Source organism: Lampetra fluviatilis, chromosome 38 (genome assembly GCF_964198595.1).
Source record: "Lampetra fluviatilis chromosome 38, kcLamFluv1.1, whole genome shotgun sequence".
NCBI classification, from domain to species: domain Eukaryota; kingdom Metazoa; phylum Chordata; class Hyperoartia; order Petromyzontiformes; family Petromyzontidae; genus Lampetra; species Lampetra fluviatilis.
In genome coordinates, this window is record NC_136312.1 from 11,501,995 (window position 1) to 11,573,758 (window position 71,764).

Sequence of the window (71,764 nt, forward strand, 5' to 3'; positions counted from 1 at the left end):
GGGAGTCCGCAAACATCGGCCGGGCATCAAAGCAGGGTCCCCCCCCCCCCGTATCTAACACGGATGAGAGGGACCCTGCCACCTCCAAGCATCTGCCAGCTCGCCAGAATTGGTTCAAGCAAACCGGACTCGGCCGACGGAGACAGCGAATGGCACAAACCGGTCCAAAGTTTGCGCGTGTCGAACCAACGCCGCCGAAACTGCGCACAAACAGAAGGCCCGCGTGCCCGCCGGGATGCGTGGCGCTCTCAACTCGGAGCGTGCAGGGACAGAGATCCGCAGCCGGCGTGTCTGTCCCCTACGACGGGCAGTCTGCAGGCGCGCACAAGGATTCGTGTGCTCGACATTCGATGAATTGTCACGAATCGTGGGGGGGGGGGGGGGGGTCCCAATTCTAATCACGTTTCTATTTGTTAATTTTACACATCGCGGTGAACGTAGCCACAGCCGCCTTCTGGCGGCAGCATTCACCAAACGGACCCATCACGCGCCCCAAGCGTGACCCACTCTCACGTGCACAATGTGCAATGCGTGTCATCGTAGGCATGATTCAATCGATTTTAATTCGCCCAATCGATGCTTCGTCACCCCCCCCCCCCCCCCCCGGGTGCAGGTGAGACTTCAGCAGCAGGGGGGGGGGGGGGTGGACAATGCACTGGTCCCGTTAGTGAGTCAGTGAGCACACGAGGGAATGGGTGAGCTTGCACGTGTGAAGACGCGTGTGTGTGTGAAGACGTGTGTGTGTGAAGACCTGTGTGTGTGTGTGAAGACGTGTGCGTGTGAAGACCTGTGTGTGTGTGTGAAGACGTGTGTGTGTGTGAAGACGTGTGTGTGTGTCTCTGTTTTTGTTTAACGCAGTTGCTGAGCAAGAAGCCCAAAGGCACAAATCTGCAAGCGGGCCAGCAACAAAAAGGACGTTTCTTGAAATGAGCTAATGGCAGGCAAGTCCATAGTCGGTCGCGGGTGTGAGGGGCGGCAGCGTCGAGGAGAGGAGGAAGCAGCAGGAGAAGCGTCGTGACCCGCAGCCGGGTGGTGCCCTCAACGCCGTGCGGATGAGATGAGATCAAACGGGCGGCGTCCGCGAGGCCGAGTCCCGAACATCGGTGGAGAAATCAACGAGCGGAGTCGACGGGAAAAACAGCGAGGGGGAGGAGTCGGCGAGGGGGAGGAGTCGGCGAGGGGGAGGAGTCACATCTTTCCAAAGGACTCCTTGGCGTTGCTCCACACGCCGATGCCCTTCTTGCATACCCCGATCTGCGTGACGGCGTAGCCGACGAGCGCCTCGCGCACGTCGCGCACCTTCTGCCGCTGGAAGCGGGCGACGTCGGCGGCGGCGCGCCGCGAGAACTCCACCGCCTCCGCCTCCCTCTCCGCCAGCGCCGCCTCGTCGAGCGCCACCCGCGCCCCGAGCCGCTCGGCGCGAGCCTCGCGCGCCTCCGCCGCCTCGCGCCCAAACAGCTTCCCGGCGACGCCACGCAGCGAGAAGGGGCGCGCGGCGCCGCCCGCCGGCTCGTCGCGCCGCCGCTTCTCGAGCACCAGCTCCCTCGCGAGCGCCTCCACGCCGGCCCGCCGCAGCTCGGCCTCGCGGCACACGCGGCGCAGCGCGTCGGCGAAGCGCAGGTACTCCTTGAGGCGGTCCGCGTAGTGCTCCTCCTCCTCCAGCAGGTCGTCCACGGAGGCGGCGTGGGCGTCCATGTGGTGCCCGGCGCTCTGCAGCCCGTCGCCCGTCTCGCGCCGCTCCAGCGCGCTCCACTCGCTGAAGACGCGCCCGTAGTTGGCGTGCACCTTGTAGACGCCGTACAGGCGGTCGGCGGCGCGGGCGCGCGCCTTCAGGACGGCGCCGATCGCCGCCCGCAGCTCCTCGGCGTACGCCTCGAGCTCGGCGAAGCGCCGGTCGGGGATCTCGACGCGCGGGGGGGGGGGCGGCCGCCGGGGCCCCGACCGGGCGGGAGTCGGCAACCGCCCGCGAGCCGGCGGCCCCGGCGGCCCCGGCGGCCTCCCTCCAGCCGCGCTCTCGCACGAGGAAGGCGGAGAAGACGGCGTCGCGCGCCAACTCGGCGTGCGACGCCACGCGCAGCAGGAAGGCCTCGAGGCCGGCGCGCCGCCGCTCCACGAAGTCGGGGTCCATGTTGTCGGAGGACAGCTTCTGCCACGCGAACTCGGCGCGCTTCTCCGGCAGCGGGGGCACCACGACGTGCGGGAACGCCGCGAGCAGGTGGCGGCGCAGCAGCTCGAACTCGCTGTAGCGGCGCCACAGCGAGCGCGGCGGGGGCCCCTCGCCCGCGCGGCTCTCCACCAGGTAGACGGTGAAGACCTCGCGGCCGTCTGCACGCCGCTCCGGCTCGCACACGCTGATCTCCACGCGCCGCACGGGGAACGCTCCTCCCACCGCTCCCTCCGCTCCCTCCGCTCTCTCCTCCACTCCCTCCGCTCCCTCCGCTCCCTCTGCTCCCTCTGCTCCCTCTGCTCCCTCTGCTCCTCCCGCTCTCTCCGCTCTCTCCTCCACTCCCTCCACTCTCTCAACTCCCCCCGCTCTCTTCATTCTCTGCTCCGCTCCCTCCACCCTCTCCTCCACTCCCTCCGCTCTCTCCGCTCCCTCCGCTCTCTCCTCCGCTCCCTCCACTCCCTGGGGCGCCTCTCCCTCTTCTGCCCCCCCCTCTCCCCCCGCTCCCACGGCCCCCTGGATCCCCGGTGACCCTGGGGACCCTACGGGCTCGGCCTCCGTCCCTGCTGGGCCCCGCTCCTCCCCGGACGCCGCCATCTGCCCCGGCTCCTCGCGAGGCTCCGTAGCCGCAGGGTCCGGGTCGGAGACGCGGTTGGCATCCGTGGCGGAGGTCTCGTCGGGGGTTGGGCCGAGGTCGCCGAGGGGACCCAGTCCGTCAGCCATGAGTCACGACGGGTCGACGCGCAGCGCCGGTGCGGGGCCTGTGCGGGGCAGGGCCGGTGCGTCGACAGGAGCCACCCGGTTACAACACTCGGGGCAGACGCTCTCACGCTGTACCAAATATAAATTCCCCCGGTACAGCTATTGAAGGCTTCACGAACTACGTGGTCAAAATAGATGTTAAATAATGTGGGAGCCAGAGAACATCCCTGTCACACCCCAAGGTGTACAGGGAAAGGCTCTGACTCCCGGCCACATAGTTTTACCCGGGCCCGCTCACCATCATGAAGGTCCTTAATGATCATGAGCAGAGGGTCAGGGACTCCGAAAGCACGAAGAACAACCCAGAGCCCAGGCCTACTGATGGTATCATAGGCCTTGACCAAGTCAATAAAAGAGGGGGACCACCAGGGCATCCTTCCAATCCTGCGGAACCCGTCCAGTGGTCCAGATTGTTGTTATGATGTCATATAGGGCAGTCTGTGCACAAACGCCACCCTCCCTCAGCATTTTGCTTGGGAGATTATCTCTGCCCGGTGCCTTTCCTGGTCTCAGACTCCGGATCGCCTTCAGTACTTCCTCAACAGATGGCACCTCAGCCAGCCAATCACAGGGGGTGACTTTTTCCAATATTTGAGGCACCGCAGCCTCAGCAGGATTATCACCACTTTGTGCCATGATGTTTTCCTGGCTGAGGGATTTCCCCTCCCCCAGGACCTCACAGAAATGCTCAAATCTGCAAACCTGTTCCTGGGGGTTGGAGATTGGATCACCGTTTTTTCCCCTAATGATGGTAATAGGTGTGGCGCTGCAGGTTACTTTTTTGATGGAGTTAAATAGTGATTTGTGATCGCGGGCCACTGAGGCAGACTCCATCTCCTCAGCAACCCGCGACCACCACTCATCCTTGCAGCGCCTTACGGCTCTCCGAACCTCTGACGTGGGATGCTGTAGCCGATGAGAGTGGGCCTGTCGCTTTTTCTCAACTATCCTGAACACCTCCTCTGTCAGCCAGGGTTTCTGGGGAGGTCTGGGCCACGCACCCACAGCAGCCATTGCAGCTGCATGAGTCACAGTCCTAAACCTCGCCCATTTACCCTCGACATCAGGAGTGGGGGACTATGCCAACCCCAGCTGCAAGCGATGATGAAATTCTCACTTGCAACTTTCATCAGCTGAGACCAGGCCACTTTAAGGTGGAATGGGGTCCTGGGTGTGCACCCACCACCGGAGTGGAAGAATGGCAGGCGTATCTTACAGATGGCTAGTCGATGGTCAGAGGGCAGATCAGCTCCACGGTAGGTCCTGGTGTCAAGGACATGGGCTCGCATCCGCTGGTCCGTCACTATATAGTCCAGCAGATGTTCTTGCTTGGACCCGGCATGCATCCATGATGTTGTGTGGATGCGCCGATGCCGGAAGAGCGTGTTGGTAATTACAAGCCCATGGGCTGCACAAAAATCTAGCAGCCTCCTACCGTTGTTATTGAGCTGATCTGCCCCATGCCTTCCAATCACTCCAGACCAGGTGCCAGCATCATGACCAACTCGGGCATTGAAGTCACCCAACAAGATGACTCTGTCCCGAGTGGCCACTTTAGCCAGCACCTGTGACAGGAGGTCATAGAAAGCATCTGACTCATCGGCTTTGCCTACATCCCTCCATGGATGTTCGTCTTCGGTGGGGGCATAAGTAACCACGACCACCACTCATCGCCTCCGGTTGATGGGAAGGCGAGCCCAAAGTATCCTGGGGCTTACAGCTTCCCATACCTCACCGCCCCCTTCATTCTTTTGTTCAGAAGAAGAGCCACACCCTGTTGTTTGGCAATCTCCTGCCCCGAGTAGAGGACTGTCCACCCCTCATGGTGGCAAGAGCCAGAACCGGTCCACCGGACCTCCTGAATGCCACAGAGATCCAGGTGGTACCGGGCCAGCTCCCGACAAAGGAGTGGCAGCCTCTCCTCCGCAGTGAGCGTTCGAACATTTCACATGGCCATCCGTAGTGGCTTTTCATTGTTTCTGGAGGAGCCCCGAGGGTGAAGATTCAATCTCCTGGCTCCGTCAATTGGGGTTTGACCAGGAGACGTCATAGACGCCTATCCCCCCGGGGCCTCCGGCACAAGCTCATTTATTACATATTTATGTCTAATTCATAGTTTCGTGGTAATTAATTGAAGGTGGAGGGGTTACCAGCCCCTCGCACCCGTCCAGAGCCCCCGTTTAGCCACTGTGGTGGTCAAAGACGCCATAACGGGAGAGGCCAATGGGCATTGGCCCTCCCCCCACAGCACTGTCCATGACAGTGTTTCCCATCCGCCACTGCGAGGAGGTAGGGGGTTGTTTTGCCGGACCACTCACCACCACCACTCACCACACTCACTTACCACACTCACTCACCACACTCACCACTCTCACTCACCACACTCACTCACCACACTCACTCACCACTCTCCCTCACTCACCACCACCACTCACCACCACCACCACTCACCACCACCACTCACCACACTCACTCACCACACTCACCACTCTCACTCACCACACTCACCACTCTCACTCACCACCACTCACTCACCACCACTCACCACCACTCTCACTCACCACCACCACTCTCACTCACCACCACCACTCACCACCACTCACCACCACCACTCTCATTCACCACCACCACTCACCACCACTCACCACCACCACTCACCCACCACTCACTCACCACCACTCACCACCACTCACTCACCACGCTCACCACCACCACCACTCACCACCACCACCACCACCACTCACCACCACCACCACTCACCACCACTCACTCGCCACCACTCAACACCACCACTCACCACCACCACTCACCACCACCACTCACCATCACTCACTCGCCACCACTCAACACCACCACCACTCACCAGTCACCACCACTCACCACCACCACTCACCACAGTCACCACAGTCACCACTCACCACCACCACTCACCACCACTCACTCACCACCACTCACTCACCACTACCACTCACCACAGTCACCACCACTCACCACCACCACTCACCACACTCACCACTCACCACCACCACCCACCACCACTCTCACTCACCACCACCACTCACCACCACTCTCACTCACCACCACCACTCACCACCACTCTCACTCACCACCACCACTCACCACCACTCTCACTCACCACCACCACTCTCACTCACCACCACCACTCACCACCACTCTCACTCACCACCACCACTAACCACCACTCTCACCACCACCACTCTCACCACCACCACTCTCACTCACCACCACCACCACCCCTCACCACACTCACCACTCACCACCACCACACTCACCACACTCACCACCACACTCACCACCACTCACCACACTCACCACCACACTCACCACCACACTCACCACCACACTCACCACCACCACTCACCGTTCTGGCCTCCTTGCTGCCCGAGTCTCCACCAGGATCTCAGCCCTCAGTGAGGGACCGCGGTGAACACTGCCCGGGCGTGGTGGGGACCGCAGCGAAGTGGAAAACAACGCCAGAAACCGCGACAAACAGCGCACAGGGACCACTGTGAACACGCCCATTATGACAAAGTCCCGGGGACCGCGGTGATTTGTCAGTGAAAATTAACATTTGATCAGTCGGCAAATCGATTTATCCGCATGAATCCGATAAGCTATGAAGCTTTTTTTACACAAATGTTCAGTTATGGGAGGCACGTGATCAGAACGTTACAACAACACACAATACAAAAAAACACGATATGAGTGCAAAGTATAGGAAATGTAAGCAAATCACTTTAAAAAAATACACAAATAAAACTAAACTATTTTTGTTTAATCTTACCAGGTAAGAGCCCACACTACACTTCTTTACCATACCTGTAAACCCATGCGGTTTACCCGTATTCCTGTACAGGGAAATTGAGTGTTCAGGTCCATACGGCGTACAGCCGTTTTAATACGGCCAAAAATACGAATAAATGTGTCGAAATGTGCGTGTTTCTCCCTTATGATGGGGCTTTGTAGGTGGACGTTGAGATGTATAAGGGCACGGGGTGAGCAATACGGTCTGAGTTGGTCTGCAGTGAGGTATTTGGAGTTTGCGTGTCTCTCTCATCATCACGGTGGCCAGGAGATGTTCACGACCTCGCCTGGTGTACAGGAGGTCGTAGGTTCCATTCCGACTCTGACGCCTGCTGTGTATTTGGAGTTTGCGTGTCTCTCTCATCATCATCACGGTGGCCAGGAGATGTTCACGACCTCGCCTGGTGTACAGGAGGTCGTAGGTTCCATTCCGACTCTGACGCCTGCTGTGTATTTGGAGTTTGCGTGTCTCTCATCATCATCATCAGGGTGGCTAGGAGATGTTAACTACCTCACCTGGTGTACAGGAGGTCGTGGGTTCTCTTACAACCCCACGACGCCTGCTGCTGCTGTGTATTTGGAGTTTGCGTGTCTCTCTCATCATCATCATCAGGGTGGCTAGGAGATGTTGACGACCTCGCCTGGTGTACAGGAGGTCCTGGGTTCTCTTACAACCCTGACGATGCCTGCTGCTGCTGTGTATTTGGAGTTTGCGTGTCTCTCTCTCCCCGTGGTCGTGTGGATTTTCTCCGGGCCCTCCGGGGTTTTTCCCTCAACATTTCCCAACATGCGCGTGAGAGTATGTGTTGCTGGAACTTCCCACACGATGATGGATGATGATGGATGATGATGACGACGATGATGATGATGATGCTGATGGAGGATGATGACGATGATGGATGATGATGCTGATGGAGGATGATGACGATGATGGATGATGGATGATGACGATGATGATGGATGATGATGATGCTGATGGAGGATGATGACGATGATGAAAAATGATGATGAATGATGATGATGGATGATGATGATGAAGTCGATGATGATTGATGATGAGGGATGATGATGATGGATGATGATGATACAGCCGCTACTTCGTTTGCGATGGCCAAGTCGCTTCTGAAACAGAGCGACACACCTCGGTGGGGCCCTGGGCTGGAGACAGAACAGTTTAGTTTTAGATCTTGACCTAAAGCGTTCGTGACTGCAGGAACACACATTCTGTGGCTGTTGCGGTAAAGCCACGTAGACAGAAAAATAGTAAAACTATCACGACGTTTATATCTACGTTACTTTACCGACAGACCCACAGAACAGTTTAGTTTTAGTTGAGAGTGACCGCCAGGGCAAGCCAGGCGTGTTCCAGCCCCAGGAATCTCCTGCAGGGTCACGCCAGATTGCCAGTGCAGCAGCAGTGGGTCCACTCACTGCGTTGCGTCTACCCGTTCACTGAATCCATCTGTATGGAGCTGCCGGTGTCATCCTGTCACGTGCGTGGGTTGCTAAGACAAGTCACCTCCCTCGTGGAAACCATGGGAATTTGCCAAACACCCCAGGGCAGTGCCCTCTTGAAAAGGACCCCGTGATGTGTTTTTACTGACGAGAGAGATTCTGCAGAGAGACGTACACACCCACAAATGCAGCACTCGATACACGTGGTGGTGGTGGTGGCGATGCACGTGGTGGTGGTGGTGGTGGCGATGCACGTGGTGGTGGTGGTGGCGATGCACGTGGTGGTGGTGGTGGTGGCGATGCACGTGGTGGTGGTGGTGGCGATGCACGTTGTGGTGGTGGTGGTGGCGATGCACGTGGTGGTGGTGGTGGCGATGCACGTGGTGGTGGTGGTGGTGGCGATGCACGTGGTGGTGGTGGTGGTGGCGATGCACGTGGTGGTGGTGGTGGTGGCGATGCACGTGGTGGTGGTGGTGGCGATGCATGTGGTGGTGGTGGTGGTGGCGATGCACGTGGTGGTGGTGGCGGTGGCGATGCACGTGGCGGCCTGCAATCCAGCACTGGAGGCAGCGAGGGTTGGTGGATCACCGCGCAGACGTCGTGAAACTCGCTTCCCGTGGGTGTGGAGGAGCCGCGGTGACGCTGGCTCGCCAGGAGGAGGCGCTGTAGGGCAACACGCCAACTCCCTGGCGGGATAGAGCGCTTCACCCTCGCACGCGTGGGCTTTCTCCGGGTGCTCTGGTTTCTTCCTCTTCCACATTACCGCGTGTTTAAAATACCCATTCGTTTATACTCTTTGGTTTTTTCGGTAAAGTCACGTAGGTAAAACAATCAATAAAATAAATGAAAATTAAATCACGACATTTCGGAGGCAACACAAGGCTTGTGTCCGAAACGTCCGATTTAATTTAGTTATTTTATTGTTTTACCTACGTGACTTTACCGAAAAAACCAAAGAGTATGAATCCTTTCAGTCACGAAAGCTTCAAATCTAGAACCCACTACTTTCCCGATAAAACCTTAACAGACAGAGGACCCCAGAGCTTGGGCAATCGTTGGCGGGAGCTCACCGCGTCGCTGATTGCTGCCTTCCCGCTTGTCCGCGGCTCCTCGCGAGTCGCTCCCCACGCGAGTTGACATCAACATCGCACGGCACTTTAACAAGTTGACATCAACATCGCGTGGCGATGTCGCTACGGTGCGCTTTGGCCCAATGTCTCCGCCACTCCTGCGCGAAGCAGTCCCCTGCCCTGGCCAATTCGACACGCGCCTTGCAGAGACGTGTCCACATGCGAGAGCGTAAGCGGGGTTCGCTGCTCGGCTCTGGGCCAATCACACTGCCCGGGGTATTGGGGGGCGGGGCCCAGTATGGGGGCGTATGTGAAGGTCCGCCGCTCACCTCCAGTCCAATCGGATGCGAGGTGAGCGGGGGCGGAACCTCGAGGCGGAGCAGCGGGGCGCTATGCGGAGGCCGCATCTGGAAGGTTCGGTGAAGGGCGTGGTGAGAGGGAGGAGACAGGGTCACATGGTGAAGGGCGTGGTGAGAGGGAGGAGACAGGGTCACGTGGTGAAGGGCGTGGTGAGAGGGAGGAGACAGGGTCACGTGGTGAAGGGGATATAGGTGGGATCCCGGAAGGGCTCCGGGGCAGTTGGTGGAGTCACGAAGCTGGACCACGTTGGGTGTTGCCGGAGGGATCCGCGCCATCAGCCACGTGGCTGGAGGAGCTTCGAGCACACCGTCGGCCAGCGGTGTGCGGAGCGGGGGAGCGGAGCGACTGACGGGAGAGCGCGTGCGGGGCACAGGGAGCAGCCGGTCCGCTGTCGGGACCAGCGGAGTGCGAGCGTCAACGGGAATAAAGAGAGACGGAGACCCAGCGGTGTGTCGGCGGAGTCCTTTATTACAGACGTCCACTGCATTCAGCCGTGAGCGACTCCGTGCCATCCACACTGGCTACTTACACGTGAGTTGTATTTTATTTAAATACAACTCGGCGGGAGCTTTCACAAGTTTAAAACAAAAGAAAACTCCTTGCATTGCTAAGACATTGATATTTGTGCGCACAGCCAAGCCACGATGCACGTCGCTCCCCACCCCGTTGAACGTCGTGTCGCGACCAAGTCGTCACTCTCACGCCACACACAACACACACAACCACTCGCTCGCTCGCTCACGTCGCTCGCTCACATCGCCTCTCGGCCTTCACCTCCAGCACCACCACCACCATAGTACATCGCTTCGATAGTCGTCACGCATTGTAGGAACGCGTCACCGACGTAGAGCGTGGGTTGCGTCTTGCTGTATTTGCAATCGGATTAATGAAAACGTACTTTGGTTTGATTTCTCTTCTCTTGATTTGACTGATTTTCTACACACCAAAGGATATGTCGTTCGCACTGTTGTCGACAGAATGCCATCACCCTGTGTGGGTTTATTGTATCTTGGGGGTATTTATTGACGGGCATTTTTTTCCAAGTTGGCTCGAGTCTCATTGTCAAAATAAGCACCGCGACCCCAACCGGCAATGCCCCACCGGGGACGGAAGGCGGCCAGAGTTGGGCAGCAGAGGCTCGGAGAGAGAGAAACCTCGTGGACTCCGCAGCCTCCACGGAAGCGGGGAGCATCTGCCGCTCACGTCTCTCCCCTCGCCACGGCCCAAGGGATTAAGAGGAGCGCACGCCGGCTGCGTCAAGAGCCATGAACGAGGAATACGTCCGCGAAGCTCACGGCGAAGCAGAAATCCCCGCGGCATGAGGAGGCACCGCGCGGTGACACCGTGCGCCGTCAGAGGCCGCAGAAATGAGGAGCACAACAAGTAGTTTGATTGTTCTTTTCGCTCGGAGTCATCGGCGCCTGGAGCGAGGCCAGAGAAATCGCTGATCGCGAGAGCCTCGTTTTAATCTCGGGGGGGGGACGGGAGCCCAAGATTTCAGCCTTGGACTCTGAACGTCGGTGATCAGAATTGCCCATTACGAGCCCCCATCACCAAAACCGAGTGACGCGTTGTGGTGTTTGCTCTCTCGCCTCGAGGACGACCACAGAGGCGCGTGGCGTAGTGCTGTGTCGTGCAGCGCAGTGCTGCGTTCTGAGCTACAGTGCCGAGTTCGTTAAAAAAAAAAATTCAAAATGTAAAAACTGTGCAATCGTATAATCGTCTATAATCGTCTCATGCGCGACTCAATTAAAAGTCCACCGGTAAACGCGAGCGTGGACATTGTATTGCTACGGACGATGCTCGCCTGGCACGGTGCAGCACCGCGTGGAACGGATAATCGGCAAAGTAAAAGAACGCGCCCCTCCAGTTGGTACCCGACTGGCCTGGGATTGGAGGAGAAACGCATCGCTGTCAACCCGTACGGTTAACCCCGTATTCTTGAACAGGGAAACGGAGTTTTCAGGCGCATACGGCGTAGAGCCGTAACATAATCTGTGATTCTCCCTCGTGATGGGACTTTTTAGAATGTTGAGATTTATAAGGGGCACGTGGTGACCAATAAAGTCTGAATTTGCCTGTAACAAGGTAGGGCGCTGATAAGGGGTTGACAGGTTTGATAAACACTGCACTATACACTACACTACTGTACACCGCACTGCTGTACACTACAATACTATACACTACTTACACAAATACTAAAATGGAAAGGAGCGAGTGACGGAAGATGATTGACAGGGAGGTCGTTGAAAGAAAGCGGGAAGGTGATTGGCTGGAGAGAAAGTGGGTCAAGGAACCTTCGAGAAAGGGGGCTTGAGGGATATAAAGGTGGTGGGGGGGGACGCGAGAGCCCGAGACGCTTGGGGTGAAGGGAATCCTCGAAGACCCCGTGGGTGTCTCGTGCTGGAAGAAATAAAGACTGCAACTGCTGAAGGCTGCTGTGTCGGTGTTACTACGTCAGCAATGATTCACCACGCACCACGTGATTAGATGCACACTCAAGTCTCACAGCCACGACTCGATAACAACAAATCTCATTCGTACCGTCCTCTCTGGGAGGGCTTTTCTAACCATTAGCTTCCCTTCAACGCGTCGTCACGCTACTCCAGTCGAGGTTCCATTCGTGACTTGCTGCTGCCGCTGCTGCGACGGTCAAAGTGAGCGGCATCTTAAGTGGGCAGCATGATTTACACGGCAGCTCGGAAAATTAAAAATGAAATCCGCGTCCCTCCAACTCGTCAATTCGGTCGTTAGCGCGACGCTCCCCCTGCGGTTGGCGTCGACTTTCAACGCGGACAAAAGCCAAAACTTTTGGGATTTGTCGCCAGATTTTTAGAAGATTCTAACCGTGTGGCTCAAACCTGCAACCTCCTGTCCACCACGACGGGACGAGTGGCGGGCCGTGATGGCTTCTCAAACATTTAGAGTTTTTACATTCATATATGCTATTTATGTATGTGTTGGTTTACATAAATATATATACACACACACGCATTTGTGTACACGTGTACAATGTAAGGTTCCTTGCAAAGGCCGCTAAGGTGGACTCGCCGCCGCCCAAGTGGTGGAGCAGTCGCAGCAGCTGCTGCCGCTGCCGCTGCCGCAGGTGTGGAAGTAAAAGTGCTCCCAGCAAGGACTCGAGCTCGATCTGAACCCCGAACAACCAGCGAAGGTCCTCACACTCACACCCCCCCCCCCCACACTCCCGCTGGGTAGCGCGTCGCACACGGTGGGACTGCGACACGGTTCACTGTGTCGGGAGCGATGGGGTCGGGGGCGATGGGTTAGGAGGTGGTGGGGTCAGGGGTCACGGGTTCGGGGGCGATGAGTTAGGAGGTGGTGGGGTCAGTGGTGGTGGGGGGTATGGGGTGAAGTGGTCGGGGGGCGATGGGGTCGGAGGTCACGGGTTCGGGGGCGATGGGATCGGATGCGATGGGTTTGGGGGCAATGGGGTCGGGGGTGACGGGGCCGGGGGTGACGAGGTCGGAGGTGACGAGGTCGGAGGCGACGAGGTCGGAGGTGACGGGCTCCGCTCCCTTGTTGCCCGAGCGCCGTCGCCTGACGAAGGTGAACGCGGCGCGGCACAGGAACGCCACAGCCAGCGTGACGAAGTAGCCGCAGTAGACGTAGAACTGCCCTCGTCAGGGACGCGGCGTGCAGACACGCGGCGCGTGACGGGCACGGGCAACGGAGAGACCGTGGCGGTAGGGGGTGGGGGGAGAGGGAGGGGAGAGGAGAGACGGGAACAGGAGGGAGGGCAGTGAGAGGGGGGACAACAACAGCCACAAAGTGAAGGGGTGCGAACTGAGAGAATGAGGAGCGGAGAGTCAAGGGGGTGGTGCAGCGCAGCAACTGGGGCAGAGCACTGAGCACTGTAGATCCGGCTGTGGAAGTGGATTCATGTGGAGTGGTGGGTTAATGTGGAGTGGTGGGTTAATGTGGAGTGGTGGAATAATGTGGAGTGGTGGAATAATGTGGAGTGGTGGGTTAATGTGGAGTGGTGGGTTAATGTGGAGTGGTGGGTTAATGTGGAGTGGTGGGTTAATGTGGAGTGGTGGGTTAATGTGGAGTGGTGGGTTAATGTTGAGTGGTGGGTTAATGTGGAGTGGTGGAATAATGTGGAGTGGTGGGTTAATGTGGAGTGGTGGGTTAATGTGGAGTGGTGGAATAATGTGGAGTGGTGGAATAATGTGGAGTGGTGGGTTAATGTGGAGTGGTGGGTTAATGTGGAGTGGTGGGTTAATGTGGAGTGGTGGATTAATGTGGAGTGGTGGGTTAATGTGGAGTGGTGGAATAATGTGGAGTGGTGGGTTAATGTGGAGTGGTGGGTTAATGTGGAGTGGTGGATTAATGTGGAGTGGTGGGTTAATGTGGAGTGGTGGGTTAATGTGGAGTGGTGGGTTAATGTGGAGTGGTGGGTTAATGTGGAGTGGTGGGTTAATGTGGAGTGGTGGAATAATGTGGAGTGGTGGGTTAATGTGGAGTGGTGGGTTAATGTGGAGTGGTGGGTTAATGTGGAGTGGTGGGTTAATGTGGAGTGGTGGGTTAATGTGGAGTGGTGGAATAATGTGGAGTGGTGGGTTAATGTGGAGTGGTGGGTTAATGTGGAGTGGTGGGTTAATGTGGAGTGGTGGGTTAATGTGGAGTGGTGGGTTAATGTGGAGTGGTGGAATAATGTGGAGTGGTGGGTTAATGTGGAGTGGTGGGTTAATGTGGAGTGGTGGGTTAATGTGGAGTGGTGGGTTAATGTAGAGTGGTGGAATAATGTGGAGTGGTGGGTTAATGTGGAGTGGTGGGTTAATGTGGAGTGGTGGGTTAATGTGGAGTGGTGGGTTAATGTGGAGTGGTGGATTCATGTGGAGTGGTGGGTTAATGTGGAGTGGTGGGTTAATGTGGAGTGGTGGGTTAATGTGGAGTGGTGGGTTAATGTGGAGTGGTGGATTCATGTGGAGTGGTGGGTTAATGTGGAGTGGTGGGTTAATGTGGAGTGGTGGATTCATGTGGAGTGGTGGGTTAATGTGGAGTGGTGGGTTAATGTGGAGTGGTGGATTAATGTGGAGTGGTGGGTTGACAGCGAGTGTGGTGGACTCACGGTTATTGTGGTGGACGCGGGGCGAGTGAGGTGGTCGACGCGGGGCGAGTGAGGTGGTGGACGCGGGGCGAGTGAGGTGGTGGACGCGGGGTGAGTGAGGTGGTGGACGCGGGGCGAGTGAGGTGGTGGACGTGGGGCGAGTGAGGTGGTGGACGCGGGGCGAGTGAGGTGGTCGACGCGGGGCGAGTGAGGTGGTGGACGCGGGGCGAGTGAGGTGGTGGACGCGGGGCGAGTGAGGTGGTGGACCAGCCACCTCACCTGGGCGTGCACGGACAGCGAGAGGCCGAGCTTGTCGCACACGACGAGCGTCACGACGGTCTGCAGCACGGTGGCGAGGAACGTGCTCACCCCGAACACCAGCGCGCTGCACTCGCGCGTCAGCTCCTTGCCGATCTGGAACCTGCGGAGGCGGCACGCGACGCCCGTTCGTCTCGGATCACGCCACCCCCTTGGCGGACCATGGCGGCGGCGGCGTCGCTCCCACGCCACGAACGCCACAGACGGAGGCCAGAGCCCGGACCGCGGCGGAACGTCAAAAAGAAAGTCAACGTCTCTCGTACGGCGACCCTACCGGTCGAACCCCCCCCCCCTCCCCGGTCGCAACCTTCCACGCCGCCATCGGTCGACCATCAACCGGGGGGGGGGGGGGGGGAGGGGCCTTGCGGCCGATGCCACAAAAAAATGGCGCCATCAAAGATTTGGCGGCTTGCGAGTGGCGTGGCCGAGAATGCCAAACCATCGACCGCATTGCAAACACTCTGCCGACGCTGTCTTCACTCCTTTAAAGGAGGAAGGGACGAGATCCACTCTGCTTCTGAACCAGACAGCTGGGTGGATAACGACATCTAAAACCGCATCTTTAATCGTCCGCTATTAATTCGTACAGAAAGAAGAAGACCCGAGCAGCGTCTTGGCTGTCTAGGCACCCTTCTTCTTAGCAGCAGGTTGACGATGTCATTCGAGACGTTGTTGTCCACTGAGTTGTCTGTTGGGACGCAGGGTGGATCTCGTCCGTTCCTCCTTCAAAGGAGCGGACACAGCTGCGGCCGTTGACGATGTGTGCCGACCCTTTGGGGTCGGTGGCCGCGCTGCTCGCAGGCCGCGCCATCTGTGGCATCGGGTGGCTGCATCGGCCGCGTGGGCCGCTCCCGACTCGGTCGACCACTGGAAGGTTGAACCCGGGACGTGTCTCGTTGATGTCGGCCGCAGTCCAGGCTGCTACATCTGAACGTGTCGCGTGCACAATCGAATTCGCGTGCTGAGCGTATCATTTGTAACGTGCCCAGTTTTCACGCGGAGGAGCGGGCAACCCCAGGCAAGCAGGAAGGCAGCCGGAATCGTCGTCAACTTTGCCCAAGCTCCGTGGCCCTATATATATTGGGATGTTTGGCGAGTGTTTGTGCCGTACAGGTGGGAGGAAATCGGGAGCACCCCACCGCCATCGCACCCTGGCCACGAAGCCGGCGACTTTGGCACCCACGGACGGGCAGGCAGGGAGATTCACGAATCGGTTTGCGATCCGCTAACCCTCCTGCTCGCCTCCTCCACGACCGGCGGATCGCAGCGCCGACAGTGACGTCTGGGCGGGGGGGGGCGGCGTTCGCGGCGCTTCCCGTACGTGGCGACGGTGAGCAGGAGCTGGTGCACCGTGCGGAAGAGCACGTAGGCGGCGTAGCACAGCCAGATGCTGCGCGTGACGTTCATGGCGTAGAGCAGCGCCGCCTCCAGCGCCACCACCACCCCGAGCAGCAGCTCCCCCCACACGGCCCAGCGCACGCGCAGGAAGCCCACGGCCAGCGACGCCAGCGCACCTTGTCACACGCACACACGCAGACACCACCTTATACACACACACACACAGACACACAGACACCGCCTTATATACACACACAGACACACACGCAGACACCACCTTATACACACACACGCAGACACCGCCTTATACACACACACACAGACACACAGACACCGCCTTATATACACACACAGACACACACGCAGATAGCATCTCATACACACACACGCAGACACCGCCTTATACACACACACACAGACACACAGACACCGCCTTATATACACACACAGACACACACGGAGACACCGCCTTATACACACACACGCAGACACCACCTTATACACACACACACAGACACACAGACACCGCCTTATATACACACACAGACACACACGCAGACACCGCCTTATACACACACACACAGACACCGCCTTATACACACACAGACACAAACGCAGATAGCATCTCATACACACACACGCAGACACCGCCTTATACACATACACACAGACACACAGACACCGCCTTATATACACACACAGACACACACGCAGACACCGCCTTATACACACACACACAGACACACAGACACCGCCTTATATACACACACAGACACACACGCAGACACCGCCTTATACACACACACGCAGACACCGCCTTATACACACACACAGACACACACGCAGTCACGCACGCAGACACCACCTTATATACACACACACACATACACACACCACCTCATACACACACACGCAGACACCGCCTTATACACACACACACACAGACACACACCACCTCATACACACACGCAGACACCGTCTTATATACACACACACACACGCAGATACCACCTCAAATAGACACACACGCAGACACACAAACAGACACACGCTTCCCACCTCTCCCGCCCCTCCCCTCCACTGTAATGCTATCGTCGTTGAGGCTGTATCTGCATTATAATTACTTTGGCAGATTTAAATTTGTATCTTTTTCAGAGATACAGCATGGTAATTGATGGTTAATTATATATTTCACTTACATTTTCTTTTAAAAAAAAGATAATCTTGATATTGCGATTATGATTTTTTATTTTTGTAATTTCCCTTATCTATTATCGTTTATTTCACCGTGACTTTCATGCGTTTCTCAGAGAAGCGGCGGTGTTGTTTTTTGTCGATGAAACGCCGATTTAAGAGCTCCTTGGCTCACAGGGAACTTCGAAATAAACCTGAAACCGAAACCGAACGTCGTTTGGCCGAGCCAGCGATCGCGTCCCGTAAGTATCGTCGGGATGTGTCCGCCTGTGAACATCGCAGCTAAACCCAGGGCCAGTCACGGACATCGGCATCTGCCTGTCGGGCGGCAGGGATCGATCTTTGCCGAGACCGGACTGCCCGGCACCGCCACGTTCAGCTTCCCCGCACGAGACGGCGCACGGTGCTGACCGACAAACGCCCCCCCCGCGGTGGCTCCACAGCGGGGGAAGTTCGGCGCACGGAGCGCCCCGGGGCGGGGTGCGGGTGGAGAGCCACGCGGCTCATCCCGCGGTGGGCTGGAAGGTTGACGACGGGCAGGGCAAGGGGCACGGAGCGGTCAGAGCAGGGCCACGCACCGAGATCGGCTCCCAGGCGTCGGCAGGGACCCTGCCCGGCACGTGCCTCGGCTCGAGGCGTGAGGAACGAACTCTGATGACACGGGACACGTGGAGGGGGACGTGGGCTTAGCCGTTGTTACTTTGACCCTCCGCTAATGACGCCGATGGTTAATTATCGCTCGATGGAGGTTACAAAAAACTCAACCCCACTGGCAATTCGATTCATCATTGTGATTCAGGGTCCTGCTCTTTGATTCGAACGTTGATCCTGAATCTTGTTTTTAGCATCTTGTCTGTATTGCTGCTTGTGTATCCCTCTCGCTGGAGAGTTTCGCTTTCTCCGTTTGCCTGAATTGATGTAACATGAGCATACCATTTGCATATACAGTAGAACCCTCTTAACGACCACCCCGGTTAATCCAATGTGTAGTGTATAGTAGTGTAGTATGTAGTGTATAGTAGTGTAGTGTATAGTAGTGTAGTGTATAGTAGTGTAGTGTATAGTAGTGTAGTGTGTAGTAGTGTATAGTAGTGTAGTGTATAGTAGTGTAGTGTATAGTAGTGTAGTGTATAGTAGTGTAGTGTATAGTAGTGTAGTGTATAGTAGTGTAGTGTATAGTAGTGTAGTGTATAGTAGTGTAGTGTGTAGTAGTGTATAGTAGTGTAGTGTATAGTAGTGTAGTGTATAGTAGTGTAGTGTATAGTAGTGTAGTGTATAGTAGTGTAGTGTGTAGTGTATAGGCCTTTGACGTGCATTCCCTATCCTCGCTTGACGACCAATTCACTTAACGGCCGGCTACGTGGAAACATTTGACTCAAACACACAAGATCCTGTGCGTATATTGTGTGAGCATTAGATATTGATTCGTTCGACTCCCAGTATCCACGTGACAGGACAGGTGGGGTTCATGGCTCGTGACCTCTTGACCCCAGTCTACATCAATTGCCTCAATTTCCTGCAGTTGGCTGGACCAGATCAATAACTTGAAGGTACGTCAACCTAAAGCTTCACCAGCGAAAACAAGTCCAGTTTTTAAAAAACGAATCCCAGCCGGCCACCCAAACATATAAACACGAGGGGTCTCTGTCGCCTGCAGCAGAGCCTCGAGAGCCGTGGTTCTTCACACTGGGGGTGCGAGATGCCCTTGCTGGGGGTAGCGAGACGTGGCCAGATTTTTGTTCGAAGGTAAATAATCGAAAACACAAATTAACCCACAGGGCACGTGAAGTTACAACTTACTTTGTTTAATCAAATCCTCCGTATTTATTAACATAAATAAAAAAAATTACAATTGAGAACCAAAGGGCTGCAAGGCTGCAATCAAGGTGAAGAACCACTACCCTGAAGGAATTCAGGCCAAACGCTTCGTCCCAATATCCCAGCGGCGCTGCGCTTGCTCCAGCATGGCACTTACGAATCTCACGGCGGGGGGGCTGGTGGGGTGGGGGAGTGGGGGGTGAGGGGGGGTGGTGCGACCTCACTCAGCAGGGTGGACGTGGCCTCCGTGGCGCCGTTGTAGACGCGGGGGTTGTCGCGCGACGGCTCCACCTCGTCCCACAGCAGCTGCACGTAGTAGATGACCATGTAGTACCCGGCCATGCCGAACACCCACCAGGCGCACCACGAGCACAGGCTGGGCGACGAGGCGACGGCGCGGCCCGCCCTGCGCAGCCACTCGAGGTACGTGGCGGCGGCCGCCCGTCCGCGCCCCGGCCTCCCGCGGCCCTCGGCGCTCACGGCGGCGGCGGCGGCGGCGGGCGCCGCGACGCCGAAGCCGCCCCCTCGGGCGGCGTCCGCGTCGCCGTTCGCGAGCGGCCCCCACTCGGGGCACCGCCCGTCGCCAGCGGCGACGACGTCGCCCGGCGGGGGCCGGTGGAAGAAGAGGCTGCGTCGGGGCCACGGCAAGAAGAGCGAGAAGAGGAAGGAGACGGAGACGAAGCCCAGGGAGACGCGGTTGAGCGTCGCGTAGGAGACGCCCCACACCGTCACGCACAGCTGCCCCAGCGCGGAGCTGCCGAAGAGGCCGAGGAGGGTGGCCGCACGCGACACGCTCGTCACGCGCTGCACGTGGCCCGTCTCCACGAGCGCGAAGAGGATCGGCGAGAACGCCACGCGCGCCGCCATGCTCACGCCGTAGAAGAACTCCACGAACTGGATGCCGAGGATGCCCCGCGTGAACAGCAGGAGCAGCCACACGGCCACCAAGCTGGCGCTCTGCAGCACCAGCATGGGCTTGTAGCGCAGCAGGTCGGACAGCAGGAAGACGGGCACCAGCACGGCCATGTAGGAGTAGACGAGCACCGGCATCACCTCGTTGGTGATCTGGGCGCCCGCCGGGGGCGGCAACGACAACAACGACAACAAACGAGCCGCGTCAAGGCTCGCGTCGCCGCCGGCGGCGGCGCGGGACCGCCCCGTTCGGTGGCGCATTCGCCGCTGGAGCTGCCCTGGGTAGCGCCGCCGGTGCGTCCGGTGCGTTGACCGTGAACAGCAAGCTCCGGTCCGCTTCACGGTGGACGCGAAAGAGACCCCGTGGCGTCATTCGCGAAAGGTGGAAAAACCCAGCAACCATCGCCACAGACTAGGAAGCTCCCGCTCGCTACGGCCGCGAGAGGCAGCAGCGCCCCTTCCCTGGCCTGGTGATGGCGGCTCTGTGCCGTGAGAATGGCACCGATATGGAATGAGCTCGTGGTTTGAATCGAGCTGAAGGAACGTTCCCGGCTGGAGCTCTCTCCGCAGAACCTCGCTTCTACCCGCACGATGACTCTCACGGCTTGTGCTAGTATGTGATTGGACTTTACCTACACTGTGAGCGTAGAGTAATCATCATTACTGTCTTCTTCTCATTGTTTGCATTCTATCTACAGTGCGAGTGGAGTCACTATTATTACGATCTTTTTTTTATTGTGGACGTCTCACCTGCTCACGCGTCAGGTTCTTGTCGGGGCTGAGCAGGAAGGGCATGAGGAAAGACTCGGCCGGCCTCAGCTGAGACACGAAGCCGTAGATGCAGACGATCAGCGCCGGGCACCACCACTTACAGCTGGCCATGGCGCCCAGCGACTCGCTCCTGCTCCACAAACACAAAGATCCCCACCCACCGCCCGCCGCGTAGCCTCAACAAGTGGTCAGGGCGAGTGCTGTTGGCGAGCGGCGCCTGTGACGGGCGAGCACGGTGCACCGGCGGGTGGGTGGCCAGCAACCACGCCCGGCCGCCTTTGTCGCCCCAGTGGCGATGTTTATACGTCACACCGGGTACTCGGTTGAGGCTGAGTCGACCTAGGGGAGGCCCAGAACCGGTTCATATTATATTCGACACCGATGTTGGCCGTGAGTGGGGATCGAACTCGGGTTGCCGGGTTTGTAGCGCCGTGCGCTAACCACTGCGCCACCGCTCTCTATATAAAGACAAACATCCCCCATATAGCCTTTAATAGACTGTGGGGGCAAGGGCTGTTAGTGAGCAGCACCTCTGACAGCCGGCATAGAGAACGAGGGGGTGGCATACCAGTCAAACCCTTATCAGTGCCCTACCTTATTACAGACAAATTCCAACCTTATTTGTCACCCCGTGCCATTATAAATCTCAACGTTCATCCTACAAGTCCCATCACAAACAAATAGACAAAAAAAAATTGCCCAGAATGAAACGGCTGTACGCCGTATAGACCTGACAACTCCATGTCCCTGTACGGGGATACGGGCGGTAAACCGTGTGGGTTGACAGCCATGAGTAGGGGCACGTAGTCAGAACGTTACAACAGCACACAATACAAACAACATGACAGCAGTGGAAGGCATAGGAAAGGTAAACAAATCACTTGAAAACAACTACAAATAAAACTAAAGTACTTTTTTTAATCTTACCAGGTAAAGCCCTCTGAGCGATGAGCTCATTTTTCAGAAGCGACCTGGCGGTCACAAATGATAGCTCAACGAAGTGGCTTATCGCGTGGAACTGTTTTGCACCAAAATATTCTCAATAACCTAACTGCATTCCCAAGGGGCTCTGCCACGGTTGGATACCTGGTCGAGGTTTTGCCGGTCAGCCCTTGGCGCGGTCGTGCTCTGCTCTAGCCGCGGTCGGCGTCTCCTCTCGTACCCCGGGAGAACTGGTGTCTGGCAGCCACCCGCCGCACGGTACAGAGGTGCACACCCTTGGGTCACGTCTCGAAAGGGAGGGCGCATGGTCAGCAGGTTGCCTCAACTGGAATCATTCTCGGTGATGGATTGTGGCTAGAGGGGAGCTCCGAGCGGGTGATTAATGACCGCTTTCCTCGACGCACACAACCTGTTCCATGACAGATGACGCATCTGCTGTTGCAGATAATTACACGAACTGGGCAGTCAACATTTCATCTCTCCTATCTCGGGATTTTTTGGCATATCTCTCGATTGTGCTTTGACTTTGAACAGCCAAGAAGAATCTGGAAGAGTCTCTTCTGAAGAGAGATGATCGTCGGATAAATGATGCCAAGGCCGATAAATTCCATCCATTGTCAAAAATAAATCTACGAGGCCACGCGCATCGCCATCGAGCCAGAAAAATAAACACATTTGACCCACACAAATGTCACGACGCCCGCCACACGAATACCGCCAGAAGCTGCACCCACCACCACACGCTGCGGTGCAACAGCCACGTCACAAGCAAGTTGCCATTACGCCGAGTGGACAGTTTTAACCTTCCGTCCTCGATGGCGTTTCAAGCACCGCTTTGACAATCGCGAACAAAAATCTCCCCACGGCGTTGGGTCGGTGGTGCTCACGACGTTTTAAAATAGCCTCATCCCGGCTCTGGAACGGTGTCTTGGGTGCTACGAGGACAAAGATTTGAAGTAAATGTTTGTCAACTCTTACATTTTAACCGTATATACACCGTCTCTTCACTGTAATTCTTACGCATCTTATTGTTACATTTCGATTTAAAGCTTTTGCGACTGCAGGGATTCATCTTCTTGGTTCTTTCGGTAAAGTCACGTAGAAGGGAAATAAAAAAAATAAAAAAATGGGTCCTCAGGTGGTTCCGACAGATCTGTCTTCACCTGAGGACGGCTGCTTGCGTTTAGGCCGAAACGTCGTGAGAATTGTATTTCATTGTTTTATTTTTATTCTTTTATTATTTCCCTTCTACGTGACTTTACCGAAAGAACCAAGAAGATCTTATTGTTAGTTTTCACGTTGGGTTAGAAACACTTAAGTCTGTGCTCTGCAGTTGCCTGCCATGAAAGTGGACCTCAGTTGTTTGCCACGACCGGTTCAGATCATCGTCACCGGTGTTGGCCGTGAGCGGGAATCGAACTCGGGACGCCGGGTTCGTATCGCAGCGTAACGCTAACCGCTGCACCACCGCTCCCCACGAATCACAGGTACACAACGGACACGGCAATAGACACATCGAGCCCCGAAGCACAAATGGCGTACGCCTGCTGTAGCCCGCACAACCACGTGTGCGTGCACACGCTCGCCACTTGGCACACTGGCGCTCGCACCTCCCGAGTAGCACGGTCGGCTACGTGCGGAGCGAAAGAAGTTCAGCGTACAGTACATTTGTAGTAGCAGGGTGCCATGGCCTGCCAGCTCTGAACCAATGTCATACACCCAGCCATCACACTCACCATGGAGGTGGAAAAGAGACCCGATGGCTCATTGGGACACTCTGTCTACAGGAAAGCCACCCACACGGACGCCAATCAAAAAACCTGACTCCCACCACCATCCAGCCCAGAAAAATTCCCTCATCAAAACTCTACACCACAGGGCTCGTTGCATTTCCGACCGTCACCACCTAGCCAGTGAACTGGAGCACGTACACCAAGCCCTCAAGGTGGATGGATATTCGGATTGCACAATCCGTAAAGCTGTCACACCCAACCGTTGAGAGAGAACCACCTGAGGACCCAATCAAAACCATCACCTTACCATATATAGCAGTGGTCACCAAAAACATTTCCAAAACATGAGCAAACACAAGATCCAGGTTCAATTCAACACAGTACATAAAATTCGTGATCTGATCCCATCTGTGAAGGATGTGATCCCTGACATGCAATACCCCGGTGTCTACAAACTAAGTTGTGCCTGCGGCAGCAGTTACATTGGGGAAACCAAGCGACATGTCTCAGACCGTGTTCGTGAACACAAGGCAGATCTGAAACACGGTAGAACTAATACCTCTGCCGTGGCTGATCATTGTTTTAACGCTGTGGGCACACATGAAATATATTTCTCCAAGACGAAGGTACTATGCAAACCCACTGGCTATAAACAAAGATGTGTTCATGAAGCCATCCAGATATACAAACACAGACACAATTTCACCCGAGAAGATGGGTACAAACTGAGCAATCATTGGAAGGATGTTATTAACCAGGTAAAGTCATAACTTGCTGTGATGCTTACATCCTACCTGCCGATGTTAGCAGTTACATGTATTTCTGCATTACCTTGTTAAATGTCTTTACATTAACAGGCTAAATGTCTCGCTAACATAGCCGCTGCTTCCCTTTTCCTCGATGTGGCGGTGGCTCTCGTTGTTTACAAGACTGAATGTGTCTCATTAACACAGCCGCTGCTGCGGGAGCCATTTCACATTGACATTCTAATCTGTAATCTCAACGTAGGCGTGTGGTTACATTAACACATTGACATGCTAATCTCTAGCAATACAGTGGCTTCTTCAGCACCGTAGTCGTGTGGTTACATTGACATGCTAATCTCTAATCTCACCGTAGTGGTGTGGTTACATTAACACATTGACATGCTAATCTCTAGCAATACAGTGGCTTCTTCAGCACCGTAGTCGTGTGGTTACATTGACATGCTAATCTCTAATCTCACCGTAGTGGTGTGGTTACATTAACACATTGACATGCTAACCTCTAATCTCTAGCAATACAATGGCCGAGCTATATTACTTGTAAATTCCATCTCTAGCCCTGCCCACTTACCCTTGGCTTGTACCCATCTCAAACCTTTAGAACCTCTTGCTGCAGCAGCTCTCCCGCTATATTTCTCCTGCCTCAGCAGTTCGCCTGCTGTATTTTTCACCTGAAGACGATTGCTTGTGTTGCGATCGAAATGTCGTGATTTTTTTTTCTATCTACGTGACTTTACCGAAAAACCCAAAGAGTAGGAGGGATAATCACGAGTATGGGCGCGTTATATAATAACCAACTACATTAGGGGCGTAACCGGGTTAAAGGTCAAGAGCAGGGTCAGCCGGGAAGCTTGGGGAACCTGCTCGAAGGTTCTAGAAGGAGGCGTGGCCGGAGGCGGGGCCTGGCCACGCCGGAGAGTATATAGGGGGGACGTGACCCAAGGTTCGGGGCTGTCGTGGGGTCCGGGTCCTGGCTGCCGTCACTGTCTTCGCCGTCATCTCTTCATCGTCCGGCCGCATGGCCGATCCTCTGCGCGGCTCCCATCGTCGTCGTTGCTATATTAGTCAGCCAGCTATAGAGTTAGACGCCGACGATGGGGCTGCGTAGATGGGTCAGCTATGCGTAGCCGTGTATATATAGAAATGTCGCCCAGTGATTGTGCCTGAAGTGTGAGAAATAAATAAGAAGCCCTCTACGCGCTGTGTCCCGCAAGTCGCTCGCTACGCGTACAAGGATGGCTCGTCGCCACCTCTCGCGTGCCGGGCGTGGGGGGCGCCAGCAGCACAAGGGAGTGGTGGCTCTCTACCACGGGGTTCCGGGGACTTATCGCTATCAACGCTTTACAACAGAACGGAGGCCTCTCCAGGGGATGCTAATATTTCGGCCGGTCTCATTTCGTACAGCATCATCCGTGTGATTTGCATCACAGGACGCTGTAATTTATGATAAAGGTTTTCGGGTTAGATCGCCTAAGTATAAATGTTGTGTCAAAACCCTCCACCACCCGACAGATACATTTAGCAAGGCATTTGTCACGTTAACAAAACGCCAATTAGTGACTACTTCAGCCCACCGGTGTGTCGGAGAGTAAATCCACAACATTTACAATTTGAGTACCGTGACGTTTTGCTGGTAATTACATCAACCAGCATCATCGGGCGATTTGCCAGAATAGTGAAGCCATCCACGGGCTTCCGCTCTTACATAGAGCAGCAGCAGGAGGGCGACGGCGGTTGCACAGATTTCTAACGGAGGCACGGCAACGCAGCCAGGACCGGACCTGTACATTGCCATATTTTGGCCAACTCCCTGAATAATGTTTATAACGTAGCGTGGGCAGAGCCACCTTCCTCACCAACCACACAGACCTTTGACCACCCACCACCACCACCAAATAAACCACCACCACTCACCTCGCCATGTCCCCCACAGCCGTCTCTCTTCTTCTACTGTCGCAGTTGCCGCTCCACCACGTCGACACGTGTGTGTGTGTCTGCGTCTCGCCGAGTGTGCCCTGGGAGAGGGAGGGAGACGTGCGTGATGCAGAGGGGGGGGGGGGTCTCCGAGTCGACGGATTTTTAACTCCCAACCACCACAACAACAACAACAAGACTGTTCAGGGGGTCGATCGGCAAATGCTTGCGGGCACCCCAGAAAGACAAAACCACACAAGGGACACACACAGTGGGGTAACATCATGCCCAGTTCACACTCACACACACAGTGGGGTAACATCATGCCCAGTTCACTTACACACACAGTGGGGTAACATCATGCCCAGTTCACACTCACACACACAGTGGGGTAACATCATGCCCAGTTCACTTACACACACAGTGGGGTAACATCATGCCCAGTTCACACTCACACACACAGTGGGGTAACATCATGCCCAGTTCACACTCACACACACAGTGGGGTAACATCATGCCCAGTTCACACTCACACACACAGTGGGGTAACATCATGCCCAGTTCACACTCACACACACAGTGGGGTAACATCATGCCCAGTTCACTTACACACACAGTGGGGTAACATCATGCCCAGTTCACACTCACACACACAGTGGGGTAACATCATGCCCAGTTCACACTCACACACACAGTGGGGTAACATCATGCCCAGTTCACACTCACACACACAGTGGGGTAACATCATGCCCAGTTCACACTCACACACACAGTGGGGTAACATCATGCCCAGTTCACACTCACACACACAGTGGGGTAACATCATGCCCAGTTCACACTCACACACACAGTGGGGTAACATCATGCCCAGTTCACACTCACACACATAGTGGGGTAACATCATGCCCAGTTCACACTCACACACACAGTGGGGTAACATCATGCCCAGTTCACTTACACACACAGTGGGGTAACATCATGCCCAGTTCACACTCACACACACAGTGGGGTAACATCATGCCCAGTTCACACTCACACACACAGTGGGGTAACATCATGCCCAGTTCACACTCACACACACAGTGGGGTAACATCATGCCCAGTTCACACTCACACACACAGTGGGGTAACATCATGCCCAGTTCACTCACACACACAGTGGGGTAACATCATGCCCAGTTCACACTCACACACACAGTGGGGTAACATCATGCCCAGTTCACACTCACACACACAGTGGGGTAACATCATGCCCAGTTCACACTCACACACACAGTGGGGTAACATCATGCCCAGTTCACACTCACACACACAGTGGGGTAACATCATGCCCAGTTCACACTCACACACACAGTGGGGTAACATCATGCCCAGTTCACACTCACACACACAGTGGGGTAACATCATGCCCAGTTCACACTCACACACATAGTGGGGTAACATCATGCCCAGTTCACACTCACACACACAGTGGGGTAACATCATGCCCAGTTCACACTCACACACACAGTGGGGTAACATCATGCCCAGTTCACACTCACACACACAGTGGGGTAACATCATGCCCAGTTCACACTCACACACACAGTGGGGTAACATCATGCCCAGTTCACTTACACACACAGTGGGGTAACATCATGCCCAGTTCACTCACAGTGGGGTAACATCATGCCCAGTTCACTCACAGTGGGGTAACATCATGCCCAGTTCACTCACAGTGGGGTAACATCATGCCCAGTTCACACTCACACAGTGGGGTAACATCATGCCCAGTTCACTCACACAGTGGGGTAACATCATGCCCAGTTCACTCACACACACAGTGGGGTAACATCATGCCCAGTTCACTCACAGTGGGGTAACATCATGCCCAGTTCACACTCACACAGTGGGGTAACATCATGCCCAGTTCACTCACAGTGGGGTAACATCATGCCCAGTTCACTCACAGTGGGGTAACATCATGCCCAGTTCACTCACAGTGGGGTAACATCATGCCCAGTTCACTCACAGTGGGGTAACATCATGCCCAGTTCACTCACAGTGGGGTAACATCATGCCCAGTTCACTCACACACACGGACAAAGTCCTCTTCTGTGCCTTACAAAATGAAATAATTGTCTACCCACGTGACTTTACCGAAAGAACCAAAGGGTATGGATTCCTGCAGTCAGCAACGCTTCAAATCAAGACTGAAGTAGCGAAGTGTTACACAGCAACAAATAATAGTACTACCAACACCCTCGAAGAGAAACACATATACATGTTCTTAGGTTTTTTCTGGTAAAGTCACGTAGAAAGTAAAATAAAATAAAAACAAAAATCACGACGTTTCGGAGGCAACACAAGTCTCCGTCATCAGGTGGGACCGTCACAGCCAGATTAGCTGTATCAAGTGAGGCCATGATTCAAGATGTAATCCCTTAAAAGCGAGTTGAGGGGGGATGGAGAGGGAGGGGGGAGCTCATCAGACTATGGTAGCCAATGAAAGGAACGTATCGGGAGGGAGGGGGGGCGAGGCCAAAAGGGTGGGCGATGGACGTGGAAGCGCTTGTGCGCAAGCGGCCAATCAGGGTCAGGATCGAACCCACGACCTCCTGTAGACCAGGCGAGGTAGTTAACATCTCCTAGTCACCGTGATGATGAGAGAGACACGCAAACTCCACATATACAGCAGGTATCGTCAGGGTCGGGATGGAACCCACGACCTCCTGTAGACCAGGCGAGGTAGTTAACATCTCCTAGTCACCGTGATGATGAGAGAGACACGCAAACTCCACATATACAGCAGGTATCGTCAGGGTCGGGATGGAACCCACGACCTCCTGTAGACCAGGCGAGGTAGTTAACATCTCCTAGTCACCGTGATGATGAGAGAGACACGCAAACTCCACATATACAGCAGGTATCGTCAGGGTCGGGATGGAACCCACGACCTCCTGTAGACCAGGCGAGGTAGTTAACATCTCCTAGTTACCGTGGCGCCCCAAAGACGAACCAAGGGCGACTTCCAACAATTATCCGATGATTGTTGCTGCTGCTGCGGATGAGAGATGATTGTGGCAGGGCCATACCGTCGTGTGACACCCACTCGGCTCCTCTCTCGGTAGCTAGACTGTGCCCGAGCCCAGCACTGGGACAAAGGTCACAGTGGGTTGTCCCCTGGGGGCATCGATGAGGGTGGGCGGCGCAGTTGTGGCCATCAAGTGACACGCGCACGGCGCGCACGTGACTCTCACTCATCACCATCACACCTCACTCACACACCATCACACACCACCATCACACACACTCACACACCACCACTCACACACCACCACTCACACACCACTCACACACACCACCATCACACACACACACTCACACACCACCACTCACACACCACCAATCACACACCACTCACACACACCACCATCACACACACTCACACACCACCACTCACACACCACCATCACACACACCATCACACGCCACTCACACAGAGGGGCACAGTTCGCCGTTTCTCGTGTGCCTCGACCCCGCTGTTGAAGAAGGCGGCGGAGACTTTCGCCGCCGGCGCTTCAGCAGCCCAGTGGTGGGGGGCCGTGCGTGGTGGGGGGCCGCGTGGTGGGGGGCCGCGTGGTGGGGGGGGCGCGTGGTGGGGGGCCGCGTGGTGGGGGGCCGTGCGTGGTGGGGGGCCGCGTGGTGGGGGGCCGTGCGTGGTGGGGGGCCGCGTGGTGGGGGGCCGCGTGGCCACAGCGGCCACGACTCGCGGCCCCTGCGGCTCTCGCGGGCTCCACTCCCCCAGCCGCAGTCCTCGCGGAGGGAGACGCGGCGCATTCCCCACCGCGTCCTCTCTGTGTTCTCGCGCTGAGGCGACAGGTCGCAGCGAATGAGACAGACGAGACAGCCCAGACAGCGTAGACAACGTAGACAGACGAGACAACGTGGACAGCACAATGCAGAGCAGGGGACACGCACCAGGCGGGGGGGGGCAGGGACGAGGGGGGGGCAGGGACGAGGGGGGGGGCAGGGTCGAGGGGGGGGCAGGGGAGGCGGGGGGGGCAGGGACGAGGGGGGGGGCAGGGACGAGGGGGGGGGCAGGGACGAGGGGGGGTGCTCACCAGTGAAGTGGCTGCGAGCGGTTTTGCACTTGAGTCTTGAGCTGAGTCAGCAAAGAGGCTCGCGGTTCACCGCGGTCCCTCACAGACCCTCACACGAGGCGGCTGGCGGGGCGGGGGTGCCACTTAGGGGTCGCGGTGAACTGTCTCGGGTGTCTCAGGCGGCGTTTGTGGTTGTTGTTGTGGTGTCACGTGGCTGCGCTTTGGGTTCGCTCGACGATATTGACAACAACAACAAATTCGCCTTTGTTTATTCCCTTGTGGTGGTGGTGTCGCCGCGACGATGATGTCTTCTTATATTTATGAATCATGCATGTCAATGTCATTTATATGCAGACATTAAGGCCCCCCCCCCTGACCGGCTCACGACTTCACTGGATACCCAGAGACGGTGAATTCCTGCAGCCACGAAAGCTTTCAGTGAAGATTCATTCATTTATGTTTCGGCCTTGTCATGGCACTTTGTAGGATGAACGTTGAACTGCTCTGTAGTAATGACGAGGGCTTGACAGCTCTGGCACTACCACCACTGTCACCACCACCACACTGTCACCACCACCACTGTCACCACCACCACTGTCACCACCATCACCACCACTGTCACCACCACCACACTGTCACCACCACCACCACTGTCACCACCACCACTGTCACCACCATCACCACCACTGTCATCACCACCACACTGTCACCACCGTCACCACCACCACTATTACCACCACCACACTGTCACCATCACCACCACTGTCACCACCACCACTGTCACCACCACTGTCACCGCCACTCCGCTGGTGTCTCCTCTTGCTGCCACCCCTCGTGGTGTTGTGGTCTGTGCCCTCCTGGTGTTGGTGTTGTGGTCTGTGCCCTCGTGGTGTTGGTGTTGTGGTCTGTGCCCTCGTGGTGTTGGTGTTGTGGTCTGTGCCCTCGTGGTGTTGGTGTTGTCGTCTGTGCCCTCGTGCGATGGGATCGCGCCGCGTGCCGCAGATTCGCGGCATTCGTTTGAAACGCCGCCTACCCTCGCTTCAGAGATGTATTCAAGAATGTCTATTGGTTACATGTTTTGTTTATCATACAAACTAAAAAATGATCACGTTTTTTCCCGTAAGCCCTTTTAGTTTTCGTAGGCCCTAGGCGAGTGCCCACTGCTGTGGACAACACGGCCCCGGTGAGTGGGTGAGTGGGCATACGAAGAATGGCCCCTGAAGTTCACACCGAGACCCATCGACTTGCAGAGACTCATCCAGAGATCTGTAGATTCACATACAGAATCATACACCCACAGCAACCCATACAGAGATCGATAGTTTAACATACAGAATCATACACTCACAGCGATCCATACAGAGATCGATAGTTTAACATACAGAATCACAGCAACCCACACTGGCATCTATAGATTTACATACAGAATCATACACTCACAGCGACCCATACAGAGATCGATAGTTTAACATACAGAATCACACAGAGACCCATACAGAGATCGATAGTTTAACATACAGAATCACACTCACAGAGACCCATACAGAGATCATTAGATTCACAGAGACCCATCGACTCAGGCAGATATCTGTATGAAGGAGGCATCATCAAAGCAATACACATTGCTACTCCTGACACAATTATCTGGCTCAACCACTTCAACATAGAATTACTTTGTAATGTTCGCATTCTGGCGTTCTCTGGTCTAACACTGGTGCTGGTGGTGGTGAGGCAAGCACATAAAGAAGGTTGTCTCTGGTGTAGGCCAATCCGTTTCAAAGACAACGTATTATCATCAGAGCATTTCTGTTTGTAAGTTTTGCCAAATGTACGTGTGGTTAATACAGACTTGATGATACCAAGAAAAATGTTTCTCTATTTGGTGCTTGACATCTTAACGCCTCCTGTTTTATTGCCAGAAAGGGTATAAAAGCTATTATTAGTATTCTTCCATAATTGTTTAATACACAAAAACATGTCCCACAGATAACAACATTACAGTTGTTGCCACAACATCAGCCACACCAAGAAGGCGAACACCAACGAAAGATCGGCAAGTGCAATTTCTCAAAAGTCGAATACTCATCGGATTTTTGTTCATCTCGCTGATAATTCGCAACAACTTGAAGCACTCAGGCCCCGGGCGGGTTCCCACGCTCGGTGGTCAGCAGCAGCTGTGGCCCCGGTGGACACGCAGATTGTGGAGGAGCCATCGTGACCTTAACACGCAGCAGCAGGAGGCTTTGGCGACCAATATCCATAATAGAGGGGGGTGGGGGGGGTTGGGGGCGGGGACCATAGTCACGGAGCAAACGGCGATGTGAAAAACATTTAACCAAATGATCATGACGCTGATGAGGTGGCACACCGCACCCGATTGTTTGGTCTGCATTTGAAACTGTGGTGATGTCAGGGATGACGTTGGGTTATGCGGTAGCTGTGGTGTGAAGTGTCACGGTGGTTGTGGTGGCTACGTGGTTGCGGCGGATACAACGGTGGTTGTGGTATCGGTCGTGATGTCGGTCGTGGTGTTGGTCGCGATGTCGGGAGTGATGTTGGTAGTGGTGTCGGTTGTGATGTTGGTCGCAATGTCGGGAGTGATGTTGGAAGTGGTGTCGGTTGTGATGTCGGGAGTGATGTTGGTAGTGGTGTCGGTCGCGATGTCGGGAGTGATGTTGGTAGTGGTGTTGGTAGTGGTGTCAGTTGTGATGTCGGTCGTTGTATCGACTGTGACGTCGGTGGTGACGTCGGTGGTGACGTCGGTCGCGGTGTCGGTGGTGGCGCTGCTGGTGGGGTTTGGCTTGGGCCGCCTCTTTGAAGGCACGAGCCCCCCGTGTTTGACCTGAAGATTCGGGTTCAATCCCCGCACCTGTTCATGCAGCTCCTCAAAATCAGCGTTCACATGGATTGCCTAAACAAACACACAGAGACAAAGATTACCCGGTGGCGTTAGCAAACTGTTGGGGTTAAGTGCGGTTTAGTGAGCACCCATGAAGGCCGGTACACGGTGCCAATAGCGCTGTTCACACGTGAGCGGTCACATGTGACGTGGCCTGGTGGTCGCGCGTTCGCCACTCGCTGTCGAGGTTCACTCGTACCAGAGAGACTAAAGAACAACGACCCTGAGCGCACCCACATCAAGCGGGACATCAAACCGCATCGAGCGTCCGCGGCGCAATGAGGAGGCACCGCTGCTCTTCACCGACAGTCGCTGCAAGCACGATGTTTTTTACATTCACAAACGACCAATTCACAGGATCCATGGGGCCGTGGAGAAAACAACCCGACGCTCGGAGCCGGTGGCTCACCGTGAAGTCCAGCCTCTCGAGCGCACACGATGAGTTCTTGGCGGCCGTGAGGACCGCAAAGCAGCCAGCTGACTGCATGGGGTTCCTGCCCATCTGTGGAAGGAGGACACGAGCATGAGGCACGGGAGGCATGGAGGTACAAACACAGGGATATGTGGACACGAGCACACAAGGGGAGACAGGATCTTTGGGGTCACGGAGACGCAAGCACACGGGGTCATGGGGTACTGGGATCACATGCACAGGAAGACGCAGGCTCATGAGGACACGGCAACACAAAGACACGGATATAATAAAACCACTATTGTGATCAGGGTGTTGTGATGAGATAGCTGAGCGTTGTGTATGTATGTGGTCATGTGCTGCGATGAGGTGTGAGATGAGATGAGTCGAGTGATGAGGTGTGTGGCGAGGTGTGTGATGAGTTGAGTGATGAGGTGTGTGATGAGTTGAGTGATGAGTTGAGTGATGATGTGTGTGGCGAGGTGTGTGATCAGGTGTGTGGCGAGGTGTGTGATGAGTTGAGTGATGAGGTGTGTGATGAGTTGAGTGATGAGTTGAGTGATGATGTGTGTGGCGAGGTGTGTGTGTCTAGGTGATGCGATGAGCGACGAGGAGAGTGACGGTCTCACGGAGAGAGTCCGCAGGGTGGAGTTGAGCTGCAGGCACTTGGCGAGGAGCACTGCGCCCTCGGGGTTGATGCGATTGTTACTGGAGATGGGGGGGGGGGGAGATGGAGGGGTTGGGAGGGAAGGTTGGATGAGGGGTGGGGGACACACATCAGATGTCAGCAGCGGTGGAGACACGAGGAGGAGCCGTGTCCGTGCCGCCGTGTCGGCGTCGTGTCACCTGACGTTGAGCTCCTCGAGGACGTCGTTGGTCTTGAGCGCTGCCCCCAGTGCCGAGGCTCCCTCCTTGCCCAGGCCGTTGCTCGACACGTCGAGCACACGCAGCACCACGTTAGCCTGGACACACACAAAGACAGACATCTCCCGTGTAGCCTCAACACACTGTTAGGGCGAGTGCTGTTAACGAATAGCACCTTTTAAGGCCGGCACGGCACACGAAGAGGTGGTGTGGCCAGCGCCACGCCCGGCCGCCTTTGTCTCCCCATTGGTGAAGTTTACACACCGCTACACCAGGTACTCATATGTGGCTGAATCGACCTAGAGGAGGCCCAGGACCGGTTTAGATAAACGTCACTTATGTTTGCCATGAGCGTGTATCTAGGTGTGTATCTGGTTGTGTATCTGGTTGTGTGTCTGGTTGTGTATCTGGTTGTGTATCTGGTTGTGTATCTGGTTGTGTGTCTGGTTGTGTATCTGGTTGTGTATCTGGTTGTGTGTCTGGTTGTGTATCTGGTTGTGTGTCTGGTTGTGTATCTGGTTGTGTATCTGGTCGTGTATCTGGTCGTGTATCTGGTTGTGTATTTGGTCGTGTATCTGGTTGTGTAATTGGTTGTGTATATGTGCCACTCGTAGCTGTACTCACGGAGAGCCCCTTGGCCAAGGCAACCGCACTTGGCCCTCGGATCTCGTTCCAGCTCAAGTTGAGCTCCTTCAGGCCGGAGCTCTCGCTGAGCAGCAGTTGCAACCAATCACCTGTCAGACAACGTCTCACGTGACCCCTGTGCCTACTCAGATATTGACACAATCTGTGAAAACGGGCTTTAGAGCTCATAGGATTTCTCTGGTATAAGTAAAAATTCTGATTCAATGTCAGGTGACACATCGATACTGCTACAATGTCTCCTGTACCCCCCATGATTCTAGGATGTCCCCCCCGTGTCTTTGTGTGTCCCCGCGTGTCCCCGCGTAGGGGAAGGTAGATACCTGAGCCGCGCCCCAGCTGGTTGTGAGCGAGGCTGAGCGAGCAGAGCGTGTGGTTGGTGGCAAGGGCTGTGGCAAGGGCGGCCCCCGTGGAGTCGCCCACGCGGTTCCCGTCCAGCACGAGGCGCGTCAGCGTCGCGTTCTCCAGCAGCACGGGCGCCAGGGCCGTGCCTCCCGCGTCGCCCAGAGCATTGTCCCGCACGTCCAGGTCTACCGCCGGTGCCCGGTGTTGACGGCAAAGTAAAACAATATGACAAAACACAGTTTTGTCTATGATGACCGTGGCATTGCCCTTGTCGGCTGAGAGGATTTTATAATTTTTATTTGTATTCACTTTATTCTTATTTTTCTATCTACGTGACTTTACCGAAAAAACCAATGGATAAGACAAAACATCTCCTTCCTGTATCTGTCCCATCAGATAAAGTGTCTTATTGACACATCCCGTTGGCAACACGGCCTTCTGGGAGTGCATCATTTCAGCGGCGTTGGTTCAACGCAAAGTCCTCGGCGGGATCAGACTTGCCGCTGAAGTTCCAAATGTTTACAGGCAAGGGCCCTCCTTGTTAGACGGCAATCATGGTTCTTCATTGACATGCGTTACCTTCAATATATCATCCGCATCTCTCCACGTTACCCATCGTAACACGTTGCCCCTGGTTATCCTGCACGCCCAGCCTCGAATGTGACCCCGCCTAGCACAGTTGCTAACACCCCGGGCCATGGTGGCCACCCTTTCCCACTGTGGACCAAACAAGGACGAATTTTTCCCATTTGGCCCACTCCCCCTATAGAAACCCCGTGCTAAGGTTCAGCACGGCAATGATAACGGTACCAGATATTGGCACAAACCGATTCCCGCCACCCGAACCCAGATTTCAAATTTGCCGGACCTGGCGGCGACCCTGGGCCCACGCTCACTCTGTACGGACACGTTCTCTCTCAGCATGTCCGCCAGGTACACGCCCCCCATCGCTCCCGCACAGTTGTCCCGGAGGTCCAGGCTTGTCAGCGATGTGTTGCTGACGAGCGACAGGCACACGGCGTGGACGCCCTGCGCGGAGCGACAGGCGTGACACAACGCGATGACGTGACAGGTCGCAACAAACGCACGGGTGGCGCGGTGACGCGACGGACCAGGTGATGTCTGTGACGGGCCAAGGAAGTGGTGCCGATGGGTGAGGCCGGTATGCAATGGGCGAGGTGATGTCACAGTGGGCAAGGGGGTGGCATGATGGGTGAGGAGGTGGCATGATGGGTGAGGCCGGTATGCAATGGGCGACGTGATATCACAGTGGGCAAGGGGGTGGCATGATGGGCGAGGTGATGTCACAGTGGGCAAGGGGGTGGCATGATGGGTGAGGGGGTGGCATGATGGGTGAGGGGTGGCATGATGGGTGAGGAGGGTCATGATGGGTGAGGGGGGGTGTCACGTGGGGCCGTCTCGCCTGGGGCCCCAGGCCGTGGTGCGCGAGGCTGAGCTGCGCCTCGTGCATGTGCCGCGAGAAGAACGAGACGGGCACGAGACGCAGCTGGCGGCACGCCTCCTCGTACTGCGCTCGCGCCCTGTGCACGCCCAGCGCACCGGGGCCACCCACTGCAACAACGTCCACAACAATGTCCACAACAATGTCGACAGCAACATTAATCGGGGTGCCCCGGTGGCGCGATGTTATCTCCCTCGCCTGGTATGAACAGAGGTCGTGGGCTTCATCCCGACCCTGACGCCTGCTGTATATTTGGAGTTTGTGTGTTCTCTTCGTGGTCGTGTGGATTTGTATCCGGATCCTCCGGTTATTGCCTCCATATTTAGAAACATTTTTGGAGTATTTGGCTGCTATAAAATTCCACGCGATAAGCCACTTCGTTCAGCTATCATTTGTGGCCAGCTTCTGAAAAATAATTATAGAGCTCAGTGGGGCCTTACCTAGTAAAATCAAACAGTTTAATAATATCAGCATCATCAATGTCATAGCTAAGTGCTCGTTCATAGAACTGAACGACGCTGTCAGTGAAAATGTACCGCCAGTGGCTCTGTGTTGTGTGCACACACACACGCACAAAGACCCCCCGTATAGCTTTAACAGACTGTTGGGGCAAGTGCTGTTATCGAGTAGCAACTATGAAGGCTGGAACGGCACACGAGGGGGTGGGTGGCCGGCACCACGCCCGGCCGCCTTTGTCTCCCCAGTGGCGATATTTACACACTGCACCAGGTACTCATTTGGTGCTGAGTAGACCTAGTGGAGGCCCAGAACCGGTTCGGATAATCTTCACTGATATTGGCCGTGAGCGGGAATCGAACCCGGGTCGCCGGGTTCGTAGCGCAACGTGCTGACCACTCCACTACCGCTCCCCACACACACAGACACACACACACACAGACACACACACACAACAGCGGTGACGTCACCACGACGCTTGTGCCAGGCCATGTGCACGTTGAGGCCACGTGAAGTGTCGAATGCCCGCTGGCAGGAGGTCACGGGGCAGACCCAGCAGGTGCCACGGGTCGACTGACTGAGACGACCGAGATGACTGGCTGATGCACCACCTGTGCCCCCTACTGTGCCAACTTGCTGTGCTTTAGCCACCCGGCGCTCCGCTCGTTGTTGTGAGCGTCGCGCCTCCGCCCTCCGTTGTTGCTGGAGGGCGACTGCCTCCAACTCTCCAGTAGCGTCCTTCACGAGCCTTCTCCACTGAGGCCGCCGATCTTGACACCGGTTTGTTTACCATTCATCAGCAAGTCCACTCAGCTCTAAATCTGCGCACACACACAGCACGTGCTCGCACCTTCACCCTCCAGGTCGGTGTCCCAGCCCTCATCCCCCTCAGCTCCATCGCCCGCATCGTGAGCGATCGTCCTCCCCTCGGTGCCCTCGCTCTCCCCACCATCCTCACGCGCTCCTCCTCCTCCTCCACCATCGGGGCGCTCCGAACCGTGGAAGCCGGCACTGCGGCTCACCTCCTGCACCACCACCAACAACAACCACCACCACCACCCAGGCAGAGCCACAGTCACCTACATCAACCACCAACAACAACCACCACCCAGGCAGAGCCACAGTCACCTACATCAACCACCAACAACAACCACCACCACCCAGGCAGAGCCACAGTCACCTACATCAACCACCAACAACAACCACCACCCAGGCAGAGCCACAGTCACCTACATCAACCACCAACAACCACCACCACCCAGGCAGAGTCACGGTCACCTACATCAACCACCACCAACAACCACCACCACCCAGGCAGATCCACAGTCACCTACATCAACCACCAACAACAACCACCACCCAGGCAGAGCCACAGTCACCTACATCAACCACCACCAACAACAACCACCACCACCCAGGCAGAGTCACGGTCACCTACATCAACCACCACCAACAACCACCACCACCACCACCCAGGCAGATCCACAGTCACCTACATCAACCACCAACAACAACCACCACCACCCAGGCAGAGCCACAGTCACCTACATCAACCACCAACAACAACAACCACCACTACCCAGGCAGAGTCACGGTCACCTACATCAACCACCAACAACAACCACCACCACCCAGGCAGAGCCACAGTCACCTACATCAACCACCAACAACAACAACCACCCAGGCAGATCCACAGTAACCTACATCAACCACCAACAACAACAACCACCACCACCAAGGCAGAGTCACGGTCACCTACATCAACCACCAACAACAACAACCACCACTACCAAGGCAGAGTCACGGTCACCTACATCAACCACCAACAACAACAACCACCACCACCCAGGCAGAGCCACAGTCACCTACATCAACCACCAACAACAACAACCACCACCACCAAGGCAGAGTCACGGTCACCTACATCAACCACCACCAACAACCACCACCACCACCCAGGCAGACACACAGACACCTACATCAACCACCACCAACAACCACCACCACCCAGGCAGATCCACAGTCACCTACATCAACCACCACCAACAACCACCACCACCACCCAGGCAGACACACAGACACCTACATCAACCACCACCAACAACCACCACCACCACCCAGGCAGATCCACAGTCACCTACATCAACCACCAACAACAACCACCACCACCCAGGCAGAGCCACAGTCACCTACATCAACCACCAACAACCACCACCACCCAGGCAGAGCCACAGTCACCTACATCAACCACCAACAACCACCACCACCCAGGCAGATCCACAGTCACCTACATCAACCACCAACAACAACCACCACCCAGGCAGAGCCACAGTCACCTACATCAACCACCAACAACCACCACCACCCAGGCAGAGTCACGGTCACCTACATCAACCACCACCAACAACCACCACCACCCAGGCAGATCCACAGTCACCTACATCAACCACCAACAACAACCACCACCACCACCCAGGCAGAGTCACGGTCACCTACATCAACCACCACCAACAACCACCACCACCACCACCCAGGCAGAGCCACAGTCACCTACATCAACCACCAACAACAACAACCACCACTACCCAGGCAGAGTCACGGTCACCTACATCAACCACCAACAACAACCACCACCACCCAGGCAGAGCCACAGTCACCTACATCACCAACAACAACAACCACCACCACCAAGGCAGAGTCACGGTCACCTACATCAACCACCAACAACCACCACCACCCAGGCAGATCCACAGTCACCTACATCAACCACCAACAACAACAACCACCACCACCCAGGCAGAGCCACAGTCACCTACATCAACCACCAACAACAACAACCACCACCACCACCAAGGCAGAGTCACGGTCACCTACATCAACCACCACCAACAACCACCACCCAGGCAGACACACAGACACCTACATCAACCACCACCAACAACCACCACCACCCAGGCAGATCCACAGTCACCTACATCAACCACCACCAACAACCACCACCACCACCCAGGCAGAGCCACAGTCACCTACATCAACCACCAACAACAACAACCACCACCACCAAGGCAGAGTCACGGTCACCTACATCAACCACCACCAACAACCACCACCACCACCCAGGCAGACACACAGACACCTACATCAACCACCACCAACAACCACCACCACCCAGGCAGATCCACAGTCACCTACATCAACCACCACCAACAACCACCACCACCACCCAGGCAGACACACAGACACCTACATCAACCACCACCAACAACCACCACCACCACCCAGGCAGACCCACAGTCACCTACATCAACCACCAACATCAACCACCAACAACAACCACCACCAACCCAGGCAGAGCCACAGCTACATCAACCACCACCACACAACCTACACACTTCCACAAGACAAAGATCCCCCGTATAGCCTGTAACAGACTGTTGGGGCAAGTGCTGTTAGCGAGTAGCACCTATGAAGGCCAAAACGGCACGAGTGGGGTGGGTGGCCATCAACACGCCCGACCGCCTTTGTCTCCCTCGTGGCGATGTTTACACAGGCCGAGTCGACCTAGGTGTGTGTAGATGGTGTGTACACGTGGCGTGTGTGTGTGTGGTGTGTACACGTGGTATGTGTGGTGTGTGTGTGTGTACACGTGGTGTGTGTACACATGGTGTGTGTGGTGTGTGTGTACACGTGATGTATGTGTGGAGTGTGTGGTGTGTGTAGATAATGTGTACACGTGGTGTGTGTCTGTGTGTGTCTGTCTGTGTGTGTGTCTGTGCGTGTAGATGGTGTGTGCACGTGGTGTGTGTGTGTGTGATGTGTACACGTGGTGTGTGTGTGGTGTGTGTAGATGGTGTGTACACGTGGTGTGTGTATACCTGGTGTGTGTGTGGTGTGTACACGTAAGGTGTGTATACGTGGTGTGTGTGGTGTACACGTGGTGTGTGTACACGTGGTGTGTGTGGTGTATACACGTGGCGTGTGTGTCTGTGTGTGTGTCTGTGTGTGTGTCTGTGTGTGTGTCTGTATGTGTGTCTGTGTGTGTGTCTGTGTGTGTGTCTGTGTGTGTGTCTGTGTGTGTGTGTCTGTGTGTGTCTGTGTGTGTCTGTGTGTCTGTGTGTGTGTGTCTGTGTGTGTCTGTGTGTCTGTGTGTGTGTGTTGTACTCCGTACGCGATCGCTGACGCCGCCGCGGCTGTGTGGGTGGCCAGGCCGACTCGGGTGCGAAACCTCGTCCATGCCGAGCGGTCGTCCCACCCTCCCCGAGACTCTCACCCGAGTCTCAGTGTCACCCCCCAAGTCTCTCACCCCCCAAGTCTCTCACCCCCCAAGTGTCACCCCCGTGTCTCAGTGTCACCCCCCAAGTCTCTCACCCCCCAAGTCTCAGTGTCACCCCCCGTGTGTGGCTCTGAAGAAGCGTCTCGGCCTCGCCACGCGTCGCCATGGAGACGGCGCGCGCCTCTCCTCTGCAGCCACAAGGCGGCGCTACACACCGTCTGTTACCATGGCAACTTAAACTCGACATACACTAAGGCAGGGGTCGGCAACCTACGGCTCCGGAGCCGCATGCGGCTCTGTACGGGCTGCTTCTTGACGATATGTACGTATGTACATAGATGCATTGCGGCTCTTGAAATACTGAATTTTGTACCGAATTGGAAAGAAATGGCTCTTCTTGTTATTTTGGTTGCCGACCCCTGCTCTAAGGGGTAACCAGTAGCTACTACACATGTGTAGCTACTACACATGTGTAGTAGCTACTACTACTACTACACATGTAGTAGTAGTAGCTACTACTACTAGTAGTATCCAGAGGTGTGGACTCGAGTCATGTGACTTGGACTCGAGTCAGACTCGAGTCATGAATTTGATGACTTGCGACTCGACTTGGACTTGCATAACAATGACTTTGTCCCACCTATGAGATGTGGACTCGAGTCATGTGACTTGGACTCGAGTCAGACTCGAGTCATGAATTTGATGACTTGCGACTCGACTTGGACTTGCATAACAATGACTTTGTCCCACCTCTGGTAGTATCTACTACACGTGTAGCAGCTACTTTTGCTACGAGGATAATCCGGCACTGGTTCAGGCCCATACATCCACCACCCCTCCTCTCAAGATCCCGAAGGTCCGGTCATGGTGCAAAGTCTTCTCCGTGTCCCAGCAGCGGCTGCTCGTGACCCGTCCACCAGGTGGGGCTGCTGTGGTCAGTGACCTCTTGATGGTGTCCTCATTGAGGAAAACCTTAACAATGATGTTGGCCTTCATGGAGGGCTTTTAGGTCAGATCGAGTAAATATATAATTGTGTCGTTACACCCGCCACCATCCGACACAGCCAACTAGTAAGGGTTGTCACGTAAACATAACGTGCCAATTAGTTACTAGTACAGCACTGGTGTGTAGTGTAGTGTATAGTAGTGTGTAGTGTATAGTGTCGTGTACAGTGTATAGTAGTGTGTAGTGTAGTGTCGTGTATAGTGTAGTGTATAGTAGTGTGTAGTGTATAGTGTAGTGTATAGTGTAGTATACTAGTACAGCCACGCTGGTGTGTTGGAGAGCCAAGCCACAACATTTACAATCTGAGTACGACGTTTCGCCAGTAACTACAACTAGCTTCATCAGGCGACAGCCAGATTTGTTGAGAAGTCCAACTGTTTCGTTCCAGACACGGAGACACATGGACACACAAGTCCACGTGTCTGTATTGTGTCTCTCAAATTTAGCAATCTCTGGAAGAACGTAATCAACCGGGTAGGGTGTTGACTGTTGTGTTAGCAGACTGTGTTGTATTGCATTACATTTCTAAGTTTGTTTTCTCATTCATTCTGTCAAAACCAGTGGAGTTTTCCTTGTATTGAATTGATGCTGCTGAAATGATGTGCTTCCAAGAGGCTATGGGACAAGTAGTAAGGGTAATACATATTTTTATATTAACAGATATGAAGAGGCATGTGATGTTTTTGCTATGACTTCAAACTTCTGCCAGGGCACCGTTCAGACAAAGCAACTCCCATCAATTGGTGGGTGTCCTTTTCATCCAGCCGAGGTTACGATTGCGCTTCAGCAGCGTAGTTGCTACTCTCATCCTGCGCCTTTAGAAAAAAATAGCCTTAAAGTACAAAAAAAACACTCTGCAACCATGAGATACTTACATTGGCATTCATTTAAAAAAAATTTTTTATTGCTTTTGCAAAACAATTGTACACGTTCCGACCGAGTGCAAATTATCGTGTTATACAAGTTCCCGTGTACAATTAAAATGTACAGCGCATGCTACTGAAATTACTTTAAGCTTGCTTGCCTAGAAAAGCCTTGCTCAGTTTCAAGACGTTTCTGGATCTCGCCACATTTTCACAGTCAGAGGCGACAATTTCTGCAATGTAATTAACTTGCGAGTACATCGTCAACTTTGGATTAGGATAGCGGCAAAACAAGGGCCTACTCTTCTTCGAATTAATTTAAATGTTCTATGGTCCCTTCAGTAAAGTCACGTAGATAGAAAAAAATAAGTGAACAAATATCACGACGTTTCCATCGCAACACAAGCGGCCGTCATCAGGCAAAGGGAGTCGGCCTCTAAAGGCAAACTGTTTAAGCTGTTTATAAAGGTTTGGGAATGGGCATAGACAAAGTGCATCAACAGCACCAGGAGCACGGGCGGTGCACGAGTGCCAATGCAGCAGCAAAAAAATCCCTGCACCCCGCTCCACACACCACACTGCTGACGGTGGAGGTTGATTGACAAGAAAACACAAGTCATGACCCCAAGTGGCTGATCACATCTTTCCAATGATTGCAGAGTGGAAACCTTCCTCTAGGTTGAATTTGTCTGTGTATATATGGATGGCTTCATGAACGAATCTTTGATAGCCAGTAGGCTTGCAAAGTACCATCGTCTTAGAGAAATCAATTTCGTGAGCCAGCCGCATTAAAATAATGATCAGCCATGGCAGAAGTATTGGTCCTACCGTGTTTCAAATCTGCTTGACACGGAGACAATTTCAACCGAGAGGAAGGTTTCGACTCGGCAATCATTGGAAAGAGGTCATCAGCCACTTAGGATCATAATTTGTGTTTTCTTGTCAATCAACCGCCACCTTCAGCAGTGTGGCGTGTGGAGCGGGGTGCAGGGATTATTGCTGCTGCATTGGCATCTCGTGCACCACCGCCCATGCTCCTGGTGCTGCGGACGCAGCTGGGCTACGCCTTTATCAACAGTTTGCCTTTAGAGGCCGACTGCTTTGCCTGATGACGACTGCTTGTGTTGCGATCGAAATGTCGTGATATTTTTATTCACTTTTTTTTCTATCTACGTGACTTTACCGAAAGAACCATAGAATATTAATTCCTGCAGTCAAGAAAGTTAAGTTAAAATTAAATGTACACAAAGTACCGTGTGAAGCAGCGTCGTACTATTTTGGTTCACGCACACACCCGGGGGCAAAGACCCCGGGGCCAGCCCAGGACACGCTGGCGGTTGGCCTGGGAATGCCCCAGGAAGAGTTAGAATCTGTGTATAGTAGTGCAGTGTATAGTAGAGTATAGTAGTGTAGTGTATAGTAGTGGAGTGTATAATAGTGTTGTGTATAGTAGTGTAGCGTCTAGTAGTAATTTAGAGTGTAGTAGTGTGTAGGTGTGTATAGCAGTGTATTTTGCAATGTGTAGTAGTATAGTGAATAGTAGTGTATAGTGTAGTAGTGCTAGTCTGTCGAAAGGGAGACCCGGACCACCACTACCCAACATTCTGCCACCACTACCCTCGCCAGGTCAAGCGGACTGATTAACGAACACACCGTAGCATTAACCAGGGTGGCCTGCCCAAGTAAACTACAAACCTCTGACATAAGTGGCCATGTCATGCCACTCCACGACAATTACACGCAGTGACACACCCAGAATTCATCCGTGCTGCTGCAGAGGATGGAGTCTTGTTGTATTCAGGGACTTCTAAATGTAACCCCTCGAGCCTTGCAAGACACCATTGCTTACACACATTAATAAGATGATAACAGATATGAATAATGCTGATTGATTACATATTTAATGCCATGTTAATTAATGAAATGTTTGTCCTGACTTGTGCCACCCTTCATATGCAAATATATTATAACTATTAGGTTAGGGCAGGCAGAAGGTAGTGGCACACACTGGTGGACTCGTAGCAGCAGGGTTGTTCTCCGTCATCCTCTGCAGAGACATCCTTCTGTGCTGGCCCAGTGGAAAGCCAAGCGGACCGCATCACCGCCGCCGCACTGCTCCTGTGCTGGCAACACAAACAAGGGGACAGAACCGTGACAAAGTTGCTGAGAACAGGCACCAAAGCAAAGCTGTCAAAACCCATACAGTTTACCCGTATTCTTGTACAGGGAAACTGAGTTTTCAGGTCCATGCAGCGTATAGCCGTTTCAATACGGGCAAAACAAACGTCTGTCTCTTTGTAGGATGAACGCTGAGATTTCTAAAGGGCACGGGGTGACCAATCAGGTCTGAATTGGTCTGTAATAAGGTAGGGCACTGGTATGGGGTTCACAGGTATGCCCAAGGCCAGTTCATAGAAAGGTCGGGTTAATGTACGTGCTTAATTGCAGCGGTTATTTGACAAACATGCCAAGGGCAAAAACAAACTGCGGAAGTAGAATTCAAATTTCTATGATTATTGTAGTTGTGTAGCCGTCGTCTGCTGCTGGGGAGGGGGGCTCCGGCTCAGAGTCTCACAGCGAGAAGTCAGAGTTCAACGCAGCTGCGCCCGGCGCCCGGGGCGGTGGAGCCCACGGACTCGGCGCATCGGTATTAGCATGGATGCTCATCACGGCCGGACTCGCCGCCACCACGGTGGATAGGCGACCTGCGAGATGGTGCCCCCGCCCCCACTTCATACTCACGAACTCCCCGATGAGATGTTAGCCACCTCGCCTGGTATACAGGACGTCAAGGTTCAATCCTGACCCTGACCGCCTGCTGCTGTATATTTGGAGTTTGCATTGTTTCTCCCCGTGGTCGCGTGGATTTTTATCCGGCTCCTCTAGTTTTTTCCCCTTCACATTTAGAAAAAACGTCACGCTTCTGAGAGTATTTGTCTGCAATAAATGTCCACACGACAAGCCACTCTCAATGGTCAGGTCGCCTCTGAAACAGCGCTGACAAACGACTCACTCGTGGGTGCCGTTGTCGTCACAGCAGAGGCTGCGACTGCCCTTGGGAAGCGTGGCTGCTACTCTCACGCTGCACCATTCAAAAACATGTTTCACCTTCAAGCACCACAATAACCACTCTGCAACTATGAGATACTTACGTTTGCATTAATATTTTTTTAAATTCTTTTTGCAAAAAATGTGTCCACTTTCGTGCAAATTATCGTGTTATACAAGTTCCCGTGTACAATTAAAATGTACAGCACACTCACTTACCCCACACTCCCAACCACATTCACTACCTAGACTCCTGCCACACACAATTCACTCACCCCACACTCTCAACCACATTCACTACCTAGACTCCTGCCACACACAATTCACTCACCCCACACTCCTAACCACATTCACTACCTAGACTGCTGCCACACACAACTCACTCACCCCACACTCCCAACCACATTTACTACCTAGACTCCTGCCACACACAATTCACTCACCCCACACTCCCAACCACATTCACTACCTAGACTCCTGCCACACACAATTCACTCACCCCACACCTTCCCACCACTCAATCGCCACACACGAGCGCCGATGTTGACAAACCGTGTCAGGTACGAAACTAATTTCAGGACGTGCCCGCTTAGGGGAGACGGCCAGGATTGTTTAAAATATTCGCAAGTTGTAGGTCGTGAGCGGGATATCGAACTCGGCTGGCCGGGTTCATAGCGCAGCGCGCTCACCACGAGACTACAACACCACCACCACCACACCACACCACCACGCAACGTGCCGATCTCACCTTCGCTCACCACCGTCTCCTCCGCGTGCACTTGGGGGGCTTCACTCACCGCGGCATGAGCCCCCCAACACCCAAGTGAGAAAGAAGAACGAACTCCACGATTAGAGGCGTGGTGGGGGTGGGTGGAGGTGGGGTTGAACATCAGCAGAGAAATGACAAAGTGGATTGAGAGAGTGAATTAAACGAACGCGTGGCTCTGTGAGAACGAGCGAAAATGACGAGGCAGAGTCGAAACTCGACTGCAACGGTGGACAACAACTTGAAGGCACGACCCGTCAACCCCTAACCAGTGCCACCTCCCTACCTGACTACACACCAACTCGGACCTTATTGGTCACCGCCGTGCCCTTATACATTTCAACGTTCATCCTACAAAGTGCCATCACAAACAAATAAGACGCCGTTGTTGGACAGTAAATCCACAGCATTGACAATCCGAGTGAATGTTGTGCTGCGCTGGTAACGAATTGGCACGTTCCGATTACGTGACAAACCTCACTAATTGGCTGTGTTGGGTGGTGGCGGGTTTAACGACACATTTATATTTACGCGATCTAACCCAAATTAACATATACCATGGATATTGGTCGCGAAAACCATACTACCACGCGTTAAACTACCACGCGTTAAACCACCACGCGTTAAACCACCACGCGTTAAACTACCGCGCGTTAAACTACCACGCGTTAAACTACCACGCGTTAAACCACCACGCGTTAAACCACCACGCGTTAAACTACCACGCGTTAAACTACCACGCGTTAAACTACCACGCGTTAAACTACCACGCGTTAAACTACCACGCGTTAAACCACCACGCGTTAAACCACCACGCGTTAAACTACCACGCGTTAAACCACCACGCGTTAAACTACCACGCGTTAAACTACCACGCGTTAAACTACCACGCGTTAAACTACCACGCGTTAAACTACCACGCGTTAAACTACCACGCGTTAAACTACCGCGCGTTAAACTACCGCGCGTTAAACTACCGCGCGTTAAACTACCGCGCGTTAAACTACCGCGCGTTAAACTACCGCGCGTTAAACTACCGCGCGTTAAACTACCGCGCGTTAAACTACCGCGCGTTAAACTACCACGCGTTAAACTACCGCGCGTTAAACTACCGCGCGTTAAACTACCGCGCGTTAAACTACCGCGCGTTAAACTACCACGCGTTAAACTACCGCGCGTTAAACTACCACGCGTTAAACTACCGCGCGTTAAACTACCACGCGTTAAACTACCGCGCGTTAAACTACCGCGCGTTAAACTACCACGCGTTAAACTACCGCGCGTTAAACTAAACTACCACGCGTTAAACTACCACGCGTTAAACTACCACGCGTTAAACTACCACGCGTTAAACTACCACGCGTTAAACTACCACGCGTTAAACTACCACGCGTTAAACTACCGCGCGTTAAACTACCGCGCGTTAAACTACCGCGCGTTAAACTACCGCGCGTTAAACTACCACGCGTTAAACTACCGCGCGTTAAACTACCGCGCGTTAAACTACCGCGCGTTAAACTACCACGCGTTAAACTACCACGCGTTAAACTACCACGCGTTAAACTACCACGCGTTAAACCACCACGCGTTAAACTACCACGCGTTAAACTACCACGCGTTAAACTACCACGCGTTAAACTACCACGCGTTAAACTACCACGCGTTAAACTACCGCGCGTTAAACTACCACGCGTTAAACTACCACGCGTTAAACTACCGCGCGTTAAACTACCGCGCGTTAAACTACCACGCGTTAAACTACCGCGCGTTAAACTACCGCGCGTTAAACTACCGCGCGTTAAACTACCGCGCGTTAAACTACCACGCGTTAAACTACCACGCGTTAAACTACCGCGCGTTAAACTACCACGCGTTAAACTACCACGCGTTAAACTACCGCGCGTTAAACTAAACTACCACGCGTTAAACTACCACGCGTTAAACTACCGCGCGTTAAACTACCACGCGTTAAACTACCGCGCGTTAAACTAAACTACCACGCGTTAAACTACCACGCGTTAAATTACCACGCGTTAAACTACCACGCGTTAAACTACCACGCGTTAAACTACCACGCGTTAAACTACCACGCGTTAAACTACCACGCGTTAAACTACCACGCGTTAAACTACCACGCGTTAAACTACCACGCGTTAAACTACCACGCGATAAACTACCACGCGTTAAACTACCGCGCGTTAAACTACCGCGCGTTAAACTACCGCGCGTTAAACTACCGCGCGTTAAACTACCACGCGTTAAACTACCGCGCGTTAAACTACCGCGCGTTAAACTACCGCGCGTTAAACTACCGCGCGTTAAACTACCACGCGTTAAACTACCACGCGTTAAACTACCGCGCGTTAAACTACCACGCGTTAAACTACCACGCGTTAAACTACCACGCGTTAAACTACCGCGCGTTAAACTAAACTACCACGCGTTAAACTACCACGCGTTAAACTACCGCGCGTTAAACTAAACTACCACGCGTTAAACTACCACGCGTTAAACTACCACGCGTTAAACTACCACGCGTTAAACTACCACGCGTTAAACTACCACGCGTTAAACTACCACGCGTTAAACTACCACGCGTTAAACTACCACGCGTTAAACTACCACGCGTTAAACTACCACGCGTTAAACTACCGCGCGTTAAACTACCACGCGTTAAACTACCGCGCGTTAAACTACCGCGCGTTAAACTACCGCGCGTTAAACTACCGCGCGTTAAACTACCACGCGTTAAACTACCGCGCGTTAAACTACCGCGCGTTAAACTACCGCGCGTTAAACTACCGCGCGTTAAACTACCACGCGTTAAACTACCGCGCGTTAAACTACCGCGCGTTAAACTACCACGCGTTAAACTACCACGCGTTAAACTACCGCGCGTTAAACTACCGCGCGTTAAACTACCACGCGTTAAACTACCGCGCGTTAAACTACCGCGCGTTAAACTACCGCGCGTTAAACTACCACGCGTTAAACTACCGCGCGTTAAACTACCACGCGTTAAACTACCGCGCGTTAAACTACCGCGCGTTAAACTACCACGCGTTAAACTACCGCGCGTTAAACTACCACGCGTTAAACTACCGCGCGTTAAACTACCACGCGTTAAACTACCACGCGTTAAACTACCGCGCGTTAAACTACCACGCGTTAAACTACCACGCGTTAAACTACCGCGCGTTAAACTACCACGCGTTAAACTACCACGCGTTAAACTACCGCGCGTTAAACTACCGCGCGTTAAACTACCACGCGTTAAACTACCGCGCGTTAAACTACCACGCGTTAAACTACCGCGCGTTAAACTACCGCGCGTTAAACTACCGCGCGTTAAACTACCGCGCGTTAAACTACCGCGCGTTAAACTACCGCGCGTTAAACTACCACGCGTTAAACTACCACGCGTTAAACTACCGCGCGTTAAACCACCACGCGTTAAACTACCACGCGTTAAACTACCACGCGTTAAACTACCGCGCGTTAAACTACCACGCGTTAAACTACCACGCGTTAAACTACCGCGCGTTAAACTACCGCGCGTTAAACTACCACGCGTTAAACTACCGCGCGTTAAACTACCACGCGTTAAACTACCGCGCGTTAAACTACCGCGCGTTAAACTACCGCGCGTTAAACTACCACGCGTTAAACTACCGCGCGTTAAACTACCACGCGTTAAACTACCACGCGTTAAACTACCGCGCGTTAAACCACCACGCGTTAAACTACCACGCGTTAAACCACCACGCGTTAAACTACCGCGCGTTAAACCACCACGCGTTAAACTACCACGCGTTAAACTACCACGCGTTAAACTACCGCGCGTTAAACTACCACGCGTTAAACTACCGCGCGTTAAACTACCACGCGTTAAACTACCACGCGTTAAACTACCGCGCGTTAAACTACCACGCGTTAAACTACCACGCGTTAAACTACCGCGCGTTAAACCACCACGCGTTAAACTACCACGCGTTAAACTACCGCGCGTTAAACTACCGCGCGTTAAACTACCACGCGTTAAACTACCGCGCGTTAAACTACCGCGCGTTAAACTACCACGCGTTAAACTACCGCGCGTTAAACTACCACGCGTTAAACTACCGCGCGTTAAACCACCACGCGTTAAACTACCACGCGTTAAACTACCGCGCGTTAAACTACCACGCGTTAAACTACCACGCGTTAAACTACCGCGCGTTAAACTACCACGCGTTAAACTAAACTACCGCGCGTTAAACTACCACGCGTTAAACTAAACTACCACGCGTTAAACTACCACGCGTTAAACTAAACTACCGCGCGTTAAACTACCGCGCGTTAAACTACCACGCGTTAAACTACCACGCGTTAAACTACCGCGCGTTAAACTACCACGCGTTAAACTACCACGCGTTAAACCACCACGCGTTAAACTAAACTACCGCGCGTTAAACTACCACGCGTTAAACTACCACGCGTTAAACTAAACTACCACGCGTTAAACTACCACGCGTTAAACTACCACGCGTTAAACTACCACGCGTTAAACTAAACTACCGCGCGTTAAACTACCACGCGTTAAACTACCACGCGTTAAACTACCACGCGTTAAACCACCACGCGTTAAACTACCACGCGTTAAACTACCGCGCGTTAAACTACCGCGCGTTAAACTACCACGCGTTAAACTACCACGCGTTAAACTACCGCGCGTTAAACTACCGCGCGTTAAACCACCACGCGTTAAACTACCACGCGTTAAACTACCACGCGTTAAACTAAACTACCGCGCGTTAAACTACCGCGCGTTAAACTACCACGCGTTAAACTACCACGCGTTAAACTACCGCGCGTTAAACTACCGCGCGTTAAACCACCACGCGATAAACTACCACGCGTTAAACTACCGCGCGTTAAACTACCACGCGATAAACTACCACGCGATAAACTACCGCGCGTTAAACTACCACGCGTTAAACTAAACTACCACGCGTTAAACTACCGCGCGTTAAACTACCACGCGTTAAACTACCACGCGATAAACTACCGCGCGTTAAACTACCACGCGTTAAACTACCGCGCGTTAAACTAAACTACCGCGCGTTAAACTACCGCGCGTTAAACTACCGCGCGTTAAACTACCGCGCGTTAAACTACCACGCGTTAAACTACCACGCGTTAAACTACCGCGCGTTAAACTACCGCGCGTTAAACTAAACTACCACGCGTTAAACTACCACGCGTTAAACTAAACTACCACGCGTTAAACTACCACGCGTTAAACTACCACGCGTTAAACTAAACTACCACGCGTTAAACTACCACGCGTTAAACTACCACGCGTTAAACTAAACTACCACGCGTTAAACTACCGCGCGTTAAACTACCACGCGTTAAACTACCGCGCGTTAAACTAAACTACCACGCGTTAAACTACCACGCGTTAAACTAAACTACCACGCGTTAAACTACCACGCGTTAAACTACCACGCGTTAAACTAAACTACCACGCGTTAAACTACCACGCGTTAAACTACCGCGCGTTAAACTACCGCGCGTTAAACTAAACTACCACGCGTTAAACTACCACGCGTTAAACTAAACTACCACGCGTTAAACTACCACGCGTTAAACTAAACTACCACGCGTTAAACTACCACGCGTTAAACTAAACTACCACGCGTTAAACTACCACGCGTTAAACTACCACGCGTTAAACTAAACTACCACGCGTTAAACTACCACGCGTTAAACTACCACGCGTTAAACTACCACGCGTTAAACTACCACGCGTTAAACTACCACGCGTTAAACTACCACGCGTTAAACTACCACGCGTTAAACTACCACGCGTTAAACTACCACGCGTTAAACTAAACTACCGCGCGTTAAACTAAACTACCACGCGTTAAACTAAACTACCACGCGTTAAACTACCACGCGTTAAACTACCACGCGTTAAACTACCACGCGTTAAACTACCACGCGTTAAACTAAACTACCGCGCGTTAAACTACCGCGCGTTAAACTACCACGCGTTAAACTACCACGCGTTAAACTACCACGCGTTAAACTACCGCGCGTTAAACTACCACGCGTTAAACTAAACTACCACGCGTTAAACTACCACGCGTTAAACTACCGCGCGTTAAACTACCGCGCGTTAAACTACCACGCGTTAAACTAAACTACCACGCGTTAAACTACCACGCGTTAAACTACCGCGCGTTAAACTACCACGCGTTAAACTAAACTACCGCGCGTTAAACTACCACGCGTTAAACTAAACTACCACGCGTTAAACTACCACGCGTTAAACTACCACGCGTTAAACTACCGCGCGTTAAACTACCGCGCGTTAAACTACCGCGCGTTAAACTACCGCGCGTTAAACTACCGCGCGTTAAACTACCACGCGTTAAACTAAACTACCGCGCGTTAAACTACCGCGCGTTAAACTACCACGCGTTAAACTACCACGCGTTAAACTACCACGCGTTAAACTACCGCGCGTTAAACTACCACGCGTTAAACTAAACTACCACGCGTTAAACTACCACGCGTTAAACTACCGCGCGTTAAACTACCACGCGTTAAACTAAACTACCACGCGTTAAACTACCACGCGTTAAACTACCACGCGTTAAACTACCACGCGTTAAACTACCACGCGTTAAACTACCGCGCGTTAAACTACCGCGCGTTAAACTACCACGCGTTAAACTAAACTACCACGCGTTAAACTACCACGCGTTAAACTACCACGCGTTAAACTACCGCGCGTTAAACTACCGCGCGTTAAACTACCGCGCGTTAAACTACCACGCGTTAAACTAAACTACCGCGCGTTAAACTACCGCGCGTTAAACTACCACGCGTTAAACTACCACGCGTTAAACTACCACGCGTTAAACTACCGCGCGTTAAACTACCACGCGTTAAACTAAACTACCACGCGTTAAACTACCACGCGTTAAACTACCGCGCGTTAAACTACCACGCGTTAAACTAAACTACCACGCGTTAAACTACCACGCGTTAAACTACCACGCGTTAAACTACCACGCGTTAAACTACCGCGCGTTAAACTACCGCGCGTTAAACTACCACGCGTTAAACTAAACTACCGCGCGTTAAACTACCACGCGTTAAACTACCACGCGTTAAACTACCGCGCGTTAAACTACCACGCGTTAAACTAAACTACCGCGCGTTAAACTACCACGCGTTAAACTAAACTACCACGCGTTAAACTACCACGCGTTAAACTAAACTACCGCGCGTTAAACTACCGCGCGTTAAACTACCACGCGTTAAACTACCACGCGTTAAACTACCGCGCGTTAAACTACCACGCGTTAAACTACCACGCGTTAAACCACCACGCGTTAAACTAAACTACCGCGCGTTAAACTACCACGCGTTAAACTACCACGCGTTAAACTAAACTACCACGCGTTAAACTACCACGCGTTAAACTACCACGCGTTAAACTACCACGCGTTAAACTAAACTACCGCGCGTTAAACTACCACGCGTTAAACTACCACGCGTTAAACTACCACGCGTTAAACCACCACGCGTTAAACTACCACGCGTTAAACTACCGCGCGTTAAACTACCGCGCGTTAAACTACCACGCGTTAAACTACCACGCGTTAAACTACCGCGCGTTAAACTACCGCGCGTTAAACCACCACGCGTTAAACTACCACGCGTTAAACTACCACGCGTTAAACTAAACTACCGCGCGTTAAACTACCGCGCGTTAAACTACCACGCGTTAAACTACCACGCGTTAAACTACCGCGCGTTAAACTACCGCGCGTTAAACCACCACGCGATAAACTACCACGCGTTAAACTACCGCGCGTTAAACTACCACGCGATAAACTACCACGCGATAAACTACCGCGCGTTAAACTACCACGCGTTAAACTAAACTACCACGCGTTAAACTACCGCGCGTTAAACTACCACGCGTTAAACTACCACGCGATAAACTACCGCGCGTTAAACTACCACGCGTTAAACTACCGCGCGTTAAACTAAACTACCGCGCGTTAAACTACCGCGCGTTAAACTACCGCGCGTTAAACTACCGCGCGTTAAACTACCACGCGTTAAACTACCACGCGTTAAACTACCGCGCGTTAAACTACCGCGCGTTAAACTAAACTACCACGCGTTAAACTACCACGCGTTAAACTAAACTACCACGCGTTAAACTACCACGCGTTAAACTACCACGCGTTAAACTAAACTACCACGCGTTAAACTACCACGCGTTAAACTACCACGCGTTAAACTAAACTACCACGCGTTAAACTACCGCGCGTTAAACTACCACGCGTTAAACTACCGCGCGTTAAACTAAACTACCACGCGTTAAACTACCACGCGTTAAACTAAACTACCACGCGTTAAACTACCACGCGTTAAACTACCACGCGTTAAACTAAACTACCACGCGTTAAACTACCACGCGTTAAACTACCGCGCGTTAAACTACCGCGCGTTAAACTAAACTACCACGCGTTAAACTACCACGCGTTAAACTAAACTACCACGCGTTAAACTACCACGCGTTAAACTAAACTACCACGCGTTAAACTACCACGCGTTAAACTAAACTACCACGCGTTAAACTACCACGCGTTAAACTACCACGCGTTAAACTAAACTACCACGCGTTAAACTACCACGCGTTAAACTACCACGCGTTAAACTACCACGCGTTAAACTACCACGCGTTAAACTACCACGCGTTAAACTACCACGCGTTAAACTACCACGCGTTAAACTACCACGCGTTAAACTACCACGCGTTAAACTAAACTACCGCGCGTTAAACTAAACTACCACGCGTTAAACTAAACTACCACGCGTTAAACTACCACGCGTTAAACTACCACGCGTTAAACTACCACGCGTTAAACTACCACGCGTTAAACTAAACTACCGCGCGTTAAACTACCGCGCGTTAAACTACCACGCGTTAAACTACCACGCGTTAAACTACCACGCGTTAAACTACCGCGCGTTAAACTACCACGCGTTAAACTAAACTACCACGCGTTAAACTACCACGCGTTAAACTACCGCGCGTTAAACTACCGCGCGTTAAACTACCACGCGTTAAACTAAACTACCACGCGTTAAACTACCACGCGTTAAACTACCGCGCGTTAAACTACCACGCGTTAAACTAAACTACCGCGCGTTAAACTACCACGCGTTAAACTAAACTACCACGCGTTAAACTACCACGCGTTAAACTACCACGCGTTAAACTACCGCGCGTTAAACTACCGCGCGTTAAACTACCGCGCGTTAAACTACCGCGCGTTAAACTACCGCGCGTTAAACTACCACGCGTTAAACTAAACTACCGCGCGTTAAACTACCGCGCGTTAAACTACCACGCGTTAAACTACCACGCGTTAAACTACCACGCGTTAAACTACCGCGCGTTAAACTACCACGCGTTAAACTAAACTACCACGCGTTAAACTACCACGCGTTAAACTACCGCGCGTTAAACTACCACGCGTTAAACTAAACTACCACGCGTTAAACTACCACGCGTTAAACTACCACGCGTTAAACTACCACGCGTTAAACTACCGCGCGTTAAACTACCGCGCGTTAAACTACCACGCGTTAAACTAAACTACCACGCGTTAAACTACCACGCGTTAAACTACCACGCGTTAAACTACCGCGCGTTAAACTACCACGCGTTAAACTACCGCGCGTTAAACTACCACGCGTTAAACTAAACTACCGCGCGTTAAACTACCACGCGTTAAACTAAACTACCACGCGTTAAACTACCACGCGTTAAACTACCACGCGTTAAACTACCGCGCGTTAAACTACCGCGCGTTAAACTACCGCGCGTTAAACTACCACGCGTTAAACTACCGCGCGTTAAACTACCACGCGTTAAACTACCGCGCGTTAAACTACCGCGCGTTAAACTACCGCGCGTTAAACTACCGCGCGTTAAACTACCGCGCGTTAAACTACCGCGCGTTAAACTACCGCGCGTTAAACTACCGCGCGTTAAACTACCGCGCGTTAAACTACCGCGCGTTAAACTACCGCGCGTTAAACTACCGCGCGTTAAACTACCGCGCGTTAAACTACCGCGCGTTAAACTACCGCGCGTTAAACTACCGCGCGTTAAACTACCGCGCGTTAAACTACCGCGCGTTAAACTACCGCGCGTTAAACTACCGCGCGTTAAACTACCGCGCGTTAAACTACCGCGCGTTAAACTACCGCGCGTTAAACTACCGCGCGTTAAACTACCGCGCGTTAAACTACCGCGCGTTAAACTACCGCGCGTTAAACTACCGCGCGTTAAACTACCGCGCGTTAAACTACCGCGCGTTAAACTACCGCGCGTTAAACTACCGCGCGTTAAACTACCGCGCGTTAAACTACCGCGCGTTAAACTACCGCGCGTTAAACTACCGCGCGTTAAACTACCGCGCGTTAAACTACCGCGCGTTAAACTACCACGCGTTAAACTAAACTACCACGCGTTAAACTACCGCGCGTTAAACTACCACGCGTTAAACTACCACGCGTTAAACTAAACTACCACGCGTTAAACTACCACGCGTTAAACTACCACGCGTTAAACTAAACTACCACGCGTTAAACTACCACGCGTTAAACTACCACGCGATAAACTTACCACGTGTAAACCTACCACGTGTTAAACCTACCACGTGTTAAACTACTAAACTTCCAAGTGTTAAACAAAAGAGAGATCTGATGGAGCGGCCCCCATAGGCCCCTCGCAACAGCCTCGGCCTTGCCTGACGCACGCTGCCGCACCGCCGCGGGCCCCCGGGAGGGAATGACGACGAACGAAACCATCCCGTGACCCGGTGAATGAGTTATAAAGATAAAGAACGAGTTAAAGAATGAGTTGGAGACAAACGAGTTAAAGATAAAGAACGAGTTAGAGACAAGAATGAGTTGGAGACAAGAACGAGTTAGAGACGAGAACGAGTTGTTGCTGCAGCAGGAGGCGCCGGTCTGGAGCGCGCGGCTCTGTCCGGAAATCGGATTGCCTCTTTAAGATTCCGACGCATCGATTCTGACGCAATCGATTCTCATGGCATCGATTCCGTAGCAACTTGATGCCCTAAAAATCGATTCGGCGGATCGAGTGTTTGTTTCCAATCCGCGGGAGCCCTGAACCCGAGCGAGTATCGATTCTTCTGCGAAATGCAAATTTGTGAGTGATCGTTCCGCCAGGATTGTGACTTTTGAATTTAATTAATATCAGTGAATAAAAAACAATCAGAATTCTAGATTTGAAGCTTTCGTGACTGCAAGGATTCGTACTCTTAGGTTTTTTTCGGTAAAGTCACGTAGGTAAAAATAATGATAAAATAATAATAAATGAAAAGAACAAAACTATTTTATTTATTATTATAATGATAAAATAATAATACATGAAAAAATATTTTCATTTATTATTATTTTATCATTATTTTATACCTACGTGACTTTACCGAAAACAACCTAAGAGTAGGAGACCAGAACTTTGCGAAGTTGTTTAGAGCTCCGCGGACTCGATCACAGTGGACTCGCCTGCTTCTCAGCGTGGCTCGCACGCGGGAATCGAACTCCGCACCAACTCCACTCCCTGCCCCGGCCACCAAAACCTCCGCAGGTTGAAGCAAGAAGATGACGCGAATGGTGTTAGAGAGCACCCGGCCGCCTTTGTTTCCCCAGTGTTGATGTTTACACACCGCACCCAGACACTCAGAACGGAGTCAACATCAGGCAGAACAAGGCACAGGTTCAGGAACACATTGTCCTGCTGCGGAGGGAGCTGCTGGTAGCAACGTTGGGTTGCTCGGTCAATGGCCAGGGTCAACGGCGGCGTGGTGTATTCCGCAAATATGCCCGACTGTGAGGGCGGGCACAAGCCGGCGTGAGTAGGTTAAACGTTTAGTTTTATAAGGTTGGCAAAAAATTTTTTATTTAGAACTGCGCTTTGTGTTTAGTTTGTTCTCCTTTCCCGTACCTCCGATTAGCGCGTTCCGCTACGTACGGTGAGAGTTCTGTGGCCGTCTGGAACGCTCTTCCTCCCGATATTAGGAAGCCGCTGGGAGCTATGATGCACGTTAATATCATCACCTCTATTGAGAACCCACATCTTGAGAACTGCGCTTTGTGTTTAGTTTGTTGTCCTTTCCCCGTATCCCCGATTAGCGCGGTTGGCTACGTACGGTGTGAGAGAAGTCCTTCACACACACACACAGTGACACACACACAACACAGACCAACAACAACCGCCATTCGCCACTAAGTGGCGGTGACGTCACCACGACGCTTGTGCCAGGCCAAGTGCACCTTGAGGCCACGTGAAGTGTCGAACGCCCGCTGGCAGGAGGTCACGGGCAGACCCAGCAGGTGCCACGGGTCGACTGACTGAGATGACTGAGGGAGCAACACAAGCGTCTGTCATAAGGTGGGAAAGCATGATCTGCTGCTGAGGCAGACTGTTTTAAAAATTATATTGAAAGTTTCCACACGGACATCTGACAGTTGACCAGCATTGCCTGAAGCGAAGCTTGATTATGTGCTGCCGATGAGACAATGTCAACATCACGTGCAGGAGTTTGGCTTGAAAGACTGCATTCCTAGAAGGCCACGTTGCTGATGGGATGTGTAGACAAATAATTTGTATTTTTTTCTGTGTTGTCCCTATGTAGAGCCCAGGAGAGAGATTCTGTATGTGTCTATTTGACCAGGTAAGGCCCCACTGAGCTACGCAGCTCTTCTTCAGAAGCGACCTGGCTCTCACAAATGTTGATTCTAAATGTGGAGGGGGAAAACCGGTCAGGCGGCGTAGTCTCATCTCGTGGCGTTGTCACGCGGTTTGCCTAGCGAGCGCTGTCAGTCGAAGGCGTTTCCCTGTCCCATTGCCCCAAGCAGGCGGCAGCGGGCTGTGGACCAGAACAACTGTGGGCGTCATGGCCCACCACCCATTGCGCACCCATGGACGGCGTTCGTCTCCGCTTCTGCTAAATGACGCCGTGGCCGCCCCACCCGTCAGCAGCGTGGACGGCATGCGGCCTCGTCTTGCCGTGAAGTGACGCCGTCTGCAATCGATCCCCGCGGGGTCTCCTTGCCGTGAGCGACCGAGGGGCGGTGGGGTCCCGCCTGTCGACCTGCGGTCGTTCGCCAGCATCGATTGAAGCAGCAGCAGCAGCAACACAAATCCCGACTCTGCCGATGAGAACACCGAGTCGTTGAAAAGCGCTCCGAAGTTTTGTAGTGAAGGATGAACAGCTAGAAGGCTGTGGTAGAAATAAATTCCGTTTAGATTAATTGTTTTGTTTAAAGATGAGGAGTTGATTCCCGCTCACGGCCAACACCAGTGACGATTATCTGAACCGGTCCCGGGCCTCCCCTAGGTCAACTCAGCCTCAAATGAGTACCTGGTGCGGTGTGTAAACATTGCCACTAGGGAGACAAAGGCGGTCGGGCGTGGTGCTGGCCACCCACCCCCCTCGTGTACCGTTCTGGCCTTTATAGGTGCTCGCTAACAGCACTTGCCCCTACAGTCTATTAAGGCTATACGGGGGATCTTTGATCTGTGTGTGTCGGTGTGTGTGTGTCATCTCGGTCAGTCGACCCGTGGCATCTGGGTCTGCCCCGTGACCTCCTGCCAGCGGGCGTTCGACACTTCACGTGGCCTCAAGGTGCACATGGCCTGGCGCAAGCGTTGTGGTGGCGTCACCGCCACTTAGTGGCGAATGGCGGTTGTTGTGTGTCGGTGTGTGTGTGTGTCGGTGTGTGTGTGTGTCGGTGTGTGTGTCGGTGCGCAAGTGTCGTTCCGAGAAGTGACGCCTCGGCTCAGCAAGAAAGTGTGGTGACTCCCCGCGCCGCTCTATAAATACCGCTGCGCCCATCCTACCACTCGCATCGCAGTCGTGAGTCTCACTCCACCCCGCCGGCTCCACTCCTCCTCTCCACGACAAGCGGCGCGCAAGCCATGGCCTCACAGGTGATCTTCCTTGCGAGTCTTCTCCGAAGTGATTGCTCGTTGTGTTTGTTTTGCTCCGCTGCCTATTCGATTTCTCGTCGCCCTTCATTGTTATGTACGCACATTTGTTTTCGTGTCGTTGCTTTTGGTTTTTATGGTGACCCCCCCTCCTCACTCTCGCAATTTAAGACTCTTAGTTCTCATGAGTTCTCGCCTGGCTACACAAACTAACCACACGGGCATCCATCTCACACAGTGACACCACGACCTCCATCTCACACAGTGGCACCACGACCTCCATCTCACACCACCTAGGTCAGTGGCTCTGGGGCCGCATGTCGTGGCTCTTTAAGGGACCGCTCCGTGACCCTCATTAATAATTGCCGAATAAAAAAAAAGTCTGTTTAATAATGTTTTTTTCCCGACTCCTGACCTCGGCACTTAAACTATATATTGAACTATATATTGAATTGAATATTTAGTTAAATATTTAGTGCAACATTTTCGCATAGATAATCCCTTGGCGTGGAACATTTCGTTTGCAAGGATGTTCGGGGATGTCAATTTTTGCTGCAATTGTTAATTGGCGGTCGCGTGCCGATCGCTCCCAAGCGGTTGTTGTCACTTTCACTTATCACGTGACAACTTTACTGTTAATTGGATCCGTTGGGTGGAGGAGGATGAACAACACACGACACACACAATATTTTACCCCCCAAAAAGAATAATCAATTCCACTTAATAATATTTGCTCGTGAAAGGCCTATTCCTTTAAATGTGCATGGGAATTTGCGGGTAAGAGCAGGGACCACGCATCGTCGTGCAGTGACATCTTGCTCGCCCGCTGTGATGCGTTTCAGGGAGCAGCCGCACATTGAACGTTCGATGCGTGAACAAAACAAAAAAACAACAAACAAATCAACAACATCAGGAAGCTTTGAAACTGTGCCAACGATCATTTGTTTTATTTTCATATTTCTTTGGACACTTTTCAAACGACACGTGGAAGACGTTACGTGTCGGCAGTGCATAAAGCCAAGAGGCGATGTCGAGGTTGTGTCTGTGCGTGTGTTTGTGCTTTCCCCCCCTTTCTCCAGGGTCGTCAATGTCGCCACCATGGCCCCCAACAGAAGACTTCCTCGGGCAAACTTCTCACCCCGTACCAGGGAAAAAACCGTTGCTTTGGCACGTTCCAGTGCCCCCAGTGCAATCGCATGTGGATGAGCGCGTCCTCCTGGGCCAACACGGGGCAGAAATGCGAAAAGTGCATCATCAACGTGTACCCTTACAAGCAGGTGCGGGGGGGGGCAGCTTCCTGTGGGTTCTCATCGCGAGCGGTGACGCACGCGGCGGTTGTGGCGGTGGCGGTGGTGGCGGCGGTGGTGGCGGTGGCGGCGGCGGTGGCGGCGGTGGTGGTGGTGGTGGTTCACGCACTCCGGAGTTTTTAATCCGACGAACCGAGTTTGTTTTTGGGGGGCGGGTGGGGTTGTTATTGTTGTTTGTGTGCGGAGAACAAGACCAAAGGCCCCAATACGTCAAATAGCCACCAACTGACGGCGCTCGTTCACGAGGCCATGTGGAGAGATGAGCAAACACCGTGTTTGAGATCTCCATCGGGTCATCACAGATCTTCGTCATAATCATGATCACAATATCATAGAAAGTGAGATTTCTTGGTCACAGCTCACACGAGTGCTGAGTAATACTTGAACCGGGCCGGGCCTTTTCCACTCCCCAACCCGTGCTGAGGGAGGGAGGGTGCGCCACGTACGGTCAACTGGCCGGCGCAGCGCATTATTTATTTATTTAGTATGATTATGCACGTCCTTAAGTTTGACTGAACCGCCAAAGTAGTGACTGTGCCATTGAATGGAAGAGCATTCTGTGGCGCAACTTAAAAGTCGCGTACATTAAACGTAGTTTTCATAGTCATTATCATAGTAATTTTCATAGTACTTTAAGTCGTAATTTTCATAGTATTCATCGTAACAATTTCATAGTAATTTAAGTAGTAATTTTCATCGTAATTGTCATAGTAATTTTCATAGTAAATTTAACTAGTAATTGTCATAGTAATTCAAGTAGTAATTTTCATAGTAATTCAAGTAGTAATTTCCATAGTTATTTAAGTAGTAATTTTCCCATGACAAATAAATTAAATCGTGGGGGTTAGGGAGAGCACGCTATCGACACCTGGTTCTTACGTCAACATATGTCACTGGTCACAGCAACACGTCGTATTTGCAAAACTACCGTATGTGTAGTAAAGATAGCAACAGACTTTTTTCAAGAAAGAAAATTGCTCAAAAGTAATTAAAACAAGAGATATTTGTTTTTTAACAAGTTGGCGAGATGATTACCAGACATATTTGGTCGGCAAATGGGTGCACAAGACAAAGTGCAGCTGCCTGGCGCAGCTGCCAGCACTCGGCGCTGCTGCTGCCGCTGCTGCTGCTGCTGCTGCCGCACCTCAGGCAGCAGCGCGACTCCACCTTGCCGCCCGACTGATGACGAGCTCGCACGCGCGCTGCCTGCACCGTAGCCCACGCGCTTGAGGAGCTCGTTATTGCAATGACCACGTGCGGTTAACAAATAAAAGTGTCAATCGAACGCGCCGTTTCAAAATCGCGTGACGTAAAAAGAAAGCGATGCGACTGTAACGCAACAAATGTGGGGCGCATGTCTCTGCAACGACCCCCCAGTCATCAAGCGACCTTTGAATCGAATCCCAACTCCAAATCGTGTCAACTGAATCAGGGGGAGGTGGGGGGGAATGTTGATTCTAGTTTATCATTGTCCACATCTGTCTCAGTGTTGCCCCACCTTCTTGTGCAGGATCCCCTGAATATGCCGGACAGTGAGAACACGCTGGACCCGAGAAAGCAGCACCCCTCTCACCTGTGCGAGATGTGCAAGAAGTTGGGACACAGCTGCGTTTAGAAGCACCTGGTAAGCATCCTCGCTTCTCAGAGAGGAGGACGAGGCGGAGGGGGGGGGACCGGGTGTTAGTGGCGATCGTGAGACGCGTTTGAGGAGCTACACACACACGCACACAACGATGGGACGTCATTCAAGTTTTTGTTGCCAGCATTCAGAACAAAATTCCACTGTTGCAAGCCTCCCCTCAGGGCACCCATTCAGAGCGGATGCCCCCCCCCTCCCAGTGTTGACATTCACTCCCCGTGGCCACGTGGCCTTCGTCGCCGCTCCCCAGCGGTGTGCTGCTCATCGCAGCGTCCCCGCGGCTCGAGCCCCGGGCCGCCTCTGGTGAACACTTCGGCCGTAGAAGTTGTGAAGATGCTCGAAGAAAGGGGCGGGTCACTCGCGCCATGCGTCGTTGTCCCACATTTTTGCCAACATGCCGGCAAAAATAAGAAAACCTGTTTACGTCCCGTGAACGCTGAAGAATGACACCCTCCTAAAATAAGAGTCTTGGGATTCAGCGAGGCTTTGCTGGGGAAAAAAATAAATGTCGTAAAAAATCATTGGATTGATTATTTGAGGCCGAGTGAAGATTGGGCAAGGAGGTGCAGCAGTTGGGCGAACGATGTCTGAAGCATCGGGTCGGCACGGGTGCCGGGAGAGGTTTCTGACGAAACGTGCGCCAATGTTGGGCCAACGGGCAAAATACGATCCCAGAATGGGCTGGCAACAGTGGCTGTTGTTCAACCAGCAATAAAGGCACAAAATGTAGGCCACGATTGGACCAAGTTAATCTTAATAATAAAGGTTTTTGGGGTTAGATCGCGTAAATCAAATGTGTCGTTAAACCCGCCACCACCACCCGACACAGCCAAATTAGTAAGGTTTGTCACGTAAACAAAACGTGCCAATGTGTTACTAGTCGAGCACTAACCGATTGTGTGTTGGAGAGTAAACCCACTACAACATTTACAATTCATAATTGTGGGTTTACTCTCCAACACACCGGTGTACTCGTAACGAATTGTAATGTTTTGTTGACGTGACAAATCTCACAAATTAACTCTGCCGGGTGGTGGCAGGTTTACTGGGACGTTTATATTCACGCGATCTAACCCAAAAAGTCTCTACGATGGATAATATTGGTAGCAAAAGCCCATCTACTGCGTGTTGAACCGAGTGAATTCTGCCAGCCGGGTAAGCCACCGTTCACACTCGCACGCGGGATGAAGGAGACGTTTGGGGCACCGCAGCGACGCCGTGGTGGCTCTCAATCCCCTCCTCCTCTTCCTCCTCGCACTCGGCCAGCGATTGCTTGTTGTGTTTTTTGCTCCAATTTTCATTCGCCCTTCGTTGCAGTACGCGCATTTGTTATCGTCTCGTTGCTTTTGGCATTTTGGTGAACCCCACTCACCCACCCCCCCAGGTTACTCTCGCATTTGAGAATCTTTGTTGGTTCACTTGAGTTCTTACCTGGTTACACCAAATAAACTTTAACCTTGAACGGGCATCCAACTCACACGGTGACACCACGACCTCCATCTCACACAGTGACACCACGGCCTCCATCTCACACAGTGACACCACGACCTCCATCTCACACGGTGACACCACGACCTCCATCTCACACGGTGACACCACGACCTCCATCTCACACGGTGACACCACGACCTTCATCTCACACAGTGACACCACGACCTTCATCTCACACAGTGACACCACGACCTTCATCTCACAGTGACACCACGACCTTCATCTCACACAGTGACACCACGACCTCCATCTCACACAGTGACACCACGACCTTCATCTCACACAGTGACACCACGACCTCCATCTCATACAGTGACACCACGACCTCCATCTCACACAGTGACACCACGACCTCCATCTCATACAGTGACACCACGACCTCCATCTCACACAGTGACACCACGACCTCCATCTCACACGGTGACACCACGACCTCCATCTCACACGGTGACACCACGACCTCCATCTCACACAGTGACACCACGACCTCCATCTCACACGGTGACACCACGACCTCAATCTCACACGGTGACACCACGACCTCCATCTCACACAGTGACACCACGACCTCCATCTCACACAGTGACACCACGACCTCCATCTCATACAGTGACACCACGACCTCCATCTCACACAGTGACACCACGACCTCCATCTCACACAGTGACACCACGACCTCCATCTCACACAGTGACACCACGACCTTCATCTCACACAGTGACACTACGACCTCCATCTCACACGGTGACACCACGACCTCCATCTCACACAGTGACACCACGACCTCCATCTCACACAGTGACACTACGACCTCCATCTCACACGGTGATACCACAACCTTCATCTCACACAGTGACACCACGACCTCCATCTCACACAGTGACACCACGACCTCCATCTCACACGGTGATACCACGACCTCCATCTCACACGGTGATACCACGACCTCCATCTCACACGGTGATACCACGACCTCCATCTCACACAGTGACACCACGACCTCCATCTCACACAGTGACACCACGACCTTCATCTCACACAGTGATACCACGACCTCCACCTCACACAGTGACACCACGACCTTAATCTCACACAGTGACACCACGACCTCCATCTCACACAGTGATACCACGACCTCCACCTCACACAGTGACACCATGACCTCCATCTCACATAGTGGCACCACCGAAAAAAAAACTCGTAAAACCGAATTGAGGAAATCCTGTGGGAGACAGGATATTTAAGGGGGGCGTTCTCACTTGTCCTCTCGTTCCTGGACTTTTTAGCGGAGCGGCGGATGACACCGATGGCGCGCCGCTGCTGGGGAGGGGGGCTACGCTCACGGTGCCATGGACCAGCTTCAGCGCCTACCACCGAGTCGACCAATCAAAACGAATCAGGACCCGGGCCCACGTGGCCAACGTGGCCCACCCGACGCGCAGAATGGCACGTCGAAGATTTGGGCAGCCTGCGAGTGGCACGTGGCCGAATCCCAAACCGTCGACCACCATCGTAAACACTCTGCCGCCACTTCCCCTGCAGTCTTCACTCAGTAGTTTACAATTAAGATAAAAAAAGTATTAATGATATGGCCCCCGAGTCCTAATGTGAGGGACAAAGCGAACCCCTTCCCACTCGTCCCAACCCAAATATGGAAGTCAAACTCTACCTATGGACGAGATCCACTCTGGTCCTGAACTGACAATCGAGCGGATAACGAATCTAAAATTACACCTTTAATCTGCTGCTATTAATTTACATGAAAGAAAAGAGAAAGCCCTACCGTAGGCCCGAGCCCCCAACCCCTCAAGCCCTCAACACACCCACAGAGCACGTGGCATCTCAATTTTTGCCACTGGGCTCACTTCTCTTTCTGCATCGCAGCGTTTTTTTCTTTGCCGAACACGAGCAAACACAAAATTAACGCGACTCATCAGCGCTTTTCACATTGATTTCAAATCGTGTCGAGATATTTAAAGCTCCTTGCAAATTGAAGCAACAATAAATCAAAAATACCATCTGTAGCATTATTGCTATTTGCGGTAAGGACATATGATGATTAAAAAGAGTGCTGAGAGAATTTTAAACCCAAGGTGATTGTACATTACTAATAGGGGTTTTCCCCTTTTTTCTGAAAACAAAACTGACACCTTTTGCAAGGAATCATGCTTACATTAACCACAATACTTGCAGTCAAATGCAAACAAAAAACAATACTCTGATAATTTATGCATTGTCTTTGAAACTGATTGGTCCACACCAGAGACAGCTTTCTTTAGAGCCTAGTCTCATATGGTGTTCGACCAGATGACGCCAAAAGGTGATTGTACATGTTTATAAGATACTGAGCATCGTTTTAAAATAAACCTACTTGTCGATATCCTCTCACGTGTGATCTGAGATTGTGGTGGATACCTCGTGGCATGATGCTTGCTAGAGGCTCCCACCCCCAGCATAGCTGTGTTGCTATGAGTACTGTGATTTCAATATACAAACTACACCTAAGTATGCAGCTCATGTCAGTCAGATGATCTTATAAATGTTGATTATGGGGAGTAAAGGCCCCCCTGATCTCAACCCGAATGGTGAGATGTTATTGGAATTCTGCACGAGTCACGGAATGTCAATAACAAACACCAAGTTCGAACACAAGGATGCTCAAAAGTGGATTTGGTACCAGAGCACCCTGGGCCGAAGGTCAATGATTGACTTTATAGTTGTATCATCGAACCTAAGGCCATATGTTCTGGACACTCAGGTGAAGAGAGGGGCAGAGATGTCAACTGATCACCACCTGGTGGTAAGTTGGATCTGATGCTTGGGGCACCAACCAGATAGACGTGGAAGGCCCCAACGAATAGTGGCGGGTCTTCTGGGAATGTCTGGCGGAAGACCCAGTGCAGAAAGATTTGAACTTCCGTCTCCGGGAAAACCTATCTGACACTCCAGGGGAGGTCATGGACATTGAGTCCGAGTGGACGATGTTCAGGACCTCAATTGTCGATGCAGCTGCGAAAATCTGTGGCCTGAAGGCAGTTGGTGCCTGTCATGGCGGCAACCCTAGGACCCACTGGTGGACACCAGTGGTGAGGGAAGCTGTCAAGTTGAAGAAGGAGGCTTTCTGAGCTATGCTCGGAAAAAGGCCTCCCGAATCGATTGAGAGGTACCGGCTTGCCAGGAGGGTGGCAGCGGTAGCAGTCACTTAAGCGAAAGCCCGGGCGTGGGAGGAGTTTGGCAAACCATCCGACGCCTGATCAGTGGTCGATGGGACGTGGCCCAGGATGTTCTCAGTAAGGGTGGCGACGTAACATTGAACTCAACTAAGGAGACAGTCGAGAGGTGGAAGGAACATTTTGAGGAGCTCAACTCGGTGGACATGCCCTCCTGTCAGGAGGGAACCCTGGAAACAGCTCAGGGGGTCGGATCCATCACAGCTGCTGAAGTCGCTGCGGTGGTCGAGGGCCTTTGTATTGGCAAAGCTGCTGGAGTGGACGAGATTCGCCCAGAGTTGTTGAAAGCGCTGGGCAGTGTAGGAGTATCGTGGTTAACACGCCGCTTCAATGTTGCATGGAAGGCGGGTACAGTACCTCTGGATTGGCAAACTTGGGTTGTGTTTACCATTTTTAAGAAAGAGGATCAGAGGGTGTGCTCTAAATACAGAGAGATCTCATTCCTCAGCGTTCCGGGTAAAACCTATGCCAGAGTTCTGGAGAGGAGGCGCTGCCCGTTGGTCGAGCCTCAGATGCAGGAGGAACAATGCAGATACCATCATGGTCATGGAACAATGGACCAGCTCTTTGTCTTCTCACAGACATTTGAGGGGTCATGGGAGTTTGCTTCTCCAGTCTACCTCTGCTTTATAGACTTGGAGAAGGCACCTGACCGTGTTCCCCACAATGTCTTGTGGGAGGTGCTGCTGGAGTATGATGTACCGATGCTACTTTGGTGCGCTATCCAGTCCCTCTATTCACAGAGTGAGAGCTGCGTCCGTATTCTTGGTGTGAAATCAAAGTCGTTCACTGTGGGTGTTGGACTCTGCCAAGGGTGCATTTTGTCTCCATTCCTGCAATTTTCATGGACAGGATATCAAGGCGCAGCCGAGGCATGTAGAGTTATTCAGTACGGGGGCATGGAGGTGGCGTCGTGGATTTTTGCAGATGATGTTGTGCTCTTTGCCTCCTCAGTCTGTGATCTCAGCGTGCACTTGGACGGTTTGATGCCGAGTGTGAAGTGGCTGGGATGAGGACCAGCACCTCCAAATTTGAGGTCATGGTTCATTCCTGAGATATGGTGGACTGTGTTCTCCAGGTGAGGGGGGAACAGCTGCCCTTAGTGGAGGAGTTTAAGTACCTCGAGTGATGGTAAGTGGGAGATCAGCCGGGGGATCGGTGCGGCATCCGCAGTGTTGTGGTCGCTACACCGTTACGTGGTAGTGAAGCGGGAGCTGAGCTCTCGAACGAAGCTCTCGGTTTACAGGTCGATCTACGCTCCAACCCTCACCTTTGGCCATGACCTTTGGGTAATATTTAAACCTTTGGGTAATATTTAAACAAAACACAGATGAGCACAAGCCGCATCGCCAAGAAGAAACGATGGCTGACGGACAAGACTGATGATGGAGAGAAGGAACAATGACCACTTTCACGTGCAAAGATAATTGATCGTGACATCGTAGAACCGTGATGAATGATGTCGATGTGGGGGTTACCTTCATCCAGCAGTGGACAGACAGTGCCTGATTATGAAGAAACACAAACGTCAATTGATTTACCTATTCAGGTTAATTTTTTTGAAATACGGAACAGCATTCCATCACCCAGCAGTAGATAGACCACGGCTCATGGTGACGTCACACCCAGCAGTGGATAGACCACGGCTTGTGGTGACGTCACGGCTCATGGTGACGTCACACCCAGTAGTGGATAGACCACGGCTCATGGTGACGTCACACCCAGCAGTGGATAGACCACGGCTCGTGGTGATGTCACGGCTCGTGGTGACGTCTCGTCCAGCAGTGGATAGACCACGGCTCATGGTGACGTCACACCCAGTAGTGGATAGACCACGGCTCGTGGTGACGTCACACCCAGTAGTGGATAGACCACGGCTCGTGGTGACGTCACACCCAGCAGTAGATAGACCACGGCTAATGGTGACGTCACACCCAGCAGTGGATAGACCACGGCTTGTGGTGACGTCACGGCTCATGGTGACGTCACACCCAGTAGTGGATAGACCACGGCTCGTGGTGACGTCACACCCAGTAGTGGATAGACCACGGCTCGTGGTGACGTCACGGCTCGTGGTGACGTCTCGTCCAGCAGTGGATAGACCACGGCTCATGGTGACGTCACACCCAGCAGTAGATAGACCACGGCTCATGGTGACGTCACACCCAGTAGTGGATAGACCACGGCTCGTGGTGACGTCACACCCAGTAGTGGATAGACCACGGCTCGTGGTGACGTCACACCCAGCAGTAGATAGACCACGGCTAATGGTGACGTCACACCCAGCAGTGGATAGACCACGGCTTGTGGTGACGTCACGGCTCGTGGTGACGTCACACCCAGCAGTAGATAGACCACGGCTCATGGTGACGTCACACCCAGCAGTAGATAGACCACGGCTCATGGTGACGTCACACCCAGTAGTGGATAGACCACGGCTCATGGTGACGTCACACCCAGTAGTGGATAGACCACGGCTCGTGGTGACGTCACGGCTCGTGGTGACGTCTCGTCCAGCAGTGGATAG

The 71,764-nt window shown here is 53.1% G+C and overlaps 4 protein-coding genes, 1 long non-coding RNA gene and 1 other non-coding gene across 9 annotated transcripts; 2 read left to right on the forward strand and 4 right to left on the reverse strand.

Moving 5' to 3' along the window:
- Positions 1–1,065: 1,065 nt before the first annotated feature.
- Positions 1,066–2,635, reverse strand: LOC144945655 (sorting nexin-4-like). The gene is given in 2 exon segments (XM_078874216.1): positions 1,066–1,911; positions 1,913–2,635. Coding segments are annotated over 2 exon segments (1,353 nt in total). The 5' UTR covers positions 2,543–2,635; the 3' UTR covers positions 1,066–1,188.
- A 7,448-nt stretch (positions 2,636–10,083) lies between these two features.
- On the reverse strand, positions 10,084–30,870 carry LOC144945656 (thiamine transporter 1-like). Of its 4 annotated transcripts, none has more exons than XM_078874219.1 (7): positions 30,515–30,870; positions 26,412–26,512; positions 21,038–21,188; positions 19,600–20,440; positions 16,347–16,539; positions 14,987–15,128; positions 10,084–13,268 (listed from the first exon to the last, which is right to left on the reverse strand). In XM_078874219.1, exons 2-7 carry the CDS (start codon positions 26,417–26,419, stop codon positions 12,966–12,968), a joined length of 1,638 nt encoding a protein of 545 aa, XP_078730345.1. In that variant the 5' UTR covers positions 26,420–26,512; positions 30,515–30,870; the 3' UTR covers positions 10,084–12,965. The 4 variants fall into 4 exon arrangements, with proteins under 4 accessions (XP_078730345.1, XP_078730347.1, XP_078730343.1 ...); XM_078874221.1 differs by lacking the exon at positions 30,515–30,870 and adding an exon at positions 29,890–30,006 and having other exon boundaries at positions 10,084–13,194; XM_078874217.1 differs by lacking the exon at positions 30,515–30,870 and adding an exon at positions 29,890–30,006.
- LOC144945658 (uncharacterized) lies at positions 29,862–35,752 on the forward strand. Its single transcript, XR_013639702.1, has 3 exons — positions 29,862–29,985; positions 33,750–33,937; positions 35,620–35,752. It is a non-coding gene; the product is annotated as an uncharacterized LOC144945658 (long non-coding RNA).
- Positions 32,964–41,873, reverse strand: LRRC74B (leucine rich repeat containing 74B). Its single transcript, XM_078874222.1, has 10 exons — positions 41,742–41,873; positions 38,424–38,598; positions 37,079–37,227; positions 36,552–36,684; positions 35,634–35,840; positions 35,293–35,402; positions 34,651–34,766; positions 34,434–34,512; positions 33,802–33,894; positions 32,964–33,404 (listed from the first exon to the last, which is right to left on the reverse strand). The coding sequence occupies exons 1-10, from the start codon at positions 41,805–41,807 to the stop codon at positions 32,964–32,966; spliced, it is 1,569 nt and encodes a 522-aa protein (XP_078730348.1). The 5' UTR covers positions 41,808–41,873.
- Positions 41,874–46,273: 4,400 nt separating this feature from the next.
- Positions 46,274–46,390, reverse strand: LOC144945745 (small nucleolar RNA U6-53/MBII-28). Its single transcript, XR_013639720.1, has one exon. It is a non-coding gene; the product is annotated as a small nucleolar RNA U6-53/MBII-28 (small nucleolar RNA).
- A 13,547-nt stretch (positions 46,391–59,937) lies between these two features.
- Positions 59,938–68,373, forward strand: ZCCHC24 (zinc finger CCHC-type containing 24). Its single transcript, XM_078874311.1, has 5 exons — positions 59,938–60,696; positions 61,396–61,573; positions 62,650–62,847; positions 64,388–64,501; positions 67,294–68,373. The coding sequence occupies exons 2-4, from the start codon at positions 61,562–61,564 to the stop codon at positions 64,490–64,492; spliced, it is 315 nt and encodes a 104-aa protein (XP_078730437.1). The 5' UTR covers positions 59,938–60,696; positions 61,396–61,561; the 3' UTR covers positions 64,493–64,501; positions 67,294–68,373.
- The last annotated feature ends 3,391 nt before the right edge of the window (positions 68,374–71,764 follow it).

Excerpts from the sequence above, each read along its gene's own strand:
- ZCCHC24 (XM_078874311.1), top strand. Across the intron at positions 62,848-64,387 it reads ACGTGTACCCTTACAAGCAG|GATCCCCTGAATATGCCGGA; the intron begins GTGCGGGGGGGG and ends CTTCTTGTGCAG.
- LRRC74B (XM_078874222.1), bottom strand. The coding sequence starts at position 41,807 with ATGGACGAGGTTTCGCACCCGAGTCGGCCTGGCCACCCACACAGCCGC. Across the intron at positions 38,599-41,741 it reads GCGGCGGCGTCAGCGATCGC|GAGGTGAGCCGCAGTGCCGG; the intron begins GTACGGAGTACA and ends GTGGTGGTGCAG. Across the intron at positions 34,767-35,292 it reads CCTTGGCCAAGGGGCTCTCC|GCTAACGTGGTGCTGCGTGT; the intron begins GTGAGTACAGCT and ends GTGTGTGTCCAG.
- LOC144945656 (XM_078874219.1), bottom strand. Across the intron at positions 16,540-19,599 it reads GGCCACGTCCACCCTGCTGA|GTGCGCTGGCGTCGCTGGCC; the intron begins GTGAGGTCGCAC and ends GCGTGTGACAAG. Across the intron at positions 13,269-14,986 it reads CGCTGTCCGTGCACGCCCAG|TTCTACGTCTACTGCGGCTA; the intron begins GTGAGGTGGCTG and ends TGACGAGGGCAG.